Source organism: Haliotis rubra, unplaced genomic scaffold, assembly GCF_003918875.1.
Source record: "Haliotis rubra isolate DU_JTF1 unplaced genomic scaffold, ASM391887v1 Scf1748, whole genome shotgun sequence".
Lineage (NCBI taxonomy): Eukaryota > Metazoa > Mollusca > Gastropoda > Lepetellida > Haliotidae > Haliotis > Haliotis rubra.
The window spans coordinates 49167-117082 of NW_025765723.1; the positions used below are offsets into that span (position 1 = coordinate 49167).

The 67916-nt window shown below is 40.1% G+C and overlaps 4 protein-coding genes across 4 annotated transcripts; all 4 read left to right on the top strand.

Annotated features, from left to right (window-relative positions):
* Nucleotides 1–7230: 7230 nt before the first annotated feature.
* LOC124272947 (integumentary mucin C.1-like) lies at nt 7231–16852 on the top strand. The gene is made up of 4 exons (XM_046708189.1): nt 7231–7396; nt 14202–14711; nt 15141–15215; nt 16587–16852. Exons 1-4 carry the CDS (start codon nt 7231–7233, stop codon nt 16679–16681), a joined length of 846 nt encoding a protein of 281 aa, XP_046564145.1. The 3' UTR covers nt 16682–16852.
* Nucleotides 16853–20757: 3905 nt separating this feature from the next.
* LOC124272948 (serine-rich adhesin for platelets-like) lies at nt 20758–31489 on the top strand. The gene is made up of 6 exons (XM_046708190.1): nt 20758–21253; nt 22722–23201; nt 26023–26067; nt 26683–28125; nt 29517–29588; nt 30842–31489. Exons 1-6 carry the CDS (start codon nt 20908–20910, stop codon nt 31030–31032), a joined length of 2577 nt encoding a protein of 858 aa, XP_046564146.1. The 5' UTR covers nt 20758–20907; the 3' UTR covers nt 31033–31489.
* A 5809-nt stretch (nt 31490–37298) lies between these two features.
* LOC124272952 lies at nt 37299–44659 on the top strand. The gene is made up of 7 exons (XM_046708194.1): nt 37299–37365; nt 37732–37773; nt 38865–39212; nt 40895–41020; nt 41492–41665; nt 42585–42660; nt 43516–44659. The coding sequence occupies exons 1-7, from the start codon at nt 37317–37319 to the stop codon at nt 44069–44071; spliced, it is 1371 nt and encodes a 456-aa protein (XP_046564150.1). The 5' UTR covers nt 37299–37316; the 3' UTR covers nt 44072–44659.
* A 12165-nt stretch (nt 44660–56824) lies between these two features.
* LOC124272953 lies at nt 56825–58520 on the top strand. Its single transcript, XM_046708195.1, has 4 exons — nt 56825–57016; nt 57818–57940; nt 58254–58313; nt 58427–58520. Exons 1-4 carry the CDS (start codon nt 56854–56856, stop codon nt 58435–58437), a joined length of 357 nt encoding a protein of 118 aa, XP_046564151.1. The 5' UTR covers nt 56825–56853; the 3' UTR covers nt 58438–58520.
* Nucleotides 58521–67916: the final 9396 nt, after the last annotated feature.

Genomic DNA, 67916 nt, shown 5'->3' on the forward strand with positions numbered 1-67916 from the left:
CTGCAACCTCCACGCCAATTGTTTCAACGTCAACTGCAACAACATCAGCAGCAGCTGCTGCAACAACAACGTCACCTGCTGCAACATCAACGTCAACTGCTACAACATCAGCATCAGCTGCTGCAGCATCTCCTACAACTTCTCCAACGTCCAGCCAGGTTCTCGGTCAGTTGCATTAATAAACAACACCTTTACTTCGACGATTGCAGTAATATATTCCCCTTGTGTCAAACGTACAGAATAGGACCAGGGACAAATGTCGTCTTAAAATATAGGATGTTAAAGTAAACAGCAAATAGCGACCGGGTGGGATTGAAACAGTGTCCATGGTTGATATATTTCTTCTATCTCGAATCTAGCAGTCGCGCAAAGTGCAGTTGCACCTTATTCAATTTTTCAGGACTCTTGGCACCTTGCCTCACTCAACTGCTGCCGCAGCTTTGAAGAGATCCCCATCACCCCCACCCCCACTTACGGCCCCACCCACCCAGACCCTCACATTTTGTCGTAGCTCACCCCCACTTAATACTTTTCAAAACCACAGGTGGAATTGTTGAAAAAGTTTCGATTTAAAGTGAAATTACAGGACAAATATCGAAAATATCATGCAGAAATTATTTTCAATTTTTAACATGCATAGAGTCTATTTGAGTCTCGAGAACCACATTCCCAATGCCTACAAAATGGATGACCCAGTCGTCTAAAGTGTCGCCAACGTTTTATACCCTCAGTGCCGCTGGAAATCTGTAACTGTGAGTTCAAATCCGGTTCGCCCCCATATAGCTTGTTTTGTCAACACCACACCCGTTCGCGCTAGTTTCGTAGGCGTCAGAGATTAGATTGGTATCACTCAGGAATACAACTGCGTGATGTAATTGGAATGCTGTTGAAAACTGTAAATTGTAACCCAACTCGCCCTAAACAGACCAGACGAATCCCGCGTTCCAAAAGGGTTTTGGGACTTGCAGCAGAGTGATGATCGTGCAGACCTGGATCTGTCAACCTGGTTGACATCGCGGCCAATGATGAGACAAATAATAGCCGATACTTTCTGGGTATACGTCTAGGAGTATACAGTCATATTAAACACCCATTTCATCGATTCCTATCCCATTATTTCATACAAAGAGTATACAGGTCACTAAGGGAGTGTATCGTTAAAGAATCGTCTATCAGAATAGACTGTTTCAGATGCATTGCCTCTCTGCTTCAGGGAGCGACACAGTATACATTGCACTGAATACATCGACAACAGCAGCTCCATCGACATCGATGTCATCCGCATCCACCACTGCAACCCTGGCTAGACGACCAGCCTCACATGTAACCTTGCACAGCACATTAGGTACAGAAATACCAAGATCAACAAATTCGTCAGCATCTCCGATAAAAAGCTTCACACTTGTAACACTATGATGGCAATGCCATAGTTTTAAAAATCCAATTAGTAGTGTCATTATTGATATCCCAAAGGTGTTAAACCACATTAGACATTAAAGTGTACGTTTTGTGTGAATGACTCGTAAGACGTGTGACATAATCTTTCCTGTCTGGTTCCTTACGGTGGCACAATAATTCTATTTACTTAGTTCAAATTACGATGGGTGCTAAAACAATAATATTCTGTTTCGTATTACTTGATATTTTATCCATCTTATTTGACATATTCTCTTTCTTTCTACGTATGTTACAACTAAACTGCCTTTTTTGCAGACAGCATTGCGATTGGTGCATCTGTAGCCGGTCTTCTTCTGTTAATCCTGCTGGTAGCTCTATGTGTATACATCGGTATGTACTATAATAAGCCTCACTGGTGACAGCGTTTATAGTGTGTGTTTTACTGTACCTGGCATCTGTCCCGGTGGAGACTACTTGTATACAATCGGTGCTTACTACATTGTAACCGGTATTGTTTTATTGTCCTGTTGGTGAATACCTGCGAACAATCGCTGTTTACTACATTGTAAACGGTATCGTTTTCCTTGTCCTGATGTGAATACCTGCGAGCAATCGGTGCTAACTACTTTGTAACCGGTATCGTTTTATTTGTCCAGCTGGTGAATACATGCATGCAACCGGTGCTTCGTAAATTATCGTTTTACTTGACCTGTTGGTGTATACCTGCATAGATTCGATGCTTACTACATTGTAACCAGAAGCGTTTTACTTGACCTGTTGGTGTATACCTGCATAGATTCGATGCTTACTACATTGTAACCAGAAGCGTTTTACTTGACCTGTTGGTGTATACCTGCATAGACTCGATGCTTACTACATTGTAACCAGAAGCGTTTTACTTGTCCTGTTGGTGTATACCTGCATAGATTCGATGCTTACTACATTGTAACCAGAAGCGTTTTACTTGACCTGTTGGTGTATACCTGCATAGATTCGATGCTTACTACATTGTAACCAGAAGCGTTTTACTTGTCCTGTTGGTGTATACCTGCATAGATTCGATGCTTACTACATTGTAACCAGAAGCGTTTTACTTGACCTGTTGGTGTATACCTGCATAGATTCGATGCTTACTACATTGTAACCAGAAGCGTTTTACTTGACCTGTTGGTGTATACCTGCATAGATTCGATGCTTACTACATTGTAACCAGAAGCGTTTTACTTGACCTGTTGGTGTATACCTGCATAGATTCGATGCTTACTACATTGTAACCAGAAGCGTTTTACTTGACCTGTTGGTGTATACCTGCATAGATTCGATGCTTACTACATTGTAACCAGAAGCGTTTTACTTGACCTATTGTCAAGTGCTTCGTAAACCGGTGCTTCGTAAATTATCGTTTTACTTGACCTGTTGGTGTATACCTGCATAGATTCGATGCTTACTACATTGTAACAGAAGCCGTTTACTTGACCTGTTGGTGTATACCTGCATAGATTCGATGCTTACTACATTGTAACCAGAAGCGTTTTACTTGACCTGTTGGTGTATACCTGCATAGATTCGATGCTTACTACATTGTAACCAGAAGCGTTTTACTTGACCTGTTGGTGTATACCTGCATAGATTCGATGCTTACTACATTGTAACCAGAAGCGTTTTACTTGACCTGTTGGTGTATACCTGCATAGATTCGATGCTTACTACATTGTAACCAGAAGCGTTTTACTTGTCCTGTTGGTGTATACCTGCATAGATTCGATGCTAACTACATTGTAACCAGAAGCGGTTTACTTGACCTGTTGGTGTATACTTGCATAGATTCGATGCTTACTACATTGTAACCAGAAGCGTTTTACTTGACCTGATGGTGTATACCTGCCTGCAGATTCGATGCTTACTACATTGTAACCAGAAGCGTTTTACTTGACCTGTTGGTGTATACCTGCATAGATTCGATGCTTACTACATTGTAACCAGAAGCGTTTTACTTGACCTGTTGGTGTATACCTGCATAGATTCGATGCTTACTACATTGTAACCAGAAGCGTTTTACTTGACCTGATGGTGTATACCTGCATAGATTCGATGCTTACTACATTGTAACAGAAGCGGTTTACTTGACCTGATGGTGTATACTTGCATAGATTCGATGCTTACTACATTGTAACCAGTACCAGTATCGTTTTACTTGACCTGTTGGTGTATACCTGCATAGACTGGATGCTTACTACATTGTAACAGAAGCGTTTTACTTGACCTGTTGGTGTATACCTGCATAAACGGGATGCTTATTACATTGTAACAGAAGCGGTTTACTTGACCTGATGGTGAGCATGCTGTACATGGGTCAGGTCTTCGTTGCAGGAGTCATCAATGAACCTTTGGGTGACAGTGTACATATACACAGATGTGTGCTGAGGCCCCCTGTATTTAGTAGCATATTATTCGACTTAAGGTACTACCACTTCATAATTCGCTTGAACGTAATCACCGGGTATTGGCCGACTATCAAGAAACGTTGCAGGTACGAATGCAAACGAGAAGTTCGTGCTATAGTGAGGCGTACACGTGGTGGCAATGATTAACATTAATCGTGCATAGTATGAATTAGTGACCTTAATTAAGAAATACACTTCGCCCTACCACCATGTATAGTGTAATAAAACACACCTTCGCCCTGAACTATTATAACGTTAAAGGGTGGTAGGGCGAAGTGTATTTCTTTTCTAAGATGCCAAATGTAATACTTTCTAAAGATAATTACGATTAATTTAAGGCAGAAAACAAACGACGGTGTCGGTGACCTAAATTAAGAATCCTCGCACAGGGGTAACTGGGGCGCTGTTCTATTGATGTGTGTGCCCCCTACGTTATGACGAACGTTACCAGAAAAAAACAAATGATAACAGTTTGATGACGGTTTACGTTCGGATTAAATATCTTCTCTGAATTATTTTAATTACATCTGTCATTAACGTAAACCATATGGGGCAATATGAACGTTGCATTTCTACTACCAACGTAAGTTTAGATCAGTACATCCTGAGGAAGTTGAGTAGTCAAGCGACATTCCACAATTGCATTGTGGGAATGTAAACATTACGAACGTTACCGTGTCGCTGAAAACTTGTGAGTCGAAATGACACATTTCAACCGTCGTAAAACATAACCGTAATGTATCCACCAGTGATGTTAGCTGCGTGAAGCAACAGCAAACCAAGAAACTGGATGCAACGGTGTAGTTTACTGTAGGAGGCCGTACGAGGCGATGACAACTGACATGCATCGTGACGTCGCTTACGTTGTGGCGTAATGTAAAATGGTTCGATTACGAGGGGGCACACTAGAATGGCGCAGTGACGGGATAACGTCATTCAATTGTTACGTCATCAAAAAACTATACCTTTATTGTCTGATAATGTTGTTTTTTCGATTGTTCTAACCGCTAGGCATCTTAGAATTGTCGTGAGGGTTATTCCATTGAATATAACGTCATATTTTATTCTTCTCAAGGCCACAGAAGGAGGAAGACCTACACGAAGAAGGACGTGGAGAATGTGGTGTATGTTACAGACAATATATGGGACCACACCCCACCAAAACATATGAAGTATGACAACTATACACCATATGACCAGCTTTGAAACATACGGAGCTGACAGTAGACAATGACTTTGACGTTACCGCTGGATGAGATGACGGCGTGGTGATCGATGACAGGAGGTACTGTGTATACATGAGGGAGTACCGAGACCCTGGAGAATATCTAATAGTGTACGTCCAGGAGATGGGGTACGATACCGGGTCCTAGTCAACATGACCACACGTCAAAATGGCCATAAAACACCCAAGTCAGAATGGGCACAAAAAAAGTCAAAATGACTACCAAGCCCTAGTCAAAATGGCCATACTAAAAAGTCAAAATGGCCATAGAAAAGGTCAAAATGGCCATACATTATTTTTTTAATTTTTTAATACTCATAACATTTTTCCATGTTGCATTATTTGATATCAAGATGTAAAAACGACAAAAGATGTTAGATGAGACTAAACTTGATGTTTCTTACACATCAACAAATCATATTTTCTACAAAAAACAAGACATATATATGTAGGTTCTTTCCTCATGTAAATGCACTTTTGTACTATTTACTACTACATGACATCCATGTAGATCAGTTGCATCAAGTCAGAAACAGTTCATACCACTGGCCCAGTCAGCTGGATACACAAGCGGAGAAGTTCCACAGGGCTCAGCTTTCCGTCCTTGTAGAGACGCCAGGCTGCGAATACCCACTTACTATTTAACAATGAATATTTTTTTAATGAAACTAGATGAGGAAATATGGTTTACGGAAATGTGGAACAACACAAAGTAAATGGAAATAAGCTTCGAACGTACATATTATTCAAGAAAGATAGACACCCTGAGCTATACCTACGAATCATCAACAGAGCTAAGAGAAGTAACCTGACTAAACGACGCTGCGGTAATCTACAATTACGTATAGAAACAGGTCGTTACAGCAAACCCCCCACCCCTCTGTGTGAGAGAATTTGTTCATTCTGTAATTGTGTGGAAGACGAGATACACTTTCTTTTGCATTGTTATTTTTCGGGATCTTAGGTATCATTTTATAAATGGAGATTTTAATCATGATGGCAAAGTGCATTTATTAAGTATTTTAATGACGTCAGACCCGCTAATTTTATCAACCACTGTGAATAACATCTTTAGAAGACGACTCCTATTCCTGTAAAAATTATTATACATTTTAACTTCTTCTTATACCTTACTCTAAAACGAAATGTACATAGTTATTAAATTGTGTATAGTGTCTCATAAGCCTTATTGGCTGGGTGAACGATGTTTTACTGCGTCTATTGTGTATTTTATTTCATGTAATCGGTCACGTGACACTCTAATAAACTATATCTGTCTGTCTGTCTACCTTTTCAGCAATGGAGCGTCCAGACTCTTGCAGATTTGCCATGGCTGCTTCTTTGACCTGAAAAGTATAAGAACAATAACACAAAAAACACAAAGATCAACAACTAATTGATCAATTACGGCTTAATTAGTTAACGAGGCACTTCTGGATTCACATCTTAATTAAGGTTTCACAATGTATGTAATCACTTGTTGATAAGTAATTAACTAGCCAATGAAAATAAACTTGATAAATACTAGATGATACGTTATAATGGTTATACATTATTTACGTCACATTACAAAGTATATATATGTTACAGTCTAATGTGTACATTGCCTGATTAATTAACCCAATTATTGTACAGATTGACTGATTGTTGAACAAGGATTATTGAGAAGACAAGATTAGCATGGGTTTCGTTTTGTGATCACTGAGGCTTCTTTTAATAAAGTAATGTTTATAGTTTAGATTAATCCATATTTTCCTGAAAGCAAAGGCCTTCCTAGAAATGATGTTCGCACAGGTTTCGTTCCGTGATCACTGAGGCTTCTTTTAATAAAGTAATGTTTATAGTTTAGATTAATCCAATTTTCCTTAAAGCAAAGGCTTCCCTAGAAATGATGTTCGCACAGGTTTCGTTCTGTGATCACTGAGGCTTCTTTTAATAAAGTAATGTTTATAGTTTAGATTAATCCAATTTTCCTTAAAGCAAAGGCCTTCCTAGAAATGATGTTCGCACAGGTTTCGTTCTGTGATCACTGAGGCTTCTTTTAATAAAGTAATGTTTATAGTTTAGATTAATCCAATTTTCCTTAGAGAACAGGCTTCCCTAGAAATGTTATAAAATGCAAGTATTTTCTTACTAGACTTGACATTCATTCTTTTTATCATCATGGAGTCAATCTTGTTGACTAAAGAAGAGTACTTTAATTTGATTGAAGAAGTCAATGTTGCACTAGGAGCTGAGAAGAAGACGTTCCGGCAGTATTACGTTCTTGGGAAGTATGAGATCGTGCAGTGTGGTGACCAGGGTTATGCAAGGTGTAACTGTTCTACAAGTGGGAAACAGTGTGTCACAAATAATTGTAAATATTATAAGTTGTGTTTGTTGTGTAACAGCAGATACCACAATGCAAGGTGTAACTGTTCTAAAAGTGGGAAACAGTGTGTCACAAATAATTGTAAATATTATAAGTTGTGTTTGTTGTGTAACAGCAGATGCCACAATGCAAGGTGTAACTGTTCTAAAAGTGGGAAACAGTGTGTCACAAATAATTGTAAATATTATAAGTTGTGTTTGTTGTGTAACAGCAGATGCCACAATGCAAGGTGTAACTGTTCTAAAAGTGGGAAACAGTGTGTCACAAATAAGTGTAAATATTATAAGTTGTGTTTGTTGTGTAACAGCAGATGCCACAACAGTGTCAATTGTCAAAACAACAATGATGTCTTTTATGTCTGTAATTTACTTCAATGTAGGAAGCAGTGTGCCACACGTGTTACAAGTTGGGTTTATTGTGTAACAGCAGATGCTACTATTCCATGTCTGTAATTTACTTCAATGTAGGAAGCAGTGTGCCACACGTGTTACAAGTTGGGTTTATTGTGTAACAGCAGATGCTACTATTCCATGTCTGTAATTTACTTCAATGTAGGAAGCAGTGTGCCACACGTGTTACAAGTTGGGTTTATTGTGTAACAGCAGATGCTACTATTTCATGTCTGTAATTTACTTCAGTATTGATGTGTATTTTTTTGTTACGTAGCTCATACTAAATAAAGTCATTTGTACTTCAATTAATGAATTTATTGGATATTCGCCACTTATTCATTCAAACAGATTGGGGAACGAAACACATGCTAATCTTGTCTTCTCAATAATCCCTGTTCAATAATCAGTCAATCTGTACAATAATTGAGTTAATTAATCAGGCAATGTACGCAATGCCTGGGAATTTTAGACAATGTACACAATGACTGAGTGAATCAGGCAATGTACACATTGACTGTTTATTTCAGTCATTGTACACATTGCCTGATTGTAGACATTGACTGTAACATATATACAGTAATAAATAACTACACCGAAATACTATTATTTACTATAATAATAGATATTGTCATTTCATATATTTGAGAACAGGGGAAATACCTTTTGGTCATATGTGTATCCACTAGACTCCATCAGTACAGGTTTTCTCTTCTGTGAGATGGGTGAACGTGTATACAGATTGAAAGAGTCCATTTTACATGAGAGGGTGTCCATCATCTACACTGTTCATTTTACCCCAAAACGTGTAGGTGAATAGAGAGTGTAGTAGTAATTGGGGGACACCCACAAGAAAACATCTCAAAGTACAGGACAAGAAACCCATCTCAAACTATTAAATAAGTAACAATCTCAAAGTATCAGTTAAGAAAGCATTTCAAGAACAATACTCTTAATATGAAAAACAATGTACGACCATTTTGACTTTTTCTATGGCCACTTTGACTTTTTTCTATGGCCATTTTGACCCGTTCCCACGATCCCAATATCAATACATATGGGACTTCTCTGGGATGTAACTGGTTCTTATTCACTGGACCGTGAATGAAATTGTTTGTTAGAATTTCAAGTTGGGTTTATCTTCTTTAAATAGACTCATCCCGTTATATTTTTAATTTAGTTTTATTTATTCATCAAACAGACGACCAGGCAGACCGCTGTTGTTGTACAACACTTTATGCTACCAGGGCAGAGTGTCAGTGCAGTTGTTTGTGAGCTTCTAGTTGTTCTACTGCTTTAGGATGAAAGTGATTTAACGTGGAATGTGAACTATGTAGTGTTGTACGTCACATAAAGAGACACATTGCCTTCCAACCCACAGGTGAGACTCGCCGCCGTGGATTTATTGCCAGTGTTTATCATGGAACAACATACACTGACAGTAATATGGAAGTACATTACCACGCTTACACACACGAGAAACTAGGGTTAGAAGTTAGCAGTTTATAAATAACAAGTTTATAAATACCTCTCAGCTTTATATAAAACAATATACCGCTCAGCTTTATATAAAACAATATACCGCTCAGCTTGATATAAAACAAAATACCTCTCAGCTTTATATAAAACAAAATACCTCTCAGCTTTATCTAAAACAAAATACCTCTCAGCTATATATAAAACAATATACCGCTCAGCTTATATCAAACAAAATACCTCTCAGCTTTATAAAACAAAATACCGCTCAGCTTTATATAAAACAAAATACCCTCTCAGCTTTATATAAAACAATATACCGCTCAGCTTTATATAAAGCATAATACCTCTCAGCTATATATAAAACAAAATACCTCTCAACTTTATCTAAAACAAAATACCTCTCAGCTTTATATAAAACAAAATACCTCTCAGCTATATATAAAACAAAATACCTCTCACCTTTATATAAAACAAAATACCTCTCAGCTTTATATAAAACAATATACCGCTCAGCTTTATATAAAACAAAATACCTCTCACCTTTATATAAAGCAAAATACCTCTCAGCTTTATATAAAACAAAATACCTCTCAGCTTCATCTAAAACAAAATACCTCTCAGCTTTATCTAAAACAAAATACCTCTCAGCTTTATCTAAAACAAAATACCCCTCAGCTATATGTATATAAATTAACTCTCAACTGTATATAAAACATAATAACTCCCAGCTACATATATAAAGCAGATTAACTCTCAGCTATATATAAAACAACAATAACTCTCGGTTATATATAAAACAGAATAACTAGCATCAGCTATATATAAAGCAAAATAACTCTCAGCTAAATATAAAAATTCATTTTCTGAGTGTGTCAGTCAATAAAGCCCAAACTGGAAACAAATCTGACCTAAAGCTTAGAGCAAGGATCACAACATCTCTCATCTGACGTAGACAAGGTCGGGAGTTTGCTGTGATGCATACCCTGTCAAGACTCTGTAAGTGGACACGGCGGTCTTCCCCATCAGTTAGTACAAAGGGTGTTGTGAGTAGAGCATATGCCCATGCCATGCAGGATGAGAGGAGAAGCTTGTGAGCGAGTAAACGAGTAACTTTTACGTCGGTTTAGCAATACTCCAGAAATACTACCGCAGTGGACACATGAAATGGGCTTCACAAATTCTTATGTTGGGAATCGAACCCAGTTTTTCGGCGTGACAAGCGAACGCTTTAACCGCTTGGCTACCCAACTACCTCTTTAATGATGGCAGCAGTTGTATTCTTCTCAATTTAGAGATTCAATTCAAAATTTAAATTTGCATGGTGATATATTGTACAAAACGTTATAGAGACTACAGGATCAAAGAATTCTATTCCTGTGGTAATTGAGTGAGTGACTGAGGAGGTGAAGTTTAGGTCGCTTTTATTGAAGTACGAGCCACATCAGGCGGGGCATGCATGGAATTGCGTTCAAATACAGCGAATATACATTATAAATCGCGAAAGTTAAGGGTCTTTGATAATAGTTTTAAACTGTTGAAATCATCAGGTTTATTTGGGCCACGCGGGTACTCATTGCGATATTATAGACCATAATGATACAAATGATATAGAGCAGAAGGAAATATGGTTTTATGCTGCTAACAAACATAGTAATATTACGGTAGTGATCACAAATAAGTACACATTGTACCTATTGGACACCCGGGGCCTCGGCGGGACGACGAAAGATTAAACTACTAGCTCACTTCCACGCGCCTGTAAGAGACTTTCTCGGAGCCCATTGTGATATTGGGATCTACTGCATCATTTCAGAAAGGGTCCGCTTAGAGATCTGACATTTTAGTACGAGGTGTATAGGATGGAGTATATTATTCTGATATAATTGACAAACTACTCTGTACAATGTACTTGTGACCCAAAGGAAGAACGCCCATTGGATAAAAGCCTTTTGATATGCGTTAACGGTTGAATAAATTTGTAATGAATACTTGCACTGGTCCTACGACATCGAACCACAAGCTATCTAACCTATGAGTTGTTTCGTATCAGAGCACCGTGAACATTTGCGTCTCAGCACCTTATAAAAAATCCTTTGGCAAATACTGTCTAATATGCAATCAATAAACATGCAAACACAAACTTTGTCAACTGCAAACAATACTCTCTCATAAGCAAACACAAACTCTCTAAAGTGCAAATAATACTCTCTAATATGCAAACATAAACTCTCTTAAGTGCAAAGAATACCCTTAATGTGCCTGGAAATTGAATATTGTCTGATATGTAAACAATAGTATCACTCACTAATATGCAAAAAATACTCCCTAAGACGCAAACAATACTCACTTATATGCATAACACGTACAAAAAACAAACATATATCTTCGTAGCATGACAGATAACAAGCGCCTTGCCTAGCATCTGGTCATGTGTTAGACACATGTGGCAACCCTTCCCTGGCAATTGAAGCAGTTGGACTGTTTGTCGACAGGTGCAGGATTCACACCTGTGCATATGTAGCAATAGAACCGTGAGATTAGAGTTCTCGTGCGGATTAACTGTAAAATAGTTGATTCCTCTACCCCAAATTTAATTTCGAATTGGAATATGCAATATTCTTGCCATATTGTCATGGCAACAGAAGTCCCAAGGAATGTTATTCGCACAATCATATTGTACACATGGGGAATTTCTTTGTACAGTAAACTACTTCCATAATGAACACGCTTACAAAGATGGAAGAACATAACGACCTATTTTCTATTGTATATATTACTCGAAACGAGTATAACAATCCATGATTCTTAACAACTTTTTCTCTTTTCTCTTCGCGCATTTCACTTGCTCTTGTCCTGCGTCATATTATTATCTTGACCCATGATCTGATCATCTGAAATTTCAATGTCCAAATCGAAATAGATCTAGGATTTAGTAAAAGGATCACCTACAGTTCTATGTCACTCGTCAATCAGCAAAGTCAAAAGTTCACTATTGGAATCGGCTGCCCGCACTGTGACCATATAGGGAATCGAACCTGGGACTCGAACCTGACTGAGTGAGTGGTTTTACATTGCTTTTAGCAATATCCAGCAGTATCACGACTAGGGACACCAAATGCTTCACACATTGTGCTAATGTGGGGAATCGAACCGGGGTCTTCGGCGTGACGAGCGAACACTTCAACCACTTGGTTACCCCACCGCCCCCGACTTTACGAGACAACTGACTGACTGATATGGTTTTACGCCGCTTTTAGCAATATTCCAGCAATATCACGGCGGGGAAACCAGAAATGGGCTTCACACATTGTACCCATGTGGGGAATCGAACCCGGGCCTTCGGTGTGACGAGCGAACGTTTAACCACTAGGCTAACCCACCGCCCTTACAGAACCAGGAAGGGAGACATGTGATATACAAGATGTAGGAATGATAATTATTACCTGTCTTCCTATTAATGATTAAAATGAAAACCAACAGATAGATGCAAGATTTGGATTAATGAAACAAATTCAGAATTTGACACCCGCGTTAGAAAAAGGGACACACGGCATATAATTTTCCTAATACAAAGTGAACACGTGTCGACGAAATGTTGAATAATGCTCCTCCTAAATAAACACAAACATGTACAATTACAATCCTGTTTGTCACACACCTTCAGCAGGTGCAATGTACATCTGAAATACATGCAGGTGTAATACCTTAATACATTTCATACCATGTATTTATGTAAAGAGATCATCAGAAAATAATCTTCAACATGAAATCCGTGACGTCCTGCATGTGTACGGGCATAAACAACTGACCCAACTTGAAGGGTGTTCACCACTCACCACTCACCAACAAAATAGAAACAGGTTGGTTCGTGATATGAATTAAATATTTTCAACTGCTTTGTCAAACCAGTGTTTTTAGAAAAACACATCGTTGACATTTTGTGGAATGTGAGCAGTTAGGCCACATTTCCTAATGGAAGGTCTGATAAATTGGGTTCTTCTCATCTGTTGGTGCTGTGTGTCTCGTAAGTATCATCAGTTTTACTTTATTGTTCGTATGAGTTGTGTGCCTTCAAAAATGTCAAGAATTCCGTGTTAATGCAAGATTTATACGCGCGTCTTCAACTTCATGTAAAAACACTAACCTTTCCAGAAACATGTGAAATATTATATACGAAGAGTGAGCTTATATATTGCAATTTCTTTATTCTTTCCAAGGGGCGTTTGAAATGTATCGGGATCTATAATTACGAAATGTTGCGTTGAAAGAAAAGAAATGTTTGAATCCACAGGTCAATTCTGATCGATAATACATTTAATGAAAATGTCACGAAAAGGCAAAGGCGACGTTCAAACTGCTTGTTCATGTCAACTAAATATGCAAATTAAACATTTTACATGTCTCAGACATACAGTTAATTGCAAAAGGGTTAATGTCCCTGAGACAGATGCACTACAATAACATAAACAGGGTCATACCAGAACTTTAATTTCAATGCTTTATCCAAAATTGTACGATCTAAAAGGAAACGTAATTTTTCATGTTTGCAACTGTTTGATGTACACACTTTGTTGGAATCGAACATACTTTCATAGTCTTTAATTTATACTGATATGAAAATTAAGACAATTTTCAAGAATATGTTAAGAAGAATACCTGTACCATATCGTCGTGTTGCTGTAATGACGCTATCCCGTTGCCTAGCTATTTCTTAATTTCGCCTTTTTAAACAATGACTGTTAATATGGAATAACAGACAAATGTCACTTCAACGTATAACTTTAGCTAGAAATGTCTGACACCTCTCTCCATCAGCACAAATAATGCCCGCATGATCGTATCTTATGTGTATATGTTGGTATTGTTAGTGCCAGGTGTGAATGAATGCATTTCAGAAATTTCTGCACAAGGAATTCTGTTCAATGCGTTCTATGGCCCGTCAAGACCACCTGACTTGACGTTATCGTCTACGCCAACAACATCTACGCCAGCATCGTCATCAACACCTCAGTATCCAACACCGACATTCGGACCGCAAATATCCAGTGACGACCATGTGGTATCGACGATATACGTCACGACGTCAACTCCAAAAACGACTACAACATATAAAACAACTCCGCTGACATACCTGTACCCAAACACATCGATATCGACTGTAACAATAACTGCAATGTTATCACAGAGTGCAAACCCTACGGATTTCGATCAACCTCTTCACACTTCTTTGGGACCAGACAGAAACAGCACACGTAATTCGACGAGCGTTTGGTTGACGACATCATCGACGGCAAGAGTTGTGGAAAATGCGTCCAAAACGAATCAACAGTACTACAACGAGGACAAACTGGATACATTAGGCGAGGCAAACATCATGATGTTTACCATAGGCAATGATAACACAGGTAATAGTCTATTTGTCCGTTTAACGTCATTTCTCACAATAATCGATTTTGACTATGAATTTACCACATTGAATTAGCTAAGAAATATAGTAGAAATATAATGGTTGAATGAACCACCCGGTTTATCATATATTGCCAATGTTTTGAAGTGATCATTGTCTTCTGAAACAGGACACCTCGGAAATTGGAGCTTGAAACTAATTCATGCTAACTACCTTTGGATTAATATAGGATCTTGGTTTTTTTCATACTTACAATTATATAAAATACCAGGAAGCATGATAGTTTTCTATACCAGATCATCCGAAGGATTTCTTTTTAACGTTGCTGAACTGATCAGGAAGGTTTAAGTATCCAATAGTGTAGCCGTGGTTACCTTGAGGGGTACCTTGATCGCAAATGTATGACTGGTGTGAAATGTATCTGCAGGTGGCCTTATTGCCGGCTCTGTCGTGGCAGTAATCATTCTTCTGCTGGCCTGCATAGCTGTGTGTATATTTGTTGGTGAGTACCGGTGGTATTGATGGTACCATTTCTTGTTATACATACCTCGATGGAATTAGCAGGAACCTCTCATCCCTCAGTAAATATACGGAACAAATAAATTTCCACATTTATACCGAGAATAAAAGTTAAGCGCCAGCCTATTTCAAAACTAAGATGTGAAGCTGTGGAAATGTTAGGCTAAAATAACTGGGAAGACCAATCCATATTTAGAGAAGGTTCATCTGGTAACTGATTTAGAGATATCATAAACATTTGTCTTTACAATTAAAGGAAATATTGTTAAAGATATGATGGCACTGCTTCTTAAAGCAAAATAACTATTCCTATTCTGCTCAAACAACACTAATAAACGTAGGTTTCACTTGTCAAAATTGACAATCATGTGACCATATAACAGTCATTTCTGATTTTCACTTTTCAAAAGAAGGTAAGCTTAACGAGAAAAACAAAATGCATGTTTTGCAAAAGCGCATACATCCTGTTTAAAGTAAAAGATAATTTCCATAATGGTTTTGTTTTTAAACTAAAAGTACTAAACCAAATTATGATAGTTGTTTATTTTTCTGAAAGATTTCCTATGAGACAACCTACATTGGCAAAATACACTGGGTGGCGCTTAACTTTTTGTTCACAGTATATTAAAAGATCTCTGCTAAAAGCAGTGTCAATTGTACGTGGACTCCAATATATTATGAACATGCGTTTATGATCGCTATCAAATAGTGATGAATCCAGGTGTTCGCGAAAAGGTGAGTTTATCTTACATCCATCGGTGGCACCGGTCATAATCAAACGCAAAGGTTAGTTGATTGTTCGACCGACAAAGTCATGCTTGTCGTTTGTTTGTTGTTAAACCTCGCACTCAGCAACAGCCCCGCTTTTTGTCGGCCACGCGAGAAGAAACTGTTGTTATTTGCTTGCTGGTTATGTAACGGCAGATGGAATTGGTCATGTTTGAATTTTTCCTTAGCAACCCATGATTGTCCTAAGAGGCGACTAACGGGATGTGGTGGCCAGATTCACTGATTTGGTATCCCAATTTCGTAGATCAATGCTCACGTTGTTGATCACTGGATTGTCTGGCCCAGACTCAATTATCTACAGACCGCCTCCATATAGCTGGAATATTGCAGAATACAGCGTTAAACAACATCAAACATGTGTTTATCAATCAGTATCAAACAGCGATGATACTATGTGTTCGCAAAAGAAAGGTACTCCACGTAGAGTAACCATACGGACATCAATTCATGCTATTCGATCCTTTATTCTTAATCATATGAGAACTGTTCTCTATCATTTCATAATTTAGTTGTAGTTAAAAGTAATAACTCATACTAAGTGATCATTATTAAATCATTATTTCAGGGCATCGTAGAAATGAAGTGAGACCAGAAGATGACGATGGCAGCGTGTACGTCAACCATTATGTGACAGCTCCACCGATTGTTTACAAGCTTTAATGTCACAAGTAAAGTCAACTGTTATGTTCACTGGAACAATGTTTTGCTGAGTGTGAAGATAGGGATTCAAGGTGACTGAGTGAAGTACAGGAATACGCAAAGAAGAATATACCTTGAAACAAACACATTTTCACCTTAAGAACATTTTGTACACATAAACAATAATTAACACCCTTTTGTTGAGAACTATGCTTGCTGACACGAGGTGGGGCGGTCGGGTAGCCTTATGGCTAAAGCGCCCGTCCGTCTCGCCGTAAACCCGGGTTCGATTCCTCACATGGGTGCAATATGTGAAGCCCATTTCTGGTGTCACCGGTCGTGATATTGCTGGAATATTGAAAAACGAGGCATAAAACTATAATCACTTACACCCCATTCAACGTTTAGGGGTGCGGATTGGTCCAGTCGTCTATGATGCCCGTGGGATCGAATCCGTGTTCTTCCTTTATGTTTTGGGTATGTCAGAACCATGCCTGTTGTCGTGGTTTTCTTTCGAAAGTAGTACGCGTCTAGGAACTACATCACTCAGGGCTCTCTACATAAAGATGACAAGCCGAGGAATGATGTTCAAAGTGAAGTTAAGCAAATTTCACTCACTCACTCACTCATAAAACTCCACATTATTATCCTTTACTGTCTGTTATTTTGCCCTACAGCTTATACGAGCAGGCAGATTGACATACCAATTAATGAGTCAAGCATATTCTTATTAATAATGTTAGTAAACTTTAGAATATTCCAGTTACAGCACGGCAAGTCGGATTAATGTCGTTTACTATTTTCGAAAAAAGACCCCAAGAACAAGGAGTGTTTAGATTCGAACCCACAATCAGCGGTTCCTAGCGGGACTGAGCGATACACCCCTGCGCTTCTTATAACCGGACCTGTATGCGGTATACAACGTGTTTTGAATTTCGAAATGTATAATTTCGGATGTCATACGAACATAAACAATTTACCGGGAACGGTTGTCCAATCTTGATATCTACTTGCTTACGTATACGGAGTTTGTATTCATGATGATCACGTGATTCTGACCGAGTAACTGTTCATGATGATCAAACAAAACATGTATTTACATTGCTTACTCATATCTCTTTACCACTTAAAACCATCCATACAAAGCGATGTAAATATATAGCTCTTAATGTCGTTACATTTACTGGTGAAAGGGTAGTCACAAATATATCAACTGTCTGAAGCATGATTCCCCTTTAATCATCACCGTTATTACTAACCCAATATCCGCTACAAGGGTATTGTACACAGGGCGTGTTCCTGTTAACATCAAACATTCAGAAACATATATCACAATCTTGCTGCCCTCCAAGCTGGATGCCGGTCGTCTTATCTCTACTGCTTCCAAGCCTTTGTCCGCCAGTGCTCCACCCGTTCTGACAACATACCGCGGTAGTCAATTCACTGTCAGTTTGCTTAAATATATGTGCCCCCCCATTGGGTGGCGTACATATAGCGTTATATTGACGTTGAAACTGTGTAGCAATACTCATCTTCGCGAGTGTATTTGCCTAAGCTAGAACAGCTTTTATACGGTTTAACACTATTGGTCTATGAAAACATGAGAGCATGAACCGAGATGGATGAAAGGTGAAATCATGTCGTAGACTTCTGTAGTCTGAATGGCTTTGCAATGTTACTTTCACACATGTTGAATGGAAGTTGCGTTATTTTTTATTGCGTCATACATCTGTGGAACCTGTTGACTACATATGTCTCATCTACTCGAGGCCAACTGCGGATTTCACATCCTGGGTGAAGCCATCTGACATGGATGTCACGGTAATTCCTGATGCTCTTCGGAAACAGTTTCCTGAAGTTGATCGCAATGTATTGACTTCTCTAGTTGTGGTATTGTAAGAGGTCATTCAAGATGAATACATGTGATGGATTGGCCTTGGTTGTGCTACTGGGGAATACCTTTTTCCTGGCTGGTGAGTATTGGGTGTCCATGATTTTCGTTTACCTACCTGGTGCTTTTGCTCTCTCTCTTCTGAACTGTGTACCCTATGTGTGTCAAACCTTGATGATCAGTGTGTACAGTGTGGAATTGAAATGTTTTACCTTAATCCACAATGTGTAAACAATAGGATGTGCATTGGCGCATGATTCGTCAATGTTTATTGTATATAATGTGGATTTCCACACTAGTTCTTAATTTGTAAAGTATAGAGTGTGGATTGCTACCATAGCTCTCAATGTGTAAAGTATAAAGTGTGGATTTCAACCATAGCTCTCAATGTGTAAAGTATAAAGTGTGGATTTCAACCATAGTTCTTAATGTGTAAAGCATAGAGTGTGGCGTTCCATCACAGCTCTTATAGTGTAAAGAATAGCTAGGGTGTGGATTTCAACCATTGTTCTTAATGTGTAAAGCATATAGTGTGGCGTTCCACCTTATTCTTGAGAGTTTAAAGCATAAAATGTCCACCTGATTCTTCACATTGTATAGACCGTGGATTTACATCATAACTGTTAATGTGTAAAGGGAAGAATGTTTATTTTCAGCGTAGTTCTCAATGTGTAAATTCTAGAATGTTGAATTCCACCTTATTCCTCAATGTGTATGTTTTGTGTGTCAGAGATAAATTTGGAAAATGACTACAATCTTAGTGTGTGGGAACTACAGTGAAGAAGGCACCGTGTACTCATAACTAGGTGAGGTGAAATTGGGTTTAACGTCGTGCTTGAGAATATTTCGCTCATATGACGACGTGCATGCGGGTGTATGTGTATGTGCGGCTGCTTGTACTAGCCCAGACTTTAGCTGGTTTTATAGTGCTAGCCCACTGAGATACCATGCCGCAGTGAAGCATGAATACCCCACTCAGACACATTATACTGTGTGTATACATTTTATGACGGCAAGCTTGAGAGGCAAAGCACATGTTGAACTACTCAGTGTGGGAGATTTAATGTATGTACAGGGGTGAGTTAGGGACACAAATGGTGTACTGAACAACATGCTGTAAGTGAAATGTAGTCAGAGAGATGCGACGTACATGTATATGACACACATCTGCATCTTTAAAGCGCTTTGAGCATGCATGTAGATGGGATTAACTATAGCGCTATATAAATACCAATTTAAAATCTATATTAGGTCTAAATACGCCACTCTGAGTAGCTTTAACTTTGATATTGTAGGCGTATGTTTTGCTGTATATACTGTTGACATTTTACCGACACATTTTAGCATTTCACTGTACTGTTTACATGTATCAGTCATCAACAGTTTTCTTGTCTTACCTGAAAATGTCATTCCTGAGATGTACTTTCTGTTCTGTGTACTGACGTCTCTTGTTATTATCCTGACTTCTCTGCTCACTAAAACATCCACTGCATATTGGTAACTGTGAGACATAGGACTGAACAAGTCAAATCTATTGCCCATTAATTATACATTGATGTTTAGTTTTGTGTTTCTTCAATGTAAGACAGCGAAATATCATTGATTTTAACTATAATTAGCACTGCGATAACCCCAATATACATGTATTTCCTGAAAGGTGTTCGAATCCTATCGTGTTTCTAGCATTAGCATTATCTGTATATTTTAAAATATAGCTGACTGGGCAAAATCTTCAAAGAATGTCTTTAATTACCCATGTTAGAATACCTGTTATTTCTGTAATATAAGTGGAAGTTTTAGTCAGAGCATACCTTGATCCCTGTTCCTTGATATCTTGATCATCCCTGCTCTTCCCAGGTCGCTTTGTCCACGCTGCTTGCCCAGATGACGGCACACCGGGTAAGATGCCACGCAAAGTCTACGTCAAATTCAGAATATAAATATTATTAATCATTAAATAGAAGGTTACTTAATGATTTTTCTTGTATTTCGTTTATCTATTTATGAATACTCTAATCAAATTTACACATGTTCTCGTTTTTACTTTGTAAGTTCCAAAAACACATGTGTCCTTTTTAATCCTCGTTAAAGTCTCCGAATAGAAGTCTTTCGTTTTGTTTTGAGAGGTGATTGATATTCATAATAGAAAGTAAACTTTAAGTCATTTCATCAGCACACTTCAAACAATAGAGTACACGTACACACATATTTTCCTTTCATTGAAACTATTATATTGATGTTCAGCTGATATTTCAACATGATTTTGATAAACCTAGAAGGTAAACGTCCACCTTTATAAATATTTACAGCCTAATTTGTGTCTTTTTTTCATCCCAACATTTCGTCAGTGCTACAAATGTGTTCAGCAGAATCACAAACTGTGTTTGGAGTGTACCTGGATTCAAGAGGCATGGCGAACGCCTACCTCGAGTGTTCTTGCAGAGTAGTGTCCTCTTCACCCGTTGATGTTACTGTGACACCGAGTAGCACTCTGAACCCCACAACCTGTAAGTTCACAGATGTGTTTTTTAATCCTGGACTGAGTAATGTGAATTACACCTGGAACTGTGATAACCCCAATGGATTTCCTACGGTAAATGAGCGTGTGGACAACAAAGGATCTCTCAGTTTTACCATCAAAAGGACAGATACGTCGAACAGCCCTGATCCTGGATACTGTATACTTCTTACAGCACAGACCAGTAAGTCTTTGTGTCACCAATATAGCTTTGTAATTTATTATGAACTCATGATCACGTACGTATTTTTTTCATGTGTGCTGATGTAACAAGATCATAAATTTGATGTGTGCGCGTGCGTGCGTGCGTGCGTGCGTGCGTGCGTGCGTATGTATCCATGTATGCCGTATCCCAATTGTGTACATCCGTGAAGATCCGGGTTAGAATTGATCTTCAGTAACCCATGCTTGTCGTAAGAGGCGACTAACGGGATCGGGTGGTCAGGCTCGCTAACTTGGTAGACACATGTCACCGTATCCGAACTGAGTAGGTCGATGCTCATGCTGTTAATCCCTGGATTGTCTGGCCAAGATTCAATTATGTACAGACCACCGCCATATACCTGGTAGCTGGAATATTGCTGAGTGCGGCGTAAAACTCACTCACTCACCCAAATGTGTACATCGGGGCTCACGATGTTAATCTTTGAATCTGGTCAGGACTGCATAAACTCAAGCTTTATTTAACGGTGTTATATATAAACACACAAACTGTTCGTGAATGACGTGCTTTTAGCTAAGCACAGTTACGTTGCCGGTTCTTGGTGGTTACAGGGTATGTTAAACCTTTGCGCCAACACCTGGTGTTATGTCCTATTTTCAGTCACACATTTATAAACTTTTCATCACGTGTTTTTAGCTTTTGATCAGCAAGTGAATAAGTTTAAGCAGATAAACTAAACTGTATGGTCTGTCGTTGTGCGTTTGATATGTAAATAATCACTCAGCTCCACGCAATGTACGTGTACCAAAGTTAATAAATATGTGATCTCTTACTTCCAACGTTGGACGTGGCCATGCCATGATAGTGAGTTCGAATCCAAGATTTTCCCTGATAATAACATTTTGTCCTTTCATACCATATCTGTGGCATCACTCCGTGGTGTAGTGGTTAGAGCGTCCGCCCGGAGAGCGGAAGGTCGCGGGTTCGATCCCCGACCGCGTCATACCAAAAGACGTTAAAATATGGTACTTGTTGGTCCCTGCCTGGCGCTCGGCATTACTGGCTACAACAAGGACTGGTCGGCTCAGAGTCAGTATAATGTGTCTGAGTGGGGTATTCATGCTTCACTGCGGCATGGTATCTCAGTGGGCTAGCACTATAAAACCAGCTTAAGTCTGGGCTAGTACAAGCAGGCGCACATACACATACACACGCATGCACGTCGTCATATGAGCGAAATATTCTCTAGCGCGACGTAAAACCCAATTTCACCTCACCTCTGTGGCATCTAACGCTCCTCACGCGAATGATCATGGTGTTGAATCCTAAATTCGCCCTAATAAAAATATTTGGCTTTGTTAACACCATTTCCATGTCCTAGAAGACCAGGATGATACTTGCATCCTGATGTATCGTGATACAGCTGAAGGCCTGTTTGCGCTTTCATTTTACCAGTGTGTAATCTTGAGAATGAATCCATGCATTTTAGTGGTTGATGTCATATGCGGCGAACAACTGCAAACAACACCAACAACCACTGGACGGGCCATGAGAACGATTGATACGTTTCCATTAAAACGTCGGACCACCATTACACCTCCGGTCACTACCGCAGAGACAACGACGGTGACAACAACAGCAACAACATCAACATCAACGGTAGATTCGACATCGCCCATTACGCCAGCATCCACAGAACAAAGTGTGTCTCCATCAACGTCCACACAAGATACAACAACGTCTGACGTTACAACGTCAACATCGGATCCCGTATCATTAAGTAGTCCCATAACAACTGCACCAACGACATCCTCATCGTCATCTTCATTCAGTACAGATGCAACAACACAACCAGCATCCTCCGCCTCATCAAGTAGGGATACAGCATCACCTGTCTCCGTCACCCCGAGGAATACGTTCCGGCGGGACAATGCCACCATTGCCATCCTGCCCTTCCCTCCCTTTACAGGTAAATATCACTCTACATGTATGTTACGTATACACATACATTGTACACGTCTTTGGTAGGCATTTTGGAGCAGTGATAACATGACGGCGTGACAAGTTTTGACACGACGATGAGGTGAAAACTGCCTGAAACGTTGCAAAAGGTAACGGTAATGTTTTCAGAAAGTTTCATTTCTACATACTTCAAATCTATCCCGTTAATGTAAACATAAATATATTGTAGTTCACAGTAGGTTGTTGATAACTAAACCTAGTAGATAGGAGTACAAACGAAAATGAGTATGAAAATACCACAAAGAAACATTTAAGCATTGGGCCCTTATATACAAATCCGCTTAATTGTATTGCGTCGTATTGTAATTGAAGGTCGAAGTACTATATTTGAATTGACTTGCTCTGTTTGCTGCAAATGTAACTGCATTGCATTGGATATCATTATAGCCATTGCTCTCTCGGAGAGTGACAAAATATCCTCGATGTACTCCCAGAGTATAGCAATATCTCAGAGATGGAACTAAATACCGGCGATTTAGGGCATCACACTGGACCCTTTGTTTGTGTGACACGTCTTATTGTTGTTACATATCCCCTGTTTGAAACATGTTTCCAATACAGCTGGTACTACCACAAGGAAAATAGACGGGAGACTACTCCCCGTCTCGCCACGTCAACAAGTATCAACAGGTATATGAGGGATGAAGTTGGTGTAGAGGGTTTCTGTTGGAGCTTATGCTTGTAGTCTAGTGGGCTGTCGAACCATCGTTTGTGTAAAGACAACTCTGGTTGTGATGGTGTCAGATTTTGTGCTGATAATGTAGAAAGATTTCATTATACCGAATTGTGAAAATACCAAATTGTAGATGCGTTGGATGCGATCCTGTCCGGGGTCAGTAGAAAGCTTTGGTGTGGTTATGACAGTCTTTGTTTAGACATTGTTTAGTGTGATTTCACGAGGTGCTCTGGACTTTGGAATGATGGCTGAATTATTATCAGGTTGTTCTTAACACCACAACATTGGTTCCATGGGTTGTTCTTTATAACTAACCCGTCTGTGCATGTCTGGATTTTGACGATTCGATTTATATGTGAAAGCGGATTAAACCCGTCTTAAGGGTTTCAGCCAATATAGTTTATATTGCTTAGCACCTCTCTGAATTCAGTCTCACTTGAAGTATCTGGGGAGTTGCTGTAGTTTGCATGCATCGATTGTGCCGTGGCGTATGTTCAAATACATTACCGGCGACATCATAAGGAACTGATGAAATGAATGTGTGTGGATGGTAAGTAATTCGTGATGAGTTGGACGCCTTAAAACAACAACATTTACGGTTCAATGAACAGATAAGCTACTACCTGTTACCTATATATATCTGATATATCTGGTATATATCTGATAAATCTGGTCTGTTCACCATGATGGACGATACATGCTCCGGACCATTTGTATAGCGCCCTATATCCAATCACCAAGTGGCTGCTCATGGCGCTGACATATCTACATATTTACAACAGGAGTGAGTGAGTTTAGTTTTATTCCGCAATCAGCAATATTTCAGCTATATGGTGGCGGTCTGTCAATAATCGAGTCTGGACCAGACAATCCAGGGATCAACAGCATGAACATCGATCTATGCAATTGGAATATGATGACATGTGTCAACCAAGTCAGCGAGCCTGACCACCTGATCCCGTTAGTCGCCTCTTACGACACGCATGGCATGGGTTACTGAAGATCAGTTCTAACCCGGATCTTCGCTGGCCTTTACAACATGAGTTCATTTAGATGCCATCGTGCTTCTTGAACAGAAAAGTTTTTTTAAGGTAAACTATAAGCGGACTATTGAGGGGGATTCTTTGAGAGCAGGTTGTTCCAGAGGATAGCTGACAAGTAGGAAAATCGTCGGTGTCCGTATGTCTTCAGACGTGCATTTGGGACGATGAGCAGCGAATGATTGGCTGATCTCAGAGTCCTGGTTGGAATGTACTCTCAGACAAGACTAGAGGGATAGGATGGAGCTGCATTGTTAAGACATCTGTAAGTCATGCTAAGGATTCTATCCTGGCTGGGATACATGAGGATTTGGGAGATGTGGCTGTGCTTGTTGGTTCTGCAGATCAATCTGGCAGCTGCATTTTGGACTTTTTGCAACCTGGAGAGCAGGTCTTTGTTCATGTTCCCAAGCAAACTGTTACAGTAGTCCAAGCGGGACAACACCATAGATCTTACAAGATGGTGTGTTGCGTCAGTTGTTAATAGGTGGCGTACGCTGGCGGTTGCCCTTAGTATTGCCTTTCACCCTGATCTGAGGAGATGATGAAATGTACGTGAAGGTGTGGAGGACGATAGGTTTCTGTAAAATAATTCCGGTCTTAAAGCTCAATATCTGGTAAGTACATCATGTCGGGCGAAACATGCAAGCAGGCTTACTAGCATAACCCGCGTATGGTTAACACCATTTGGTCTGATCTGATGAGCTACCTCAAGCTGGTCCACGTGGAGGGAGCTGTGTCATTATTGGAATTCTCCACCGAGAACATCCGCATATGCTCTGCGGGAGACCTATTGAGTGTCACTTATAATATGCATATTTATTCTGTTCTTTTCTTTTCATTTCTGTCACAGATACATTCTGATCATAGTTCTTACCCCCGGTAACTGTTTCACCACAGTAGCCAAAGTGTAGAGCCTGAGTCATGACGTATTTTGCTCCAACATTATGCTGTGATATGAAACATACAATAGTCAACGTATATGTCCGTGTCAGTTAACTCGAATCTCGCAGAAGATGGTAGCTGATGACACAATGCTATCATTTCCCCAGGTACAAGGGCAACATCAGCTCCAACATCAACTCCAACATCTACAGGTAAAGGTCTCAGTTGAAGGATTTCTTTCTTAAATGACAAATTATTTCATATTAATACCTTATGCAAAGGTAATTACTTCTTCACTTTGTCGAACTGAAATACTAAACTATCGAGTTTCTGAAAGAGGTTTTCTGAAGTTGATGAAATCTGCCATTTCGAATTGTGAAGAGATTGTTAATCAGTATGCATTTCCCAGGAAGATCATTGCTCACCTGTTTTTATTATGCACTTAATAGGTGCAAATTTATGTGGCATGCATAAATTAATCTGCGTAGTAATAATATATATGATCTAATGGTGAAGGGTTGCACAACCATTATGCAATTGTGGTTTGTAATATTCTAACCGCATGATATTCATATATATGACAATAATTATTATTGTAAATAAGCATATATGTAGTACGTATATTAATTATACTCTGTGTCACTAACATCTCCAGAACCCAAAACATCAGCACACAGCGGTACAGAGATCGCGGGTCAGCTCTGTTAGCTTTAACAGCATTTGATAATACAGATGGTATATTCACAGGTGCAACAGATAATACACGGGTGTTACAGACGCTGCCACAGGTGCAACAGATAACACGGGTGTTACTGCCACTGCTACAGGTGCAACAGATAACACAAGTGGTGTTACTGCCACTGCTACAGGTGCAACAGATCAAACAGGTGGTGTAACAGACGCTGCTACAGGTACAACAGATAACACAAGTGGTGTTGCTGCCACTGCTACAGGTGCAACAGATCAAACTGGTGGTGTAACAGACGCTGCTACAGGTGCAACAGATAGCACGGGTGTTACAGACGCTGCAACAGGTGCAACGGATAACACGGGTGGTGTTACTGCCACTGCTACAGGTGCAACAGATCAAACAGACAACACAGGTGGTGTTACTGACACTGCTACAGGTGCAACAGATCAAACAGGTGGTGTTACAGAGTCTGCCACGAGTACAACAGATAACACAGGAGGCTCGTCTAGCATGATGACAGGTACAACAGGTAAGGCAGGTGGTTCAACAAGCTTGGCGACAGGTGTAACAACTAACGCAGGTGGTGTGACCAGCTTGGTGATAGGTGTAACAACTAACGCAGGTGGTGTGACCAGCTTGGTGACAGGTATAACAACTAACGCAGGTAGTGTTACTAGCTTGACAGCTGCAATAGGCCACACAGGTGACGTGTCCAGATTGGTGACGGGTTCAACAGATAGCACAGGAGGAGTGACCAGCTTGGTGACAGGTGCAATAGGCAACACAGGTGACGTGTCCACCTTGATGACAGGTGCATCAGATAGCACAGGTGGTGTGACCAGCTTGGTGACAGGTGCAACAGCTAACACAGGTAGTGTTAGTAGCTTGGTGACAGCTGCAATAGGCAACACAGGTGAAATGTCCAGCTTGGCGACAGGTACATCAAGTAACACAGGTAGTGTGACCAGCTTGGTGACAGGTGGAACAGCTAACACAGGTGGTGTGACAAGATTGGTGACAGGTGCAACAGCAAACACAGGTGGTGTGCCTAGCTTGGTGACAGGTACAACAGATAGCACAGGTGGTGTGCACAGTTTGGTGACAGATGGAACAGCTAACACAGGTGGCATGTCCAGCTTGATTACAGGTGCAACTGGTTTCACAGGTGGCGTATCCAGCATGGTGACAGGTACAAGTGACAGTGGGAGAGACACACCTAGCAGCTCGATGAGCGTGCCAGGGTCCACTACAGAGGCCGGAATTACGACATCACCCACATCGAACACACCATCCAGTTCCAGTTCTGGAGACCACACATTTTCTTCCACCTCTGCTATAACCGATACCCTATCTTCCATACTTACCTCACATGTATCCACTATTAACAGTATATCCTCAAGTACACTAACCTCCCACATACCCAGGGTGTCTACAGTGTCGCCCACTATCCACACAACTAACACCAGGAGCACTGGACACGATACATCTAGCACCTCAACCCTTAAGCCAACAAGTGATGTTACAGGAACCACAGACGAATCACCGCAAGTCTCCGTCACCGGCACCAGGGAACTTGTAGGTAAGTCTTAAGCTCAACAATATGCGTGATTATATCTAATGTGTCACTCTGATGTTTATCGTCCCACTCAGTAATATTCCAGCTCCCATATTTCATTCCAGCCACGTGCATATCTAGACAAAGAGATATATCTCGACCTCAGGCAAAGAGGTGGTTGATATTCTGAGCAATTAGCAAGTCCTCGAACCTGGACATTCGATCTACTAAGCTGCCTCTTACAACCATCATGGGTATCTTGGTATTAAATGTAATTTAGTGACAATACTTTAAACATGTCCAACACGAGAAGATGGCTAAGACTGCCTGTAAATATCAGCCAGTGGTTGACATTAAGAGCACGCTCTAAGCTAACGTGATGTACTGACGCGTATTCAACCTGAACACATATCTTCCCCACCTGAAACTCATACAAAGTTTCGTATCACATGCATGGAATTATTTCGAGTTACTGGCTTTTTAACGCAGCATTCAGCTACATTGCAGTTATGTGACGGTGGTCTATATATGATTTAATTTGGACCCGACAACCCACTAACATAATAGGGATCGACCCAAGCAATTTGGATCCGATGACGTGCAATGAACCAAGCTACATGGATTATGACAACGCCATCCATTTGTCTTAGCTTTGGTTGTGGACAAATGCTGAACTACTTTAGAAGCAAATATTCCAATTTGAGTAATATGCTACGAAAATCAAACAATTTTCTCTGTATTGTGTCATGAGGTTATCAAACAGAACATTGTTTGCATCTCATTCAATATGTATGGGCACAAATTCACGCCATGTACGATGCCTGACAACGTGATAAAGTGTGGTCATTGTGAATCAGTATATATTTTGACCCACTTACCAGTTGCGTAGATCGATGCGCATGATGCCAGTCACTGGATTGTCTGTTCTGGGTCCCGTTCCTCAAAGCGATCGTAGCGCTACGACTGTCAAAATTCTATGTTAAAGTATGGGAGCTACGATCACCTTAGCGCTACGATCGCTTTCAGGAACGGGGCCCTGGACTCGATTGTTTACAGATGGGCACCATGTAGCTGGAATACCGATAAGTGCGGCGTTAAACAAACAAACAAAATCCTCATAATCCTCAAAATGAAAATAAAGTTTCAGGAATAATACAATAATGCAACAAAAAATGGATTGCAATTATGCAGTGGTGTTGCATATTTTATCCTTTACATCTTTTTCTGCAAACGGGGTTTCTTCATTACTTTGACAAGCTGAACTATATCCAACCATTATGGTAGACACAAAGAACAATCCAACACACACTTTCTATACACCACCAGTTCAATGAAGTCTATTAGTCGTCTCTAAACTGTTTGTTCGGGTAACCGTGAATGCGTGTGTAGTATTGATTTACGAATGTCTGTTTCAGGGTTGGTCGTCGGATGTATCCTTGGAGCGGTCCTTCTCGTAGCCATCGTTGGTGTTTGTCGATACTATCATTGTGAGTGATTTAATACGCACCCAGGCGTATCCATATCATAGAACACTAATGTTTAATTTGTTAACATTACAACTGTCAGTTTGGCTTAAAAAGAATTTTTACGCCATTGGGCCTCTGTAATTATGTCTCCCATGGATGATCAAAAGCGACAGTTATCTAAATATGTGAGTAAATAACAATTCGTGCAGCTCAATGTGCAAGTTTGAAATAATGTTGTCATGGCGCAGAATGATTCAGATACTGTCTCTCTGAAGCTGTTAGCGGGGTACATGTTTGTTTCTCATTACGCAATCATCACACTGGAATAATTGACCAAGTTAACTGTCAGAATATTCATATCCACTTTCAGGTTACACGTCATCACCCTATGATCTGCTTTACATTTCCTCCAAGATAATCAGCTGTACCCATGAAATGAATAGAATGGGTCTTCTGCCACCCCTACTAAGTCTTATCGTGAAATGTAACAGGCTCGTTGGCTTGGTTGACATATGTCATCGTATCGTAACTGCGTAGATCGATGTTCATGCTTGTGGTAACTGGATTGTCTTGTCAGGCGCTCTGTCTTGGTTGACACATGTCATCGTATCCCAGTTGCTTAGATCGATGCTCATGCTGTTGATCACTGCATTGTTTGGTCCAAACTCGATTGTACATTGCTGCAATATTACTGAGTATGGCGTCTGAATTAGGGTCTATCTAAAACAGACAGATATATGCCGAATTGAAGGCTATAGCTAGTGCGGAACACGTTTATGTGTGTCGTGCACCTTTTGTGTCAGCGGACCGCCTCCGTGGTGTAGTGGTTAGAGCGTCCGCCCGGAGAGCGGAAGGTCGCGGGTTCGATCCCCGACCGCGTCATACCAAAAGACGTTAAAATATGGTACTTGTTGGTCCCTGCCTGGCGCTCGGCATTAACGGTTACAACAAGGACTGGTCGTCTCGGAGTCAGTATAATGTGTCTGAGTGGGGTATTCACGCTTCACTGCGGCATGGTATCTCAGTGCGCTAGCATTATAAAACCAGCTTAAGTCTGGGCTAGTACAAGCAGCCGCACATACACATACACACGCATGCACGTCGTCATATGAGCGAAATATTCTCAAGCACGACGTTAAACCCAATTTCACCTCACCTTTTGTGTCAGCCCTTCTTCCTTTGTATTTTTTACACTGATTTGTTCAAGCGATGCTGTTAAGAATTTGTTAATCCTCCGCATGATTTAAATTTTGAAATATTTCTTTCTATAACAGCAAATGAGAGGAATAGAGATCCAGAATCCGATGCGTCAACTCTATCTACATCTGACGGGAGCTGGGACAGAACGTTGTTCAGCAGAAGTACTCTCCTACTCAAGAGTAACGCTTCAACCATGATGTACAAACCCAGCCATGAGATCATGTACCCTCCAGTCAACTACCTGCCCACGTATAAAGTCTACTGAATGAATTGTTGGCACTGTCAACTGGACCATATTCAGGGCGAGTGTCTCCTGGAACATGCTGTGATGAGGATAGGACAAGTGCTGATGCTGTGCCAGAACCATTGATGTCAAAAATAGTTGGTGATATCTGGACATATACATGGATACAGGGTATAGCTCACCTGCATATGGAAAGTTTGCTTTGCCCTAACGTTCGGGTGTCATAGGTTCCTTGTATCTGGATTTCCTAGATTCCCGTTGTCCCAAGCAGATTTGTATATTTATTTTTTATTTTTATATTTTTTTCATTGGTTTTGTATAGTTTTCATATTGTACATATAAGGAAAGAGGATAGACAAGGTGTACCACACCGTTTCTGTTGACACAATTCCGTTTTATGGATGATAGACCCGTGAAGATCCGAGTTAGAATTGTCTTCAGCAAGAGGCGACTAACGGGATCGGGTGGTCAGGCTCGCTGTCTTGGTGGACACATGTGATTGTAGCCCAATTGCGTAGATCGATGCCCATGGTGTTGATCACTGGAGTGTCTGGTCCAGACGCGATTATTTACAGATGGCCGCAACAGAACTGAAATATTGATGAGTGCGGCGTTAAACAACAGCCAACCAGCCAAGGATGATAGCTGATACTCCAATCCACCTTAGCTAGGAATCGTCAAATGAAATTACTCGCAAAAACACTATGGTTGTATGCACACACCGTCGTCATATAGCTACAATGTCGCTGAGTGCCGCGTTAAACAACAAACAAACAAACACTATGATTGCAGCAGCCTATATAATATAATGTACCCGATATATATGGCATATAATTGTTATCACGATATAGGTTTCGTACATTCTGTTTCTGTGCGTGTACAGAAACAATAATCTATGCATTCATGGAGGTATCAGGGACCATATTATAAATCCAGATTTAATTGTACATCAGCAATCTCCTTCTTTGTAATATCCTAGTGAGTGAGTGAGTTAATATTTAACGTCACATCGGCAATATTTTAGCCATATCGTTACGAAAACAATTTATACAATATAAAAATGAAAACATTGTGAAGAGTTAAACCTGTCGACGATGGACAGTAAAAATCCTAGCAATGTTCAAGTATATGCATCAGGTATATCAGACATTCAATAACACATCGCTGATTATGATCCGTTCATGATATAGTATACTACGGGTTAGTTGATTAAATATCAAGCATACAATATAATATGGTGTCTACGATGTGACATTGATAAATGATATACTACCCCTATATATTACAAGCGTAAACCATCATACCCTTAATACTTTTTTGTGAAGTACTTACAAACTTTATATTGTTATTTTATGAGCTTTTTGTACATCAACAATTACATGCGTTATATATGTATCTATATATGAATGTAACATAAAGCTTGTACAGAAACTGACATCGTCCATTTTGTACTTCTGTAACAAGTAATCGTTGACATAAGAAGACCTACAAGGGTAGAATTCGTCAGGCCTAGGCAGGTCGCATTGGGATTTTTAGTTAAATAGTTGCATATGTCATTGCAATTCAGGCATCTATGCGCACCAGAAGACTATAATCTCGGTTTCGAGATAAGGTAACCGAGATTATGTGGGCGTGGTGGGCGAGCTGGCTAAGGCGCCTGGCTAGTGATCCAGCGAGCATGAAGTGCCGGGATCGAGCCCACCTGTGAGCGGGTGTAAAAACCTAGGAGTCAACTTTGTGTGCAGACTCTTTCAGTGTTGTCACAACCCCTAGTGTACAGTACACAAACCTGTGCACTTAAAAGAATCCAAGAATCCGTTGGTATATGACCAGATGGTGGCCACATGAATACGTTCAAACACCTAGTTGCGGGTACAGCAACGTGCAGTAAACTTGGACAAAGACTTGTGACTATGTGTCCCAGCTCACCCAGCTGTGAATGGGTGCCTCGTAAGGATGAGAAAGCCGCAATAACTCGGTGCGCCTTGTGGCAACAAGAGTTTTAAGATCCCCAGGGAGTTGAGATTGAAAATAAGATGTGCCGTTGAGATTGACATCCAATGGTCGAGGGAAAACATACCAGCGCCTTGAGCATGCACTAGTGCGTGTATATGTGCGCTATATAAATATCCAATGATAATGATAATAAAAATGATTATGTGTCTAGGTTATTCAGGCACATCCCCGATGTTTCATCGCAGTGGTAAACCTGCATTACCCCGGGCTTTCCTCCCACATATGACACGCCATGATATGCCTGATATAGCGTAACAGTTATTATCACAGTCCAGTGGGGCGATGAGACCCGTGCAGTTCCTTGTATGGATTGGTCTTGAGCAACCCATGCTTGTCGTAAGAGGCGACTAACGGGATAGGGTGGTTAGGCTTGCTGACTTGGTTGACTTGGTTGACACATGCCATCGTATCCCAGTTGCGTATATCGATGATAATGCTGTTATCACTGGATTGTCTGATCCAGACTTGATTATTTACAGACCGCCACCATATAGGTGAAGTGTGGCGTTAAACAACAAATGAAGCGGGGGTCGATCACAAACTGGCTGTAGACAATGAAGTGATGATTATAGAACGTGGATCTCTAGGTAAGCACAAGGTTTCCTGAACTGACTGGGGGAGTATGCTTCACGAACGTCATTGCAATGTCATGAGTCCATGACTTATAGCTCCGTTTTTTATGAGCTTCTGTTTGTGACAAAGACTAAGGTACACGTATGAAATAAATTATATATTTGGAATTATACTAAGAGTTATCATGAGTACGTATCATGATCACGCATAATGTCTACTCACGCTTTAGGAAATGGGATCCATGACATTTTATCAGAGCGTCAGGTACACATATTAGGTCTAAATTAGAGATCATCAGTTGTCTGCTTTTTGTGAAAGACACGATAGCTGAGTTGTTAGACTATTTGGTGCAATACTCTGAGAATTTTTTTATTTGTTTTATAATTTTAAAAAAGAGTTAGACTTTGCAATCCTGTGTGTAACATTTGTTACATTTGACCACTGTCTAAAATTCTGTGTCTACTCATATAATATACACATATTCCATTTCAATGTCAAACATGTTCTCGTCACGATATGGCTGAAATATTGCCGATGTGACGTTAAATGTTAACTCACTCACTCACTCACTCACTGTCTACTCATACATGTATACATATTCCATGTAAAGAAAGCCATGATTGGATGCCATGGCGACGACGAGGAACATTATTAATGACAAGCTGTAAACTGAAAACGACGTTTAATTAGAGATTGTGTGTAATCATTACAACTCTGTCATACAGAATTTGCACGCATGAAAATGCAGCTATTAAACGAGGTGTATGTACACGATTAGAACACCGATGGGTAGATTAACGTGTAGACATTGCGTAATTGTGTTGGCAAAGGTATTTAACCTGTTTTGACGGAGACAATACTAATTAGTGGTTGCTGTCATACCTAAGGGACGCAACTCAACACAGCAAATTGCAGTCTTTCAAACAAAAGGATCGCCAGGTCTTAAAGTCATATGGACCGAAATCATATCACAGATGACTTATATGGTACCACGAGAACACAGACTTGTGGCGTATCGTAAGTACCTGAAGAAATTACTAAGGCTAGGCAGTTAAGTCAGCACATCCACAGGTCAGGAGGATACCACCATGTTGAAATAAACCAGAGGTTGTCCAGATTCAGGGACTAGTTCTAAGCAGGAACGTATTCTGAATCTAGAGTGTCGGCATGTCTACCGTTCAGATTAAGTGAGTGAGTGAATGAGTGAGTTTAGTTTTACGCCGCATTGAGCAATATTCCAGCTATATGGCGGCGGTCTGTTAATAATCGAGTCTGGACCGGACAGCCCAGTGATCAACAGCATGAGCATCGATTTACGCTATTGGGATATCAACCAGTTCGGCGAGCTTGACAGCCCGATCCCTCTTATGACAAGCATGGGTTACTGAAGATCAATTCTAACCCGGATCTTCACGGTTTCTACAGATTAAGACTTTCTCATGAATGCATGATAAGTTCGTGACATATGACATAACGATGCATAAAAATGTGAAATAAAGTATACAATGTGTGTTTCGACTTCTTGTCTATGAGATAATGCTGTAGACATTCAATTTAATAGCAAACAAAACAAAACTAATGAAGGAGTAAGAAATGGAAAAGAAGTTGACATCCATACAACTGTCAATGTTACGGGAATCACTGCCATAATTGATTAGTGGGAATCATAATATTAAGAAGTGAGGTGAAATGGGGTTTAACGAGGTATTTGAGAATATTTCGCTCATAATATATGACGACGTGCATGCGTGTGTATGTGTGACTGCTTGTACCAGCCCAGACTTAAGCTAGTTCTATATTGCTAGCACACTGAGATACCATGCCGCAGTGAAACATGAATACCCCACTCAGACACTGACTGACGAGCCGACCAGTCCTTGTTGTACCCATAAATGCCGTGCGCCAGACAGGGACCGACAAGTACCATATTTTAACGTCTTTTGGTATGACGCGGTCGAGGATCGAACCCACGACCTTCTGCTCTCCGCTTGGACGCTCTAACCACTATACCACGGAGGCGGTTGAATAAGAAGACATATTGTTTCGAACTATATATATGTTGGGTTACTGAATTAATTAAAATTTAATAATGAAACCTGTTAATGTGTTTTGTTTGTGAAGTCATCCATCCACAAAAGCATTCTGGACAAGCCATTTTTTTCAAGGCTGAATGAAGGCAGTAGGTGTCATCCATGTTCAAACGAAGATGTGTATAGAACATCCAAGGCATTCACCATCCTAGACCTCATTTTCTAAACATACTGAACATTTGAAATATTTAATATTTTGTCTTACTGCAATGCTCAAACACCATCACAACTGCGGTCACCGGCATATTTGATATTGGTGGTCGGTTATATTGAAGGCAAATGCATAATTCATTCTGAGAAATCGTGGGATACATTTTAACACAATTGCAAGATAACTTCATGCAAAATAACAGTATGCGCCAATAGTCTTCCACAAAACTGTTCCCGCAAATGTATCAACACAAACAAGACAAGATGTGTTAATTTTAATTCAGTATTTCGGTCGCTAGTGTATCTCCCCAATCAGAAAGTCCTCCCCAGATGAGTGTATTTGAAGCGCTTCTTCGCCAAGAAGAGGGAGCATTACAGGAACACCTATTTGCACCGCTCTGTGTTTAAATTACATAGCTTTTACAGTATGTAGATATATTAACAATACATCGCCAACTACACCAAGTTGATCTAAAGCTGCATATTGTAACTAGTGGTGTAAATTCGATAACTATTTCAATTTCAAGTTGAAATGCACCTCTTAACCTCGGAGTATGAATTGAGGTAGCGTTACATAAACACTGTCGTTCGTTTTTTCGTTGACATACGAAGCCATTGTGGTGTTATTTTGTCACAGATGTTCACTGAAGATCAAACAGATGTTTGTAACAGCATCCTTACTTTATACATTACAACCTACCTCTTTAAAACAGTCTTTACTCCAAATTTCATATTTTAGGATCATATTAAAAAAACTGTAGTAAGATAAATATGTTATTAATAATTCATAATCATATATATCAATGTAGTTTTTAACGAACGGTTTGAGTAAATATATCTTTCTTTGCTGTTTTCTTTGGGAATGTGTGCAAACATAGCAATGGATGCATAAAGTAGCGTGAATAGGAGGCAGAGGTCTGCAAATATTAAACTTGGAGGTATGTTTGAACTCAGAGAGGTGAGGCTTTGCCATGCATATATGTAGCTGTCAGTGTCCTTACAATGAATAGTTCTGACGTCTCTCGAGTGTACAAGTAGCTTAATATGTCACTGAACACACAATACAAGGGGCATATGCTTTTACTGAGAGTTCTCTGGTAAGGTGAATGTGTGTGGGAAAGGAGAAGCATTGTATTGACGAAATGGTGTACCTGTTATAATTGACCTGTGTATCAGAGCGAGACCATCCATCGCCGGTATGGTACGTACAGGCCGAACAATTGGTGGATGTCGTTTCACAAACGCATCATTTGACAGGTAGTAGGTGAATCGGTAGTAGTTGTAATGGTGACCATAATGGTGTCTTAAAACATTTCGCAACGCCTAAGTGCACAACATGAGACACGATGCGAAATAAGTTCACAGCTAATGTAATATAAAAGGTATGGGCGAGGGGATGGCTCAAGAAGATGTAGCCTGGGAATATTGCGACGAGAAGTGGGGAGCTTCAAAATGGATTAAGAGATATCGACAATCATGGACATGGGGTGTGTGAGAGTATTGGTTGTATGTCTTGTATACACGGGTACGTACATTGTGTAAACATTTTCACATATGCCGGTATCTGTGCATGAATAATATATAACAATATACCTCGAAAGCCCATTCTTACGAGTCCGAGAGAATTTAATACATAATTATGAATTATCATCAGGAAAGCGATAGAGTAATAGCTTGAATTTTACATATTATACGAATGCTGTATGTGTACATCTGTATGTAATGTAATGATACCTGATACACGAATAAGTGGTATCATTAATCCATACTGTATACATTGTGTTCCGATACAGTGAAAATGCAACGATTAAATATGTAAATTCGATAATGATTCATATCCTGATTTTTATATACTGTGTTCACCATTTATATAGATTTGTATGCATTTTAGTGCAGCGGGTGTACACCGAGTGTCCACAAACTGAAGTTCCAGGTAAGACTAATATGCAAAAATGAAACATACAATTTTATGGATGACAACTTCTTGTTTATTGCGTAGAGCGACGTTTCGATGTAGATTCTAACATCGTTATCAAGCTAAAATACATCTCAGCTTGATAACGATGTAAGAATCTACACCGAGACGTCGCTCTGTGCAATAAACAAGAAGTTCATCCTTAAAGTTGTATGTTTCATTTTTGACTCACCAACTTCTGGAATACCGATCAAACAATAAGACTAATATGCGTTTACAATGAGGAAACTGGATGTTGTACGCTGGCAATATAAACGTAAGTACCAGAGGGTCCTCACACATGTCAGGTACATAGATCTATTTTTCACGGAACTAATGACATGATTGCACCTTAAGACACTAATGTAGATAGGTTAATATGATAACCAGATGATGGCGTGGGTTTATGTCAGTGATCCCGTTACTTCATTTGCTTCTGTTGGCTTGAGCATCCTCATTCTGCCATCATATAATACTGTTTAATGGACTACTTTATCAATGACTAGAAGTTGTAATCTTCCTGAAACCTACAACGAATATAGTTTCTTGAAACTTTGTCCATTTTACAAACAAAAAGTAGAGATACGTTCATCCGAAAGAAGTATTTTGTGGAACCATCTCTTGTCAAGTTATATGTTTCTTTAAGCATTGAATCTGTCATTTAAAAATGTCACTATACTTAATACTGAAAATTGTACTTATACATAAAGACTTATGTTTGTCAATCCCAAATGCATGTACACACCACTATAATTAGTTACACAAAAGAACTCTGGGAACTATGGACTTTAATCATAAATAAACTTCCTCCTCTTCTTCTTTTTCTTCTTCTTCATAAAAATTCTTGTTTGCACAACTTACCTTCATGCATCCAAATTGACATGGTGGGGTAGCAGGTAGGTTATATAATGTTCGTTTGTCACATCGACAAAGAGATTTCGTTTCCTTTCATCCCGAAGTCAAAATATTGATGTCTGTCAAGACAAAATATTGATGTTTTTGGCTTATATAGTCTAACTCCCAGTGGCATATGAATTACTTATTTTCAAATTCACTCACTCACTCTTCAGTCGTGGACGTATGCGGTACCGACCCATTCACCGGCAACGTCTTCTACATACACAGCGTCGGCATGTCCGACGGCTTTAGTCAGTGCGCCTGTACATTGTCTACCATACAAGACAACAACAGCATCACCATCTACCCATGGGGCGACGTCACACCTTCTACCTGCCACGCATACATCCTCGTCGTCGACGGCCTCCCCCGTGGCGCGGAATACGCCTGGTGTAACCGACAGGGGAGGTTTGAGGCTGTTATGGACACGGGGACGCCGTGGTCTGTAGACGTCACGAAGACATCGCCGACAGCGGCAGCGTCTGATCCGGGCCATTGCCTGCTTGTTAGTGGAAGCAGTCGTAAGTGGTCATATGTACATAAACTAGACACATCTTCCCATGTTAATAATGGAATATGGGGTTGTTTTCGAGGAGTGCATGCGTATTTAAAAATGAGGCAAGCAAGGAAATTGGGAGGATATCCCATACAATCTGTATTCAAATAAGTACTCTGGGAACTCACTTGTATTTATCAGAATGAATAGTATACATCTAAATCTCAGTAGAAGAACGTTATCGTTATCGTCAGAGAAAGTAGTGCTATACGTAATATAAGAAAAAGAAGGGTGAGTGAGTATGGTTTTACGCAGCTTTTAGCAATATTCCAGAAGCTGTACTTCACGGCGGGGAATCAGAAATGGGCTTCGACATTGTACATCACACTTTAACCACTAGGCTACCCCACCGCCCCTAAAAGAAAAAGAAAAAAAAGTGAGAGTATGGTTTTACGCAATATTCCAGCATGAAATAGGCCTCACACATTGTACTCATGTTGGGAATCGAACCCAGGTTATCAGCGGGACGAGCGGACGCTTTAACCATTAGGCTTCACAACTGCGCCCAAATGAAAACATATATGCTCTTTCAAGCCGGATCCAGAGAAAACTGATTGATAAAACAACGTGTGTATCAATAACCTATACCGTATCGTTGTGTCACTAATGCAAAACACTTTAATCGGTTCTCACAGTGTAACAGAATGATGCGATCCGAGACGTTAAACGAAGCCGCTTGCTATTATTTTGAATAAATGAGTGAATGCTGTATTACATAATCGGACATATCACGAGGCTAGTAAAAGATTGGACCAAGGAAGGTAAAATGTAACGCCGACAATTTTTCCATCACACAGTGACAAACTTGAGGTTGATGTTATGAGCAACAGTCCACTCGGTCGGGTTCAAGTACACGCAATCCTCCGAGCCTCACAATATTCGATTTTATTGAGTAGCGAGCATTTGAATGCATCGGGTCTACTACAACCCGCTTCTTCCTGCTGTAGGTCAAGTGATAAGGACACATACGTTCCAAGCATCCGAGGCATAGAAATACTTCCGAATGTCACATCAAGTGGAACTCGAAGTATAATTGAAAAGTAGAAAATGACATATCGCTTGTTGTTATACGAACAATATGACAGCGCTTGTCGTTCTACCTGATTCAACTTCTTTCCAAAGGTGTACGAATAATACAATTAGGTCCGTGAGTCAGCTGATAAAATCAACGCCCGTGAAGCCACGATTGAAGCACAGCCCGAGGTGAAAGCTCCGTGGTGACATTCCTGTGGATATTGTACACTGTGTACCTCTGAAAGGCTTTACCAGGCGTACCCACACCCATGAGGCTAAGGCAAGCTTTACTTAAGGATGTCTCCCCTGCATCAGGGGTTACATCAATAGCGGTAAAGATATCACAGGCTGGCTCATGCCTTATGAACACGAAGGACTAGACCATTGAGGGAGTATCAGCTTTAAGAAAAGCGGGTTGTATAATGGTACTTAAATAGCTCGTTTGAACCATGTTTGCATTCAAAACATTGTAATGGAAATTCGTGACATTTCAGCGCGGATCATGCAACACATGTTCAGTTATACCCGATTTCTCCATGGGTTGCACTGTGTGTATTATAATAGTATATTCACACGACTGTTTGTGTGTTTATGTGCAACGCTGTTCTTTCAGTGATGGCGTTGGTGTTTCAGTGTTGACAGCGGCGTGTCGGAATGACGGAACTGGGAAGATAGTGACACGTCCAACGACTACACCGACGACTGTCGCGACATCACCGCCGAGGATTGTGACACAGGAAGCCTCCGTTGCCACTACGGGTAGGAACTGTAACGATAGTGTTATGAGCCCAGTAGGGTGGTATTTACGCATTTGTGAATGTTAAGCTGACATGTGTAAGGGTCACATTAACATAACAGTACGATACTGTGGCATTGACACACTCGTACTATGCAACAGTGTGCGAGGTTTGACGTTACTTAAGAAGATTGATACACACTGTAGGAGAATACTACCTGTTTAACAATCCAGCCATTGGAGTTACCCTGTAAATACAATTCCCCGTCCTTCTGTCAATATGATAATGATAGAAAATTGATGGGGAGGTAATTATTTTTAGCAGCGTGGACGTGCCTTGAAGAAAAACGATAAATACTTGTTAATTCCACGTCATAGTGACCAAGATACAAACATATCTGCCGTTTGAGGCAAACGGAATGCCAATATCATTCTGTGAACAGGGTCTTGAAGGGGTAATCCCTAATGCATGACTCCTTTTCGTTTGTCCATAGTGACAGGTCCTGTCGACCGGACTGGAACTCCAGCGACTACGGAAGAAACAGTGGCATCTCCTCTCACCACCACACCGTTACCGACAGCGAAGCCTCTCCTCTTAGTAACCTCTTCCCTATCACCAGGCCCTCCACTAGCACCCAAACAGACACCTTCAGAGATGGATACTGAAGGTAAGTTGTAAACATATATTCACATTAAGAGCTTGAGGTGAGGTGAGGTGAAATTGGGTTTAATGTCGTGCTTGAGAATATTTCACTCATATGACGACGTGCATGTGTGTGTATGTGTGTGTATGTGTATGTGTATGTGTATGTGTATGTGTATGTGCGGCTGCTTGTACTAGCCCAGACTTAAGCTGGTTTTATAGTGCTAGCCCACTGAAATACCATGCTGCAGTGAAGCATGAATACCCCCGACTGAGACACATTATACTGACTCCGTGCCGACCAGTCCTTGCTGTACCCATTAATGCCGAGCGCCAGGCAGGGACCAACAAGTACCATATTTTAACGTCTTTTGGTATGACGCGGTCGGGGATCGAACCCGCGAACTTCCGCCCTCTGGGCGGACGCTCTAACCACTACACCACGGAGGCGGTCTTTAAGAGCTTGGTAAACTCATATTATGAAAAAGGAATCACATCCTCGAATATGATTATTCTGAAGACGAAGGGTGCTCAAATTACAAGTGGAAATGAGTTTTGGATTTGCAAAGATTTGATCAATCTTAAGAAATACAGTCGCTAAATTATATAAATATATTTATAGCCATTTGAACTAGTTCTATAATTAGGTGACCCGTGAGTGTCCGGGTTAGAATATTGATCTTCAGTAATCCATGCTTGTCGTAAGAGGCGACTAGCGGGATTGGGTGGTCAGGCTCGCTGACTTGGTTGACACACGTCATGGTTTCCCATTTTGCGCAGCTGGATGCTCATGCTGTTGATCACTGGATTGGCTGGTCCAGACTTGTTTATTTACAGACCGCCGCCATATAGCTGGACTATTGCTGAGTGCGGCGTAAAACTAAACTCACTCACTCACTCACTCACTACAATTAGGTTGCTGCACTATCACTAATATTCTTCAGAGAGCATCCTCATCGGAGTTTCTGTTGGCGTGCTGCTGTTGATCATCATCATCATAGTCACTATCATCGTCTACAGGTAGGACATACGGTCATGTATAATGCGCCCGTAACGTTCCGGGTTAAAATTTGTCTTCAAACCCATGCTTGTGGTAAGAGGCGAGAGACGGGATCTGGTGGTCAGGCTCGCTGACGTGGTTGACAAATGTCATCGTATCCTAATCGCGTAGATCGATGCTCATGACTTTCATCACTGAATCGTCTGGTCCAGATTCGATTATTAACTGACCGCCGCCATATAGAGGGGATATTGCTGAGAGCGGCGTTAAACGACTAACTCAAACAAAGACTACATTATGCCGCTGCAGTCAGTTTATGTAGACCCAAGCTCGCCCACGACAAAGGCATTTGTCTGGTTACTTTGTGTTGAACAAAAAGAGCCATTCTGAAAATGAGGTTATGGTACAAAATAGATGGTAATTATCAGTATAGAATAGAGACATAATTTATACACCGTGAAATTGACGAAGTGGTGTTCAACGTTATTTCATTTGGGGAACTATGGGTGCAACTACAAATAATGCTGATACAAACTCTTTAGGATGCTCTAAACCAGGATGAAGCAAATTCTACCAAGTACCAAGATGACACAAAAACGGGCAGTCTTAAGACATATATGTAGCAAAGCCGTACTGCTCTTCTAAAGCAAAACATTGTATGTCCAGTGAAGTTGTGAGGGAGTTTTGCTGGCATATCATCACTGAAATGTCTAATGTTTACAGCAAAATAGCCCTTCCTCACTGAGACAGGGACTGTCTAGGACTGTGCTACTTTTGACATTCCAAAAGATGTTAGTTGACATGTAGAAATATACCCCAATTACTTGCCCGATCGGAAATACACCGAACTGACACATTCGTCCTCTTTGGTACAGGATCTGCTGCCGAAATGGAAGGCCAGTTGAAAAGATTGCACAACCTGAGGTACCCGTGCTTCATCCAATGACTGAAGTTGTCCCAAGCTTCGATCAGATCTACACGACAGAACATCCCACCGGCCTCTACCCTGGGAAGGTGAGAAGAGTCCACTCAAATCCAGCAGGAGTGCGTCCTACCACACGGGTAGCTAATGGCAGCCAGATTCACGAACACGCCATAATGGAGGACGGACATCTCTTCAGGGAGACGTCAAAGGAATACCGTCAGCATCAGTTGGGTGTGTTCAAGGAAGGGAAGATAAATGCGGAAAGAGTCAACACTGGTGCGACCATTGAGGCCCAGCGGAGGTACATCACCAGGGTCGCCATAACAGCCAGCGGGTACAACTCGCTGCCTACCTCGAGAGTGAACAGCTTTAAAAGGCGACCTGGAGTTTTTATTACAACAGGGGAGGCATTCCATAGGAGGGAGGGATGGTATAGATCTGAACCTAGAAGTATGCTTGCTGATTCACGGAGTCGGAGTCACAGTGGTTACCTTGGTTCCCTGTGACGTAATAAGGCTGTATATTTTGTTCTTGCATATAGGCCATTTTTATTTTGTCTCCCTCATCTCCCGTTTCATACTTTTTGTTAAACAATATGTTTATTTATCAATATATTCTGCCATTTTAATATCCAATTCATGGACACTGGGGTAGCCAAGTGGTCAAAGCGTTTGCTTGTGAACCACCGTCGTAGTTCGTATCCTATTTGGGTACAATATATGAAACATAATTCTTGTGTACCATAGACGTAATAATGGTGGAATATTGCTAATAGCGGCGTGATACCATACTCACTCAATCATGAAAAACTTCACCTCAATCATGAAAATAATTCTGTCTGTATATTACCGGATTGATGTAATATGGCGTAACACTGCCCGTAGAATCGTCTTGGGTTCAAATTTCTTTCTTGGAATTATTCTCAAGCACCGAGTTAGCAAAGATAATAGATATGACGATGTCTGCAAGTGTATTCAACGAAGAAAATGTTACATGTGTTGTGTATCTCTATCAAGGGAAAGATACAGTTGCTGTTTCACTTATCATCAGCGACACGGAAAATAGCATCCTTTCCTTATCCACACTCTGCAGCTGACAAAGAAGATGACATAAACATAATGTGTATTGTCCTGCGTTTCAACTTGGGACTTAGATACAGATTATACGTGTGCTTCCAATAGCTACCACTACTTTTGCTTCAGTTACCAATGCATGCCGCGGTACCTAATAACACATGCAATTGTCTGGTCATCTCGCTACTCCAGGGCCCACTTTCACAAAATGATCGTAGCGCTATGACTATTGTAAGCCTATGTTAATTATCGGAGATGCAATATCGCAGAGCTGAGAATGCTTTGTGCGAGTGGGCCAAGATGTGTTCATGTAATGGTGTTAAATATTCATCATTTACTCTACCAGCATTTACCGTAATAGATTCCGGAGTTTTACGGCTTACATTAGCGTGCAGTTACGAGTTGCGTCCACCTTAAACACATATCAGTATAGACATGTGTCAAATCTAACACCTAGAGTGCAACGTGGAATCATACCCATCCGTTACACAATTAGATGCACGTTAAAATGTATCAAGCTCCAATAATGCATGTAACTGGCTGGATATTAAGTCCAAATTTAACAATGAAACCTACCAAACAATCTCCTTGAATAAAGAGTCAGATACAAATAATCGCTTACATAGGAACAGAAAATAAGTCAATACAGTAACAAGACAATTGTGTTGTTGTGTTTTGTAGTCATATTATCACCTTGATTTACCTGTGATATATTTTCTATATAACCTTAAGAATGAGCACGAAAATGTATATTTACTTATCATGAACGTGTTCTGTAGACATATTATCACCTTGATTTATATGTGACCTATTTTCGATATAACCTTAAGAATGAGCGTGAAAATGTATATTTACTTATCATGCACGCATATTAATCAATATTAACTGATGCTTCTCGAAGTTATGTGTCAATGTTCCCATACAAAAGGTATGTAAAAAATACGGTTCGCGCTACCACCATTTATACGAGTAGTTTAATAGAGCACACTCTCGCCCTGAACTATTATATTTAAAGCACGAGGACGTTTATTTCTTTTCTGAGATACCAAGTTTAATACTAACCGACGATTAAGCAACGGCAGAAACAAACAGAAAAACGACGGCGTCGGTGACCGAAATTAACAACCCTCGTTCAGGGCTAACTGATGGGTTCTTCCAGTCACGTGTCTGTCCCCCCTACGTTAAGAGGTACATTGCCGTGAAAACAAATACTATACAGTTTAATGAGAGATTACTTTCGGGTTAAATATATTCTCTAACTTATTTTAATTGCATTTGTGATTGACGTAAACCATATGGGACAATATGAACGTCGCATTTCTACTACCAACGTAAGTATAGAATCCGAAATCTGTTGCTGTTTCGCCGTGTAACTGTGAGTCGAGCAGAGACATTTAATTCGTCGAAACGCATAATCGTAATTGTTTCCATCCGTGATGTTAGCCGAGTGAAACAACTGCAAACCAAGAAACGGGGCGCTATGGAGTAGTTCACTGAGATGATGACGATTGACATGTCACGAGACGTCGGTTACCAAGGGTACGTTAGATAACGAGGGGGCAGACGAGAATGGCGAAGTGACGTCAATAGTGTGACGCCATACAAAACGTGTACTGTATCGCTCGACAAAGTACTGTCGGTGCCTTCCATCTTTTAGCAAAGCATCTTAGAATAACTGTACGTGATGTCATACTTAAAACAAATTGCCACAAAGTGTTTATGTCATGTTTATTATATCCGATTATGCCCCACAGCGCTTGGTATATTTACCTATGTCAAAGGGACAATGCAGATGTGGTCTTCATAATATGTACCGATGCCACAAAGTGTTTAATGTGTCTACTTCAAAGACACAATGACAGTGTTAATTTATACAATGAGGTCACGAAGTGTTTAGAATACGTTGCTGTTACACAGAAATGTACCCGTGAATAGGGTTAGAATTGATCTTCAGTAACCCATGCTTGTCGTAAGACGTGACTAACGGGATAGGGTGGTCAGGCTCGCTCACTGGGTTGACACATGTCATCGTATCCAAATTGCTTAGATCGATGTTCATGCTGTTGATCCCTGGATTGTCTGGTCCAGATCCTATTATTTACAGACTGCCGCCATATAGCTGCAATATTGTTGAGTGCGGCGTAAAACTAAACTCATTCACTCACACAGAAATGATTTGTATGACTTGTCTTTATTGGCTGTCCCAGATACAAAAACATAACCATGTATATACAAAGCTGTCGTGGATGTAGCTGTCGTAGATCTCAGGAAAAATAGTTTGTATCCTACCTCAATATTGAAACGAACTATGAAATGGACAATTAGTTGTATGTGGTTTTAGACGATATTTATTTGATTAAAATTATTTGAATAAAATCATGAAATTGCAACAAAAAGGCAAACATTATGGATGGCAACTGTATTTATATTTTAATATTTGCCTTTTTCTTGAATACCAACTTCTAAATGCTCCTCAAGAACCTCGTGAAATTGCAATTAACAGCATTAACTGCACATGTTCACTGAGGACAATGCTGAGTCTTGAAACGATGTTCTTAATTATATTCATTGTATGTAATATTTAATAATCATTACACGCAATATCGACACTGTTTACCTACCATTTGTGCATCTCCTGTCAACATGCTGTGTACTCACATAATGCATGTCATATGTCAATTTGTAATATGCATGTTAATACAGTCGCTATGAAATAAATATATTTGTACCGACATACTTTGTTTTCCATCACACGTATTATTATTTTATGTACCATCATGCAGCGGAGGATGGAGAAAAATAACGAATATACAGTATGCCCGTATTATTTTTACCCTTGAAGATCCGGGTTAAACATTGTCTTCAGCAACCCATGCTTGTAAGAGACGATTATGGTCAGAGTTGCTGCCACATCATATCCCAATTATGTTGATTGATTCTCATGCGGCTGATCACTGGATTGTCTGTTCTAGACTCGATTATTTAAAGAGCCCCGTCATGTTTCTACCGTCTTCAAAATGATAAGCAGAGGCCAGATACTTTAAGCAATGATCGGTTACCAATAGGATCATTTTACATGTATTTCTATGATAAAAAGTCATGAAGAATAGATAGGTCCGAACATTGAAAATGAAAATACAATAGGGCTTCTCATTGTTCATCACTCCAGTGGGTCGATTCGTAAGCCACAAGTGTGTCCTTCACTCGCTCTTGTTGAGTGTTAGATGAGTATCTACTGAAACGAGTGCTGTGATTGGATTTGCCTTTATAAGGAAACGTTTCAGTAGACAACCTGCTGTTCATAGACAGAGATTCTCAAAGGCCTTGGATCAGAGGGCTACACTGTGGAAATTCTTCAATAGACGTTCATTCACAACCATACTAGAATTAACGCAATATAAGGTTTGTTACTTACACAAACCTAACAATCATTCCATCTGTACCGACAGGAGAAGCTGTACAGGACAAGGCAGCCAGAGTGATCGCTCGATCTCAAGAACCCAAAACATACACTACTCGCTTAAACATGCGTACAGTGTTTAAGTTCAGTGAGACCTCGGATACCCGGACCCCCCAGATATCCGGAAACCTCGCCTTCCGGTCAATGTTTAGAAAAAACAATCTCTTACGGTATAAAAGTGACTGTCTATAACGGATATTCAGTTTCCGTTTCCGAACGGTATATTTTACAAACCAACCGGCTAAATCAACAAAAATTGACTCTCGTATCCGCACGAAGCTTTGATCTGCCGTTGACCGTGTGAAGGGAAGCGCGAGAGTCCCACGTGTTTTGACACGAGACATGGTCTGCTAATCCGGATTAATGATCGGTCAACAAGGTATTGGTGGTGATTAGGCCTAGCTGACACTGAGTTAACCATTGAGTTCTAACTGTTAAGTTGTTTATTCAGTCAAAGCAATAAAAGTGCAGTGTGTCTAAAATGTTCTCCATCGTGTTGCAAAGGAGCGGCACCCAGTGTAAGCAGTCCCCAATGAAAGACTTTTTCAAAACTGAATAATTGCAAAGGTATGATTGTTATGTTGTGATGCTGTTTTTATTTATTGTCTATACATGTACAATAAAGGCTTGATGATCATAAACATTTTGGATTATCCTTGATGTGTATGAAAACCAAAATTCCAGATATCCGGATATTCAAATATCCGGACGATTTACGTAAAAACGAAGGTGTCCGGATATCCGAGGTCTGTATTTCCTTTACATGTATTCGAGTCAGGCGTGTCTTTCACGTTCCAGCTGTATCGGTTCGTTGAGTTAAGAATAAGGTCACATGTTGATTTTGTCGGCATCGGAAAAAAGTAGGTCACAACCCAGTCATATTTCGTAAACAGAATTAGTTAGATCCTGAGATAAATTGGGATCAATTCACTGCATAAGTATGCAAATGCCAATTCATCACTCTTATCTCACGTACAAAACAGGAAGAAGACACACGAAGCATAGACATGAATCCTGAATAATTTATAATTTTCCGATAAAGAAGGCACAGAAACAAAAGTGTTCTTAAAATGATGTTAATACGTATCCATTCCACGTCATGTTGAGTCTGCCTCCAACACAAAACTGTCTGGCTTATACAGGCAAGCTGTTCAGCAAAAATACAATGCTGCAATATTTCTGTTTGGAAATGATATGGTAGATTTGACTAAGTTGAAATGAAGGGCAATATTCGAAACGGAATTACGAAATAAATGGCATGAAGCGATTATGGACACGTTAAGAATATTTGCACAAGCGCACATGTATTCCTACATATCTTGTTACGACGCTTTCAGGACGCTCTGAAAATATATTTATTATAAAAATGACCGCCGGTATAAGTGAGTGAGTTAATATTTATCGTAACCTCGGCAATATTTCAGCCATATCGTGACGAGAACAATTAATAATTATATTATAGATCAATAAAATTAGAAATTAAAACCCTGTTGACGAAGAACAGTAAAACCACTAGTGTATCACAGATATCCATTTAAAACTAGTAATTAAATCTGAAACATATTAACTAGAAATGACAAGACAATGTAAAACAGGCTATAGATTGCCAATAACTGAAGGTAGATCACCATACTAGGGACCATGGGGACTTACAGTACATTTGCTTCCTGCATGGGCCCTAGCTGGATTTATACCATCCCTTCAGCTGTCAGCAATTTAGACACAGTTAGCCATACATTAAAAACACACATATTCTACGATTAAAAACGTGGAAAGTTTTAATTTACTTGAAATGTTTTGGGACTTACGTATCACCGCCGGTATAACAAAACAATCAGGCCAAAATGAGGTCTCCAGGAAGCAATCTCTGCTGCTTGTATTCCTCGTTTTAACCAGTGACGAAAATTATTTCTAACATATTGAACATTTAAAGTTAACCTCACTAGTTTCCGCTTGGGAATCGTACACACTATGATAGCAACTGTATTGGTAAAGTCATACCTTCCTGTCACAGTCAAATACATTGAAACAGGATTTGTGACTCACATCATGTATAATCGCACAGGTCCTTCTTTTCATGACGTCATAGGTAGCACGTATAATTCCGAAATTTCTTGAGACCGCCTCCGTGGTGTAGTGGTTAGAGCCTTCCCCCGGAGAGCGGAAGGTCGCGGGTTCGATCCCCGAAAGACGTTAAAAAATGGTACTTGGTCCCTGTCTGGCGCTCGGCATTAATGGGTACAACAAGGACTGGTCGGTTCGGAGTCAGTATAATGTGTCTGAGTGGGGTATTCAGGCTTCACTGCTGCATGGTATCTCTGTGGCTTAGGACTATAAAACCAACTTAAGTTTGGGATAGTACAAGCACACATGCATACATGCACGTCGTCATATGAGCGAAATCTTCTAAAGCGCAACGGAAAACCCAATTTCACCTCACCTCACCTAAATGTTTTGTAGAAGGTATGTAGGTAACAGTTGGTTCTGCTTTTGTTTCTATGTAATAACTATTTGCCATTAATTGCCATTGATATAATAAATGATGTGTTTGTTTCCGTGTATATATATAATTTTTTAAATTCAATATTGTTGTTTATTATACTGCTATTTCATGGCTTGACATCCTAATATTTCTAATTGTTTGTTTTTAATTCCCATTCAACGAGAAGAATATGACTCCGCATATAGTGTGTTGAAAGATTTGTTCACACTTTCGCTCAGAAGCATATGGCGGAGTACAAGTCCAGCCAGCTGTGATTGCTGTTGTCTGCAATGAATGCTGACACCTGATTAATGAACTAACGTCAAACTATGATCAACTGGGATGAGACACCCACTCCTATTTACATAAGCAGGCCAGAAATGACACCAACAATCATAGACGGACTAATGTACGTGGGGCTCTTGTTAATGGTTTTGCTCAGAGCACTGTTGTATTTATCTTGTACGTATTAGCGTTGTGGTGATTAAATGAAATATGAAATACCACAGTTATTTTGTAACATTTATGAATCAGGAATGGCTGCAAAATAAATTCCATTTACTTGGGTCGAGAGACCAATTCCTGTCTACATAAGCAAGCAAAGAAAGGTGACACAAAAACTCACAGATGGAATAATGTAGGTGAGTGAGTTAAAAATTAAGGTCACCTCGGCAATATTTCAGCCATATAATTACGAGAAAGGCTGTACATACACAATAAATAGAGGACGTTAAACAACCACTCATGGACGGACTGTAAAATAACTCGCGTATCACAAAAAGAGTTAAAACTAGCTGGCATATATCTTTAAAAGTAGAAAACTATTTTGGACAGTACAATGTAAAAATGGGCTATTGATCGCTAAATAACTGAAGGAAGATCACCTTAAAGTGCCTTTGCTGCCTGCATGAACCCTGGCTGGAATAATGTAGGCGGTACATTGGTTAATGGTTTCAACCAGAGTACTGTATTTATCTTCCACGTATTAGCGTGATCGTGATTGCGTGAAATATGTCACGCAAAGCTTATTTAGTGACATTTGTGAATCAGGGACTTTTGCGAAAGATTCCAACTATATGACGGTTGCCTGTAAATAATGAAAAAGTCGAAAACCTAGTGTTTGAGATGTATGAATAACGCCGTCGGGGTACAGTGACATGACACACGCTCAATCAGGTCCACAAGCCTGACCATCCAATTCACTTCGTCGCATCTTTCAACGAACACATCTTGCTGGGGACATATCATATTATAACTGCAATTCACAGAATTCTGAAAATAATAATTTCATATTTCAACTGTATTTTATTTGCTCATTAGTTTCTTGTTTAACGCTGCACTTAACAGTGACATGATGGAGGTCTGTAAATAATTCCGGACAAGACTGACATCATGAACATCGAACTACGCCATTGGGTTACGATGACGTGTGTCAACCAGGTCAGCGAACCTCAATACCGATCCACTTAAACCAAGCATAGGTTGCAGGAGATCAGGTCGTGAAAGGACCAACCAATATAGATTTTTAGCACTCAGGTTCCTGATCATTATTTAAACGGTGCACTACCAACGACAATGCAACAGATGTATACTTGTTAACTGCAACACATTCAATACATGGTGCAGGGCCACATGGTGTTGACAGTGACTAACAGCATGACGGTCTTTGCTGACATGGATATTGATCGTATATGTAATGTAGAGAAACTACATAATATATCTCCCCTGGAAAGCATATTCATATATTACCGGCAACAGTTGACTTAATCCTGATCCGCGAGTGGTTGTGAAACAAAACTGATCATTTTCGAAAACGGTTGTTTTTTTACTTTAAGTCATCGGAACATCTGTACTTCTACACATCAGTCGCAATTCAGAATGACCAAACTGTATTGGTTTGGTTAGTTTACAGGCCACCGTCTATTGGCATTACTTTTACATGTTTTAGTCCAGCTTTTTCACTCTAACAAACTAGGAACAATTAGGAAATTAGCAATATTTGCCAAAATAATAATGTCTCATTTTAAGCAACGCCACCACAAAAGATAAACAATAAGGCATGAGTGAAACATTGTTCTGTTAACTGGTTAAATGCATGTTCAGACATAGTTTATTCTTGCAACCATACGATGTGTATATATTACTACTTTGTATTTCATACATGTATGTCACATATATAAGTTGTACATAATGATTTAACGTGTACCTCCAATACCGCAGAACGCGACCGGAGTGTTATGAAGTTCAGTTCAGTTCAGGCAAATTGTCTGAATGGCGAGGGTATAAGTTTAATGCAGAAGATGCTTACCCTTTTCGCGATCACCACTGATAGTCTGTCATCTCTGATATTCTTGTCCAGACTTGGTAATTTACAGACCGCCGTCACATAACTGTAATAGCTTAGTACAAAGTTAAACAACAAATAAGATATAAAAAAAACAAACGGGCACGATCAAAAAAAACAAACGGGCACGATCAAAACTGTACGAGCTATGTGTTCGCGATGACATGAGGGCATCCTGCCCCACCGGTGACACCAGTGACAACCTCGTGCACGGGCAGGTATACTTGAAATGATTTTAAAACATTATGGTAACGAAGACAGTGCAATAACTGGTACAGTTGTGTAGTTGTGGCAAAATCTGAGTCGCACTTAGCGGATTTGCCTATTGTTTAACATACATAATGTTTCGATATGATTAAACCGTGTGTTTAATTTACAATACACGTATCATAAGGTGTATTCAACAACAACAACATGAGAATGATTTTGTGCATAACATAGGCTTGCTGGCCAGCTTGTACAGTTGTATGAATGTTAACAGATTCAGTTGTCGTTGCCTCTGAGCCCCGGAAAGTAAATGCGAGAAACGTCCATCATACCTATTGCACGTTTTCGGTAACAACTGAGACAAATACGTTTCCATTGTATTTATTGAAAATTCCTTTGTATTTATTGAAAAAAAAATTTTGTTAGAGAAATCCTAAATACTTTAAAATGAAATTAGAAAGTGTTGTTTATGCACATTGTAGAATATATCTGGATGAGAAATAGATCGGTATGATAATTTTATGATTTATCCGATAGACCTTGTGAATTGCTCCTGTTCATTCTCGCTCTCATCGGCTGGCATCAAACACACCTTCGACGGGATGTACAATTAACAACATATGATTTATGCGATGAGACGGTATGGGATCGGCTTGTTTTTTGTCACATGCGACACAGATGTTAAGTGCGTCTGTTTAGTGACTGATGACATTGTCGTGTGACGTGTCAGTGATACGTTGATTAATGTCGCAGAAGCCATCTGTTGTCTTGTCAAGGGACATCTGGACGATTCAAACCAGTGATTGATATAATGTGCAACGCCTGGTGTTGCAAGTCGCAATCAAACATGGCAGCGCTAGTGATGAAGGAGAATGACGTTGTTGTCGCATTAACTGCACCTATACTATCAGACCCCCACCCCTGCAATCGTTACCTTGTAATGGTCGATAGTGTTGCAATAAATCCAAACAAACATTACATTGTTTTTAATCAGAGCCTCAGCTTCCTGTCCTGGACAACCGATTTGTAATTTTCGCCACATACTTTGTAATATTCATAGTGAAGTAAAACAAACAAAAACATTACATGTGATCACATAAATCACATACATTACGTGCACATATATAACTGCCTTGATTAAATGTGACAGTTCTTGCTATCAATTATGCTGTGTTGATGAAACACTTACAGGTATCGTGGTGTATAATGTGTTGTTGATTACGATATTATTCATGTCAAACACCTCGTCTGTGATAGCCGCCACGCACCGTCTATATAACCAAGCCAGCTTCAAGGCTCAAGCATCCGACTTCCAGAGACCAGTCAAGGTAAGTCAATGGGTAGACATTTAATTAGAATTCATCCCATTTCATAAACGTCCTATCTTGTTCCCGAAGATGCTTTGATGAAGTTATATTTGTAATTCGGATCGGGTGGTCAGGCTCGCTGACTTGGTTGACACATGTCATCGGTTCCCAGTTGCGCAGATCGATGCTCATGCTGTTGATCACTGGTTTGTCTGGTACAGATTATTTACAGACCGCCGCCATATAGCTGGAATATTGCTGAGTGCGGCGTAGAACTAAACCCACTCACTCATTTTCCATTCAAAACCCATCTCATCAATAGAAAAAAGTTTTCATATCAACCTATTCACTCATGTACGGAAGCGTAGTAGGGCCACGGTGAAAACAATTTTTGGGGTCACTATCTCCTACGTAGGACTTAATATCTCCTACGTAGGACTTAGTATCTCCTACGTAGGACTTAGTATCTCCTACGTAGGACATAGTATCTCCTACGTAGGACATACTATCTCCTACGTAGTACTTAATATCTACTGCGTAGGACTTAGCATCTCCTACGTAGGACTTAGTATCTCCTACGTAGGACTAAGTATCTCCTACGTAGTACTTAACATATCCTTTTTAAGGATGTTTATTAAGTTGAGAAATGTTTGGCTATGCAGGACGTTAGATAGTTGAAATGTGAGTCAGTGAATATTCATGACACTAACGCAGTGTTACTATACAGTGTTATTGTGTGTGTATTACGTTGGGGTGACGTGGACCCTGTTCTAATTGCAGTTATGGAGGTTTGGGTATGGTTATGTTTAATCTATCATACATACATCTATTCACACACAAACACACACACACACAGAGGTGGGTGGGATGGTTGGGGTGAGGTTGTGATATGAAACTCGGGTTATAACACGACCTCCACAAGTTGTTGCTTGTCTTGATGGGGCTAGGTTGGATCGGATGCAACGCTCGTTTGCGGCTTTTTTCGTAATTGTTTACAGGTTGACTTGACTGGGGTGGACACGTGTTGAGTGCGGCGTAAAACAATACGAAATTCAAAAAGGCAATGAATTGTCATTATATTTGTATAAATATAAGGGGATACGTACACATAGACTGCCACCGATAGTCTAAGACACGTCTGTACACGCAGATTATGATTCATGTGCAACGACCTCTGAAATATCCAACGCATAATAGTAAAGTCTAACAAAGTACAACATATAACAGTGAACTAACTGCAACCCGTAATAGTAAACTGAACGCAAGGCAGTTAAGTATAACAGTCGGTCCAACACAGTAATGTGCAACAATTAGTTGAACACATGACTCTAATAGTGAAGGAAACAGTAGACTCTAATAGTAAATTGAAACACACGATTGTAGACTCTTACAGTAAATGAAACACATAACTGTAGACTCTAATAGTGAATGAAACGAATGACTGTAGACTCTCACAGTGACTGAGACAGTGAAACAGGAGATTGTGTGCGTGTCTGGGGATTTAAGTCGACCGTTTCAGATTAATCTATATAAACGTATATCGATCATCCCCTACAGGAAATATTAAGTACTACGTAGGAGATACTAAGTCCTACGTAGGAGATACTAAGTCCTACGTAGGAGATACTATCCTATATACCTGATACCTGATCCTATAAAAATGATAGCCGTTTTACATCTACAGTTTTCAGTAGAGTTCAGTATTTCTTTGCGTAAGAGTGTAAGAATGAGCTTTTTCAGATGGCAAAGTAAATGTCATATCCTGAATCAAACTTCGACTTATATACTGTGACAATATGGTGAACGAGTGAGTTTAGTTTTACGCCGCACTCAGCAATATTCCAGCTATATGGCAGCGGTCTGTAAATAATCGAGTCTGGACCAGACAAACCAGTGATCAACAGCATGAGCATCGATCTGCGCAATTGGGATACGATGACATGTGTCAACCATTTGAAAATTGTGTAATTTTGTAAAAGTTGTTTGGTGTTTAACGCTGCACTCAGCAATATTCCAGCTGTATGGCGGTGGTCTGTAAATAAGCGAGTCTGGACCAGACAATCCAGTAATCAACACCGTGAGCATCGTTTCAAGCAATTGGGATACGATGACATGTGTCAACCAAGTCAGCGAGCCTGACCACCCGATCTCGTAAGCCGCCTCTTATGACAAGTTTGGGTTACTGAAGGTTCATTCTAACCCGGACTTTCACTGGTGTGACAATATGGGAAGAGGCGATTTTCTAGGACGTTGTCATTAATATTAGTATGTTAGATGTGCTGCGGCTTTCTTACGATATGTATCTGTAATTGAATTACTGTGGCATTAGACCATACAAACTCACTCATATTCGTTATCAAGTACAGTAATTGCTATGCACAACGTATTGTTGAATATAACTTGTTCTGTTTCCAGATGAGACTGCTCGTGGTGTTCCTCCTGATGGCTTTGATTGTTCTCCCCACGGAGGGGCTGTTCCGTCGTCGTCGTCGTCGACGAAGATGGCTCCGTATCAGAGGCAGCAGGGTTCTCGCTGGTCTTAGCGTTGCATCGAGATTGGGTCTGATAGGAAAGAGAGGTAAGACGATGGGAATGCTAGCAACTATCCGATCTACATCCTTTTCCATATGTGCTGTATTATCAAATTAGAGAGGGGTATGCGTAATTATAGTGGTTACATGAGGAACACTCCTTCAAGAAGCATCATGCGACGTTTGCTCAAACATGGTTTCATCACAGGTACAACATTTAACGCCTTAGTAAAGCGTTCATAACATTTTACGAAAGATCTCTGCATATGACACGGGCACTCAACCCGTTTGCACACGCGTGTGCAACGAGTGACTGACGCAAATATTGTGCATGTGCATCAGTGAATCTAGGTAAAAGACCAAATGAATGGTGAGATAAAAAACAAATCAAAGCGATGTGAATCAAGTTAATGAGGCTTTACTGACCAGTCTTTGTAAGTGTTGTCCATCCCAGCCATTGAGACCAACCGAAAGTAGCTACGTGGTGAAAGAAGATACGCGTTTATTGCTGCCTGACTGGTCCGACATCTAGCTGGAATATTGCTGGGTGCGGCGTTAAACAACAACCCAAACATCACAGGTCCCTTTACACTGTGCTCACCAATGGTCTATCTGGGCTGGACCCGTGTATAAAGTGGCTGATGTGATACAAGTAGAATATAACACAGCTGATAGTCCAATTGTTTGACTGAATTATACAACATCAGACGTATTTTAGTAATCATAAGTTAAAGAAATGTTTTACTGCTTGTTACGATCATATTCTGCTGTGTAAGAACTGCAGTATTTATTACTGATGAAGTCATTCATGGACTTATGATTCGTGGAATCCTTTACATATTTGCCAGATGTGCAAGAAGACCTTGCCCTTGCTGACTTGAATGAGGATGGGAACATTGACCAATCAGAAGCAGAGAATCTGTTCGACAAACGTGATGTGGAACAAATCCTGCAATTGGCTGATATGGACGGTAAGTAACAAATAAAATATGAGTTTTAAACGTGGAATGTGTAATAATTAATGACCATAGGTGAGTCCACTGTGATTCAAATCTGACAGTCACCTGTGCATGAGAAGTTAAGATTTCATAAAAGGATATTTCTGTTAAGGATATTTCCAATTCTAATTACATCTTGGCGACGTGATAACTTAGTTGTGGATGATTCCTTGTTATAGTCAGCTTTTTCACTTCAGCTCCATAACATATCTTGCAAGGTTGTGGCAGATGGTACATATGCCTGTCATATTTCATTTAGTACTCATTATTCCCTCACCTGTTTCAGGAGATTCAGTTGTCAGTCATGATGAATTCATCCGAGGAGTGGAAGAGCTTTTCTCTCTGGGTGGGTGTTTTCTTGTATTTTTTCGAAATTAATCGCAACATGCCATGTTATTTGTAATGATGGCATGCGTTCCATTTTACTCTTAATCATGGATTGTGGTTTTTCTTTTGCAGATGCTGAGTAGATACTCTCGATACAAGTACAGAAAGAAGAGACAACCTTTCTAATTTCTATACTGATTCTTGAAAATAAATCACTGCAGAACAAGAACGTTTTACAGTTGTTGTCAACTAACCGAACAGTCCCGTGCAGTTTACTTTATTTGATATTCACAGCCCGTGAAGATCCGGGTCAGAATTAATTCTCAGCAACTCATCCTTGTCGTAAGAGGCGACTAACGGGATCGGGTTATCAGATTCGCTGACCTGAGGGCCTAGATTTTCGAAGCTCTCTTAGCGAAACACAACTCTATTGCTTAATCAGACCCATTTATCTCTGCCTTGATCACCAGGTATATAAGTAGATTAGAATTAGTGTTCCTCTGAACGTACACACGTGTGCCTATTTTAGCAATGCGACATAAATAAAAAAAACCCCACACAATATAGCTACGAAACACGGTCATGCCCCTCCTTTCCCCCAAACAACTTTCCAACAACAACAAAAACAAACATAAAAACGCATGAATTAACTAGATTGCATAAACCTATGTCACGTACACGTACAGTACACGAACGTGACCGTCAGAGTGTTGTCATCATCAACACATTGTTTAAAGGGAACACTTTGCCTTCAAGTCCGGTTGGATAGGGTATTAACCTCGCTCTTCCGGTGTACCTTTTGAAAGCGGACTACTTTACCGACAATGTACATCCGGCGGTGTCATTATAATGATGATATATACAACATTACCATGATTATCGTTACATTTAAATCAACAGAGAGAAATCAAATACTCCCCAGCAGGATCAACAGCACATTTGACTGGTAACACACTAATTTTAGTCATCGCAGGCGGCAAGATAAACTACACAGTTTCCCAATGTCATAAGTAAAACTGAATCTACAACCTCATAAAAATGGTGCTTAGAAAAGCACATTAAACTGTTTAGATGGCTTCATGTGAGTGTTCAGTCAGAAAATTGACAACACCGAATTTGAGCACTAACTGCAGGTTTAATTGTAGCAAAAGTAAAGTTCACTAAAATCACTGTAAAATAAGGTGAAATAAGTATGGCTGCCGGGATCATTACAACAGACACACAACACAGTTCATATTCCATTAAAATTGAACACACTAGTAAGGTCCACATGGCTGGGTAACTCAGTATCTGGTGTAACCGCCTTGCACTTGGATAACATTTTCTACACGCCGTCGTATGCTGGCCACCAGACGTCTGATTCTCTGTTGGGGGATTTGCTGCCACTCATCATGCATTGCATGGGTCAATTCGAGAAGGTTCCGAACTGGAGGATACCTTACTCTCACCCTACGTCCCAAAATGTCACACAAATGCTCAATAGGATTCATGTCTGGACTTCTGGCTGGCCATGGTAGTGTCTCAATGGCGTTGTGTTGGAGATGCTGAACAACAGCTCGAGAACGATGTGGTTTGGCATTATCGTCCATGAAGACTGGACGTGTGGCGAGAGCATGGTTATCGAAATGAGGCACTACAGCACCGTACAGGATCGAGTTCTGGTACCTCTGTCCATTCAATGTCCCAGGAACTGTGATAAGGTCAAGTTTACAGTCATAGGAACAACACATCTACACCATGACGGATCCAACCCCAAATGGAACTTCAGCTTCCATATCATATGCTGTGCCTCTCTGCCTCCAAACACGTGCCCTCCCGTCTGCATGATGCAACAAAAATCGGCTTTCAACGGACCTGTGGATCCTTCACCATGTCCTCAGGTTCCAGCGAGCACGTAATTGACACCAGGCTAAACGGGCATGACGGTTCTGATTTGTGAGGAGTGGACGTCTGATTGGTCGTCTTGCTCTCAATCCTGCAGAATGTAGGCGTCGTCTGTTGTATGGATGCCATCCATGTCGCAGCTGTGTACAAGTAGACATTGGACTTCGTCTGGCATGGCGTACGAGATCACGATCTTCCCTGTCATTGTGTTTTCTGTGACGTCCAGACCTCGGTGCATCCTTCACTTCACCGGTAGCAGTATGCTTACGTATCAGCCTGCATGTTCAGTTGTGCTCCAATAGCACGACATACCAGTCTGGTGCATACGAATAATTTGGTTCAGAGACACTGGACACTTGGGCATTTCACTTGTAGGTCAAAATAAAGCTTCATTTATGCCTACAATCAAATTTGAGCTGTGTCTGTCAACATAAAATAAGCCTAAAGGGGCTATGTGCATACTGCATTTATAGCAAACCGACTACCGGAACATGCATGCTTAAGGGAAGCATGCACGTGCAGCTCGGAAAAGGGTGTGTTTGTGATATTATGTCCACAGATGATGTCGTATATTACATATGTACTTGTAGTGTAAAAAAACCCCCAACATTATACTTCTACTTTGTCTTTTAAATGGGTGGTGCGATACTTTTGACGAGGTGTATATATTACAAAACACTTTCCATATTAATTCTGTTTTTAATAAAAGTGACACAAATTGAATCATGTCAGCTAGGCTTCACCTTTGGCTGGGAGTAGCAGCATAGTCGTTGATATCAGAGCCTTCGGTACATTCTTTCATGTATACAAGCATCTTGTGGTGTGGAGATTAGAGGCAAAACGTCATGATCTTATTCAGCGTGTATGTTATCGACGCCCTGATTCTTGAATCACGGGTCTGTCGTTAGGATCGTATTAAACAAAACAAGCTATCGTATTCAGAGTTTATGTAAGTTTGCCAAACTTCCTTTCGGAAATATAACGTTCTGTTGCACACCACTGTTTTGGAATTGGTATGTCAGCACACAGGCCCTCGTGTCTTTGCGAGGATTAAAGATTTTATAAAATATATTCAAAAATTTGAGATGACCCCCCGACTCGAAATGCTTCACAGTATAATACATTATGACATGATGTAATGTACTGTGAAGCATTTCGAGTTGGGGTCATCTCAAAACAATATTTTTAATCATTAATCCTCGCAAAGACACGAGGGCCTGTGTGTAAGCATGGTGGTTGCTCTCAATAGAGGTTGCACTCTAAAGACCTCAGTCGGATTTCTGGTTCCTCTTAATCCTGTCTGTTAGGTTGTAGTGCCACTAGTTTTGCTATCTCGTTGGTTACATAAAATGGGTAAAGGTCTTCCAGGACCCACAACGGGTGCGTATATACATATTAGAGAGAAACACCTTTGTCACCATCAGATGTAACTTTGTGCATGTGATATGTGGAGAAAACAAACGAATATCACCGTTCTAGAGGAATGAGTGAGTGATTTTAATTTTACGCCGTTTTAGAAACATACCAATCAAGTAATTGATATACTGAAAAGATATATTTCCATACGCTAGATCATTTCAAACTGAGATACGAAACATTTAGTCCCGAAACAGAAATAGAAACTTCTGACTGACGCCCATATGGATTCAACCAAAGCATGGAAATAGTTTGAACATAGAACATCAGTGCAAAAGAATATCCAGTCTTGACTATCACCAGAAACAAATTCTGTTTGGGTGCAAAAGGAAACATGACTGTGAACCTTGTATGATGGAAGACGATCAGCGATGACACACGTGAAGCTCATCCTATTACATGGCATATGTTTCGATATTTTACAGATGCTTCTTATTCTAGTGACTGTTGCTCACTGCAACATTCTACAAGAACCAACTTTTATGACGGCTGCAAGTCGATATGTTTGCTTGTGGATGAGACAATCCTGTGATCGATATTACGAGCACCGACTACACGCAAAGAACTTGATCTCGTGATCTATCTTACCAACTTTAAAGACATCAGTGCATGGCTTGGGGTTAATTCTGACCCGGAACCATAGCCGTCCTCCTTTATACACAATAGTACAAGTACTCGATTTCTTTAGGTTTTATATGCAATCTAGCGCAAGGGAATGTCGTGTGAGTGTTTTTTCCTGTTTAGCAAATTATAATATGTTATGTTAACATTTGCATTTATACATTTCTAAGAATCGCATTTATTGTTGTTAAAAATATTTTCTTTCCCGGAAAAACACTGATGAAATATACATTTTCCTGTAAATATTACCCTTACTTATTGCTATCATTTGATATTATTACTGATGAATAACATGTCTGACCATACCTGATTTAAAAACCAATGACGTTACATCGGCAATATTGCAGCCATATCGTGACGAGAACAGTTTATATCAATATTCAAATCAATAAATGTATAACGGAAAAACCTGTCATCGAAGGACAGTAAAAATACTACTAGTAGAGTATCACGGCTATATATATTTAAAACTAGTACGCTATCGTAAAATTAAATCACTATAGACAGTACAAAATAAAAACGGGCTATAGATCACCAACAACCGAAGGTAGATCACCATATTAGGGACCATGGGAACTTACAGTACCTTTGCTACCTGCATGGACCTAGCTGAATTTACACCATCCCTTCAGCCATTGGTGATTAAAGACAAATCTAGCCATAAAGTAAAAGCAACAAAAAGGTAGGAAAAATCACCGAAGATCAGTCCACAAAGAATACGTCTTCACGACTAGAATAGTATTCGATTAATTCTTATAATAACACACACATATTAGGCATTCAGTGTAGCATTACGTAACTCTAAGTTGATGCCGATGGTGATTTTCAATATGATTATTTCAAAGATGGCTGGTTCTATAATCCTATTTCTTGGACATTACGCTCATGTCTGGTAAAAACATACTTTTTGCGTATTCCCCGCAAAACATATTTTGTAAAAGATGTTAATGCCTAGTACCTCCTGATACTTTTAGAGGTGAAATGAGAAGAAAATTTTTGTGTGGCTCTATTTTACTCGTCAATAGGAATTATATAGAAATATACATTTGTAGGTGTTGGATGACAAATATGCTTCATAATGTGTAAATCCCGTTAACACATCCTGGCTCTCATCGGCTGGTATCAAAATGTTGCACCTCTAACTGGTGTGGCCATTAGTAGAATATGATCTATACCCTGACGTGGAAATATGGGTTGGGCTTGGTACAGCTGTGACTCACAGGTGCAAACGGTTTCATCCAAATAACTAATAACTGACATTTGAAAGGTCAGTGTTTTGTATGATTTTCATAGATTTTACACGAAACAAGAATGTTCGTTTGTTCTAAAGAACATGTACAAATGAATATTTGACTTGGGTGATTATAGCGGTGTAATTAAACAAAGTATGCATTTCATAATATTGATAAGAACCACACATTTCTTTCATATCGTTTTCGTGGCCTTCATTAATTATATACCCGTGAAGATCCGGGGTAGAATAGGTCTTCAGCAACCCATGTGCTTGCCATAAAAAGGCGACTATCTTGTCGTAAGAGGCGACTAACGGGATCGGGTGGTCAGTTTCGCTGACTTGGTTGACACATGTCATCGGTTCCCAATTGTGCAGATCGATGCTCATGCTGTTGATCACTGGATTGTCTGGTCCAGACTCGATTATTTACAGACCACCGCCATATAGCTGGAATATTGCTGAGTGCGGCATAAAACTAAACTCACTCACTCACTCACTCATTAATTATATCGATATGGGAATAATAATTCACATTAATTGGTAGCTATAGCTTCCAAATAAACATCTACACCCTTTGTGGTGTCTGAGAGGTGTTGAATATATTTTATCAGGCAAACTGTGATAATGACCATATGCCATCTATATAAACCAGCTAACAGCGAGTCTCTGGCATCCGAATCTGAGGGTCTATTCAAGGCACGTTACTGCGGAAAGATGCTATTGAAAGTGCTTTGATGATATTTAAATGTTTGCATCTCTTTTCCCGACGTAAATAACAGAGAGGTCCACACACAACCCTCATGATATGAGCATATGTTCGAGTATCTGGTCAGTATCTGGTTTTTCTTTGTTGACAATTTAAATGACTTTTGCAATGAAAATGTTATAGTCGTGAGGTCTGACAAATAGAACACACAGAGTAAAATCAAGAAATCTAAAAAATGTCGAACAACCATACGTTTACCATGACAAAAATCTAGCCAACACTTTGGTAGTACTCAATAACAGAGCTTTTTACTGTTTCTAGCCGCCTAAAAAACTTTCTTTAACAACCAGTCCAGTGCCTCGGTTTGTAACTGAATTACTTTTACAAGTGGCGTCACACCGAATGTATTCATTCTGTCACTATAAACTGTCGGTTGCTGTTCTCCGAATAATTGCTCTGCATAACTAATCTTTCCATATGGGGCCCGTGAATATCCGGGGTAGAATAGGTCTTCAGCAACCCACGGTTGCCACAAAAGGCGACTATGCTTGTCGTAAGAGGCGACTAACGGGATCGGGTGGTCAGGCTCGCTGACTTGGTTGACACATGTCATCGGTTCCCAATTGCGCAGATCGATGCTCATGCTGTTGATAACTGGATTGTCTGGTCCAGACTCGATTATTTACAGACAGCCGCCATATAGCTGGAATATTGCTGAGTGCAGTGTAAAACTAAACTCACTCACTCACTCACTTTCCATATAGCCTTCTCTGTTTCCAGATGAGACTGCTCGTGGTGTTCCTCCTCATAGCCCTGATCGTTCTCCCCACGGAAGGGCTGTTCCGTCGTCGTCGTCGTCGACGCAGATGGCTCCGTATCCGTGGCAGGACGGTGCTCACTGGTCTTGGCCTTGCTGCACGACTTGGAGTGATAGGAAAGAGACGTAATTTGTTATAGAATCTATAAAACAAGTGGGTTTTTTTCAGTGTTCCAGCTTTTGAGGTACGATCGAAATGCTCTTTTGTAAGACTTAAAGAACCTCGAATATAGAGCGTTTTCTTTATCTTTCTTGCTGAAAGGTTGTTTGACTAAGGTCTCGGACGTTGAGGTCAATTGGAAAAATTCGTATAATCTTATAATAGACATGTGGAGGAGAATGCACCTTTGGCCGAAATGAATTTGATGTAACCTAGACCCTTTGTTTATCTTTTGAAATGTTGAAGATACTAACTGCACCACAAATCGAAATCATTTTATCCACGGCTCGGCATATCGTGCTTGCTTATCGTAAGTCGTCAACAAAGGAAGTTGCACATAACGCCACACATATCACTGCCACAGGGTAATATCCATATCATGTGATCATGATTTTTCTCTTGTTTGTAAACAACGGGCATATTCGTAACTCAGAAGAATGCAAGCATTTCGATGCGCTCTTCATATTGTTTACGTTGTTACATAAATATTCCTCTGCAATCGCTAAAAAGTAAGGCTTATGGTTATTCATATTTATATATAAAAGTGGCTACATGAAGTTGCTCTCAGCACATGGAACCGCACAACCTATGTAAACAAAGAATCGCTACCAAAATCGATATAGTATTACACGTGTGAAGATATTTTGTAAGTGAAAGTAAACCATTCCATCGAAGATGTTTATTTAGATGTGCAGACTCGTCAAAAATAAAAGAGCTAAGAAATAGGTATAATATACATGGGCTGTGCAAGATATGATGAATTGTCACATCTGCCTGGCCTGTGCATAGGTACTATGCTGGTCGCATGGAATTCTGGGTAGGAGAGTGCTAATGTCAATCACTGGCGAATCTCGTATAGACCCCTTCATTCACTAGTCCTCAATAGTATAGGCAACCACTGGCTTGTCTGAGATAGATCCGTCTATTTACTAGCTCCCATGGTAAAAGCCAACCACTGGCTTCTCTGAGATGGACCTGTTTATTTACTAGTCGCCATGGTAAAAGACAACCATTGGCTTGTCTGGGATATCTGCGATGGTTTACAATCTCTCACAATCTTGTCTGCGACGGACCCGTTTATTTACTAAACGCCATGGTATAAGGCCAGCCACTGGCTTTGTCTGGAATAGACTTGTTTATTTACTTGGCATATGACACACTGCAGCGTAACATAGAAACCCACAAAATATATTTTTTCACAAACTCATGCAACTAAATGTTGTTTTGTATGGCAATTAAAAGTATATGAAGCAGCTCGGTGTTATCACATTCGGTTTTGGAAGAACTCCATTGTTTGATAACAACTGTTTACATTGCCAGACGTACAAGATGACCTTGCATCTGCTGATCTGAATGAGGGTGGGAACATTGACCAATCAGAAGCAGAGAATTTGTTCGACGAACGCGATGCAGAATAAAATCCTGAAAATAATTGATACAGATGGTAAGTGACTAAAGGAATCACATGGTTTTACGTGCTGAAAATATCCTGTAAACATGACGTTGCCTTGATCAATATAACAGTGTTCTTGAGGTGCCTTGTTGATTTTATGATATGAAGAGTTATGAATTCAAGTTGTAACATGCCTGTTGTTTTGTTCACAAGTTATTGTCTCGACATGTCGTGTTTCAGGGGACTCAGTTGTCAGTCATGATGAGTTCATTAGAGGAGTGGAAGACCTTTTCTCTCAGGGTAGGCTTTGTTGTATTTCATCGAACATAATTACGTTTATAATGGCATTTCCTTAATTCTGGTATGCCTACCACTTAACTATGTATGTTTTCTTTATAATTGCTGAGTAGATACTTCGACAAGCACGACAAGATAAAATAACATCTCATTGAAAACTTTGAAAATAAAAAATATGGAGCAAAGTGTGTTTATATTGTCATTCATCAGTTAACTTGACAATCCTTAAAACGCAAGCTACACATTACAAAGTCCTACACGACAGAGGGATGTTTTCATTATATAAACAGTTCCCTTTGGAGAACCTTTTGCATTCACGTCTGGGATTATTCCATTTATCTGACAGGTCATGACCTCTTTCACGAACATGTGATCCTGTGTGATCAGTGTAATAAGAGCCAAACCTTACCGTTCTTGTAGTATAAGGCTTCATTACGTCAACGGAAACCATGTACCATGGCTTGAACAATATAACTGCAGAGTGCCATTCGTGATGAACTTCGTTAACAAGTTATCAATACTTTGTACATTGATACTTAAGAAGAGCTACAAAACCTTTCCTTTATTCTCCACATGAGTACTATGACTACAGAACACATGCGTATCGTATTAGATTGACAGTTGACTTACTGTGTTATGGTTCTATCCGTCCGTCCATCCCTCAATTCATCTGCACGGACCTCTCACATTATTCAAACAATTAAGAATACAGCCACACTCTTCTGTGATGATGTAATTATCTTCTTGTAGCAGAGTGTCGGACATTTGAAACATGACGTTTTCGGTTCAATATACATGAAGGTTAATGACAAATCCAAAACTTATTCTCTGCGACCCGAAATTTAAGACAAGTTAATGCTTGACATAACCAGATTGACAGTTTGGCTTCATGTGCTTGCCGGGAGTACTAACCTATCCACCATGGAACACACAATGGACTGGACCAGGATACGTATCCGTCGACGTTACACGTCGAACGTGGGGCGTTTCAAGAGGGATGGTCAGGAACTCCGGATCCCTGACGTGTGCATCAAACACAATTTGCATTATGTTATCTGTTTACAGTATACCTGACCTTAGAAAAATAGAATAAA

Excerpts from the sequence above, each read along its gene's own strand:
- LOC124272952 (XM_046708194.1), top strand. The coding sequence starts at position 37,317 with ATGGACATGGGGTGTGTGAGAGTATTGGTTGTATGTCTTGTATACACG. Across the intron at positions 37,366-37,731 it reads TGTATGTCTTGTATACACGG|TGCAGCGGGTGTACACCGAG; the intron begins GTACGTACATTG and ends TATGCATTTTAG. Across the intron at positions 37,774-38,864 it reads TCCACAAACTGAAGTTCCAG|TCGTGGACGTATGCGGTACC; the intron begins GTAAGACTAATA and ends CTCACTCTTCAG.
- LOC124272947 (XM_046708189.1), top strand. The coding sequence starts at position 7,231 with ATGGAGTCAATCTTGTTGACTAAAGAAGAGTACTTTAATTTGATTGAA. Across the intron at positions 14,712-15,140 it reads CATAGGCAATGATAACACAG|GTGGCCTTATTGCCGGCTCT; the intron begins GTAATAGTCTAT and ends ATGTATCTGCAG. Across the intron at positions 15,216-16,586 it reads AGCTGTGTGTATATTTGTTG|GGCATCGTAGAAATGAAGTG; the intron begins GTGAGTACCGGT and ends TCATTATTTCAG.
- LOC124272948 (XM_046708190.1), top strand. The coding sequence starts at position 20,908 with ATGTGTTCAGCAGAATCACAAACTGTGTTTGGAGTGTACCTGGATTCA. Across the intron at positions 21,254-22,721 it reads ACTTCTTACAGCACAGACCA|TGGTTGATGTCATATGCGGC; the intron begins GTAAGTCTTTGT and ends CATGCATTTTAG. Across the intron at positions 26,068-26,682 it reads ATCAACTCCAACATCTACAG|GTGCAACAGATAACACAAGT; the intron begins GTAAAGGTCTCA and ends CCACTGCTACAG.
- LOC124272953 (XM_046708195.1), top strand. The coding sequence starts at position 56,854 with ATGAGACTGCTCGTGGTGTTCCTCCTGATGGCTTTGATTGTTCTCCCC. Across the intron at positions 57,017-57,817 it reads GGGTCTGATAGGAAAGAGAG|ATGTGCAAGAAGACCTTGCC; the intron begins GTAAGACGATGG and ends CATATTTGCCAG. Across the intron at positions 57,941-58,253 it reads GCAATTGGCTGATATGGACG|GAGATTCAGTTGTCAGTCAT; the intron begins GTAAGTAACAAA and ends CACCTGTTTCAG.